At 42.1% G+C, this 54,658-nt stretch overlaps 1 protein-coding gene across 1 annotated transcript; it reads right to left on the bottom strand.

The window, feature by feature from the left end:
* Positions 1-13,332: 13,332 nt before the first annotated feature.
* On the bottom strand, positions 13,333-37,721 carry SPTY2D1 (SPT2 chromatin protein domain containing 1). Its single transcript, XM_073347303.2, has 6 exons — positions 37,565-37,721; positions 25,124-25,238; positions 22,741-24,492; positions 21,519-21,678; positions 18,567-18,644; positions 13,333-17,225 (listed from the first exon to the last, which is right to left on the bottom strand). The coding sequence occupies exons 1-6, from the start codon at positions 37,622-37,624 to the stop codon at positions 17,129-17,131; spliced, it is 2,262 nt and encodes a 753-aa protein (XP_073203404.1). The 5' UTR covers positions 37,625-37,721; the 3' UTR covers positions 13,333-17,128.
* Positions 37,722-54,658: the final 16,937 nt, after the last annotated feature.

The raw sequence follows: 54,658 nt of genomic DNA, 5'->3' as shown, positions 1-54,658 counted from the left end.
GCTAGATGCCTTTAGGCTCCCTCATCATCTTGGGAGCCAGCTTAATAGATTCAGGTGTGGTGTGGTTCCCTGCACCAAAACTGACCATGCCTGGGACATCCAGGACAGGGCAGGCCACTGTGCATCTGTGGAGGATTCTGCACACAAGCTGGATGGTTGTTCCCTTTGTGTTGGGCTCCTCAGAGATCTTTCCCAAGCTGAATGCTGACTCAGAGACTATTGACTGGCTCAAGACCATTTAGCTGTGTTTAAAAAAACAAAAAAACAACCTTGCCTTGGTTGTCTTGCCCACATGCGATTAAGTTTTTTGTTACTTTGGCTGGTAAGAAACAGATAACCAAGCAAGTACTATTTATCTATCAAAGAAGATACAAGTATTGTGGGTTTGAGCATTCCAGTTTGATTTTTAAATGTATGCTTAGGCCCCATGCTCTTGAGAAGTATCCAGTGAAGCCCTCAGTGTTACCAAGTTTGTGCACTCCTCAGATAACCACTGGAGAAGGGGTCCTTCTGGAAGTCGTAGGGCTCACCATGTGAAATTTATTAAAGGGGAACAACGAAGGGCAGCTCTCAGGAGTTGTTAACTTTCTGCTCCAGGGAATAATCCAGAATATACACTCTGCACTCACACCTATCTTTCATCAGCACTGCAGCCAGGAGTCTGATTATGGGGACAAAGTACATTCCCTCTCTCCATGATTCTGTAGGGTATAAAATAGGAATATTGCAAACCTTACAGAAGTTACTAAATTAAACTGGTGTGGGGTATGTGGAATTCACTAGGTAGAAGTCCTGACTGCAGCAGTAGATGCACCCCAGCCCTGGAATCTCTCTGCTGCTTATGAAACTTGTATCCAGAGACCTTGCAGATTTTATAAACGTCACTAAAGAATCTGTGGAATAATCAGAGGTTCAAATATTCATAGTGAAATTCTCCAGATTAACAATCCAACTTTCCCACTCCATCCTCCCGCCAAAGTATTCAAGGCTGTAGTAGTCATTGAGGCCAAATGAATAAAACCGTATTTGGAGTTTTTAGACCAAGCTGTATTTCATGTTAAAAAGAGAAGACTTTTCATAGACTTCAGACTTGCATATCTCAAAAATGTCTTGACCAAATTAACATCAAACTGTCCAGGAAGTATTATCCTCTATCTAGAGCCCACATGATCAACATTTCAGATTAAAAGGGGTTTGGGTTATTTGGTTTTTGTAGAATTTACAGGGTGATCTCAGAGTTGTAACTACAATGGAACACAAACATCCCCCAAACAAACAAAAACAAACACTACCAGAAAATACACTGCTGCATACACATCTCCCCCTGGGGACAGGGAAAGAGAACAAACAATTAACGATAGATGCTAGTCATGTCCCTTAATGCAATATTGGAAGATACTCAGATATGTTGCTACCAAGAATGTGGAATAAGAACCTATCCAGAATAGAATAATGATTGTGGTATTAAAGCACTCAGAAGAGCAACAGTCTCAAATCTTTTCCCACTGTGTGTTTTCCCCTATAATAATATTAACTGTAGAGATGCTAACATGGATCCATAATATCATCCTAATCCATCTATTCCTCCCTGTCACCACTGTTAAATGAATCCAAAGGCCGGTCAAGTCTTGCATTGACTATTGCTACTTTGTCCGTTCCGGTGCCAGAGCGTATCCTAAATTCTATTCCGAACCTCATCATCTGCTTCAACCCTGTTACTTTTTCCTTGTATCTCTTCACTATTATTCTCCTCTTACTGCTTTAAATTCAAGTCCCTTACATTCAAGATCCTGCAAAAATGCAGGCCATTTTACCTGACATAGCTACCAATTTCTTCCTCCTCTCCTTCATGCTTATCGTTCCATTCATCTCTTTCTCAAGCCACACCTCCCATGTTGCTATGCTTTGAACAGGCTCCCACTTCCTTATTTGCTAAGCAACCTCTCATTTCTTGTTCATATCTTTACATAAAACCTACTTTCTTCTTCCAGGAACCCTTTCTAGTGGTAAAGTGTTTTGTTCTGCCTGTGTTAGAGTAAGCTTTTGGAGGAAAGGACAGTGATATTGTCTTTAGAGCACTGTATAACAGCCCTACGTAAAAAGAAAAGGAGTACTTGTGGCACCTTAGAGACTAACCAATTTATTTGAGCATGAGCTTTCGTGAGCTACAGCTTACTTCATCGGATGCATACCGTGGAAACTGCAGTAGACATTATATACACACAGAGACCATGAAACAATACCCCCTCCCACCCCACTGCCCTGCTGGTAATAGCTTATCTAAAGTGATCATCAAGTTGGGCCATTTCCAGCACAAATCCAGGTTTTCTCACCCTCCGCCCCCCCCCCTCCCCAACTCACTCTCCTGCTGGTAATAGCTTATCTAAAGTGATCATTAAGTTGGGCCATTTCCAGCACAAATCCAGGTTTTCTCACCCCGCCCCCCCCGCTCCCCCTACAAACTCACTCTGCTGCTGGTAATAGCCCATCCAAAGTGACCACTCTCTTCACAATGTGTATGATAATCAAGGTGGGCCATTTCCTGCACAAATCCAGGTTCTCTCACCCCCTCACCCCCCTCCAAAAACCACACACACAAACTCAATTTCCTGCTGGTAATAGCTTATCCAAAGTGACCACTCTCCCTACAATGTGCATGATAATCAAGGTGGGCCATTTCCAGCATAAATCCAGGTTTTCTCACCCCCCCACCCCCATACACACACAAACTCACTCTCCTGCTGGTAATAGCTCATCCAAAGTGACCACTCTCCCTACAATGTGCATGGTAATCAAGGTGGGTCATTTCCAGCACAGATCCAGGCTTTCTCACCCCCCCCCCCGGGAACACACACACACACACACACACACAAACTCACTCTCCTGCTGGCAATAGCCCTACGTAAGTTACAATAATGCCCTTTTGGCATCCCTACTACCATCAGTAGAAAACGTATCATTCCTAGCAGGTGCAGAATCTGCATCTCTCACAATGAGTAAGCACAGGCATTTGTTAGCCGGGTCAAATGCTTTAGGGACTAGTCAGAGATTAGTAGAAGAGGAATATATCTTAAAATAACTTGAGGGAGTTCTTGATATGAATAGCCTAGGGCAGAATCAAATAATTTAGATGTCTCAGGACGCAATCAGGATGAAGATCTCTCTCTCTTTTTGGATTTTTTTTTTTTTTTTTTTTTGCAAAGTGTTTCTTCTGATGCCTTCCTGTTTAGTGATAAAACTAATTTCTGGATCAGAGTTGCTGTACCCCTGCACCTGAAACTGAACTCTATTTCCTTCTTATTGCTGTCTGAGCTGTTACCAAGAGTGCTACTTATCAGACTGTTTTATCTCTAAGTAATGCTCTTTTTAATGCTGACAGAAGCCATTTCATAGAATCATAAAAACATAGATGGATTGAATGTATTGGATCTTTTAGTTCATCTCCTGCCAATGCATTTTGCCAACTGGATAGAAGTTCAAGGTCCACCGTGTTTGCAACCAAAATAAATCCAGTTATCAGGAATTTGAAGGAATGTAAATATAAAGATCTCTGAATAGGCATTTCCCACCTCCCCATTTATTTTCTACAGTTGTCACTTTTCTGTGTTGTAGACTATCTTGGAGGCAGGACTATAGGCCTGATTCAATGGAAAGACTCTCACTGACTTTAAGCTCCTAGTGAAACTCTCCCTAATAGCCTGCATAATAGACTCCTTGCAATTTCCAGCAAAGAATATGTTGCATAGGAAGCACTTTGTATACATAACCCAGATACCATAGATAGGTGTTAGGGGGCCCACAGATCATGTAAGCTACAGAGAACCCATGTTTGGACACCTGCTGGCTGATAACAGATGCATCCAAGAATAGCAAATGCTTATTTCTAAGCATACACTGCTGTTTCCTATGCTGAAAATCAAAGAGCAAACTTGAGGAAGATCATCAGTCCTCAGGATGAAAGAATGTTCTACCCCAAAAGACAGGCCCTGACAAAATTAATACTTCTTTTGCTGCTCTTCTGCTTTCCAGTCCTTAGACATGCTGTTAGACCAGGGATCTCAAACACGCAGCCCGCCATAGACACCGACTCCATGGGTGCTCTGGTGCTGGAGCACCCACGGGGAAAAATTAGTGGGTGCTCTGCACCCACCAGCAGCCAAGCTCCCCTCCTCCCCCCTTGCCCCCCCCAGCATGCTGCGTCCTGCTCCTCCGTGTACCTCCCAGCACTTGGCAGCACTTAGGACTTTCCAGGAGGGAGGGGGGAGGAGCAGGGATGCGGCGCGCTCAGGGTAGGAGGCGGAGAAGAGGCGGGGCCGGGGTGGGGAGTTGGGGAAGGGATTGGAATAGGGGCAGGGAGGGGGCGGAGTTGGGGCAGGGAGTTTGGGAAAGGGGTTGGAAGGGGTGGGAAGAGGCAGGGCAGGGGTGGCGCCTCATGAAGGGGTGGAGTGGGGGTTTAGCTGTCTGTTACCAACCAATTTTGAAGTTCTCAGCTTCTTTGACTTGACAATTGGTGTACAACTACAGAAAGGTGTGTATCTGTGCTGTGCCAAGAGTACTAGACCATTGTGATATCAGAGAACTCAACCAATCACCACCCTGACTCAGTAGCTAATTTGCATGCTACAGTTTCATTGGTTGTATGAGGGAGACTTCACAGATGGTGGATTACTTGGCCCAACTGCCACACCCTTGTGCCTAGCTGCCACCTCACATATCAGTGCAACCACCTACACAACACAACCAGCAAGTCCAAATACAGATAGCCCCTCACCCCAGCACACACCCCTTCTTTGCCACCAACACAAACCGACCAAAATCTCCCAGCACAACACAACCCAGGCACTAATCAACACAGCTTTCCATCACAACGCACATTTGCTCACCTTCACTCATACTTACCATAAACTTGAGTGGCTAAGTGGCAAGTCCTTTGCTAGTAAGCACATATTGGGCTACTGTGACAACGCAATAGAAGTAAGTAGAAAACTCACTGTAAGATGCGATACCATTTAAAGGTGTAGAAAAAAGGTATAGATTATATGAGAAACAGTACATGACCCTGTCATTAAAAGATTACATAACACAGTCTCAAAGGGGCAGAGAAAAAGTGGTGTGTGCAACCCTAATTTTGGCACGTGTGCTTAACTGTGCAGTCTTAACATTCGCTTTGTGTAGTTTTTTTGTTCGGGATGTGGTACAATTTGCAAGCAACACTGAGATTGGTTTCGTATCAGGATATCAAACCTAATATCGATGCTCTGGTTGATGCAAAACGCTGCCAGCTAAGTGGCCAAAAATGAAATGACTGTCAAAATTAGCACCGACTTTTCACATTACAGTTTTTAAGAAGTTAATACGTTGACTTTTAATAGCATACTATATTCCTTTTTCATTTTTGACTATACTTTTGTATCGTTGTGTGAAAAGATGTCAGTGATGCGGCCCTCAGGCCACTGTACTAATCCTCATGTGGCCCTCGTGGTGATTTGAGTTTGAGATCCCTGTGCTATACTAAGCCTTTCAGTTACATCCGACTGTGTAATGAAAACAAAGCACAGAATAACAGATACTAGGCCACATTTAAAAAAGACTTGCAGTTTAGGAAGTTCTTTCCTTTTGCGTTCATGGTACCATAGCATATAATGGGTTTTTAAACAAATATACAATATTATTGGGGTTACAAATATGTAAATAAAAATGAATGGACTCCTTTCCAAGTATTGATCTGCCTCTTTTGTTCTAAGCCTTTGATTGATAGTACACCACCATGGATCTTTTAGCTATTAGAGGAGCATGCCTTTTAGAAAGCCAGTCCCTTGAATCTGAGCACAAAGTACAGACTAAAAGCCAGTTTGGGGAATTTGCCTGGAATCCTGCAATATAAATGCCAACAAATTCCATTCCCTGTTTGATGGCATATACAGCCCCCATTATCTACTAGTAAACAGCAAGATGGATCAGAGTGCAACAATGAATCAAACTAAGGGTATGTCTATACTACCCACCAGATTGGAGAGCAGTGATCTATCCAGCAATGATCGATTTATCGTGTCTAGTCTAGACATGATAAATCGACCCCTGAGCGCTCTCCTGTCGACTCCTGTGCTCCACCGCCACGAGAGGCACAGGCGGAGTCAACGGGGGAGCGGCAGTAGTCAACTCACCATGGTGAAGACCCCACAGTTAGTTGATCAAAGTACATCAACTTCAGCTACGTTATTCACATAGCAGAAGTTGCTTAACTTAGATCGATCCCCTCCCGTAGTGTAGACCAGGGCTAAGTAATTTCATAGTAACACATTTCTACAGGGAACAGAATCTCCTTGCAAATCAGACATTTTGGCATGGCAGTTGGGAAGGGCAGTAGCCAAGATCAAAGGAAATGAGGAAAAAAGACCAATTTAGTTTGACAGCATATACAAAATGAGCTATCACAGCTGTTATTTTGCTGATGTCATTCTGTTTTCATGATCTTTGGGCAATTGTTATGTAATGAATGATGTCACAATTTACTTCAGTGCAAAGTCCACAACTGTACAGCCCCCAAGTAAAACTCAACATGCTGGACTGCATAAAGTCAGTTCTCTGAGAACTGGCATTTCAGCTTCAACCACTTGGCACATAACGCTTGTCTGGCAAAAGCAGTGCATTTTTAGTAGGGAACCCCTGTGAGAAATTGTACAATGATTGTAGTTTTCTGGATGGTTTTTGTTTTGGGAACATCACTGAAGGAGAAGTTGCACCTGGCATCAGGTTGGGTGAGTATAAAACCAAGTGTGAACCCATAGTGAAATGTTCGCCATCCATACTAAAACAGATCACAGTGGTGCTAACAGCATTCCATATTTTCAGATAGTAAGCATTTCTGGCCCATTTCACTAGATGACAATTCAAACCCTGGTTTTGGCAGACCAGGAAGCAGATCTCTTCAGCTAGTATAAATTTTCATAGTTCCATGGAGCAATGATAACTTACACCTGCTGAAGATCTGCTTCCTGGTTCCTCCAATTTTCTCTGTGAATCAATGGCCAAGATCAGATGGAAAGGAGAAGTAATAATCCATTCTTGAATGTGGAGCTTATTCTTGAATAGGACCCAGCAGCTTTGAACATCTGCCCCTCGTACATAATGCAGCAATGAATTAAAGGAGTTACTTGTCCATAGTAGTTGGTATTTCTGGCATGTCAGGGGAATTAATGTAACAGTTTGATTAGTTTCTCTCTAACATGGGTTTGAAGAATGGTGGCATTTGGCTAGCCCCCAAGTCTTTGTTGGGGAGTTGCTTCAGAAGCATAGTGTGGTTCAGAGAGCCTCAGATAGCTTTTACTCAGTGACTAATATCAGCAGATATGTAGCAGTTGGTGAGTAGGGCAGATCAGAGCAGCCTGCAGCCATCTCTCTCTCTCAGGTACTGTTCTGATGACCATGAGGCCTTTGTGACATTGATGTTAGATTGCATCAAAGCATTCCATTGTGGGGGCAACAAAAAAAAACTAGTGCAGAATAGCAGCTTGATTGTGATCGTCAGTGGCTGATGGCATTCTGTCTGTGTTAGTTTCACTGTTTGTCTACGTGGACACTTACTGAGTTTAGGATTCTGGTTTTAATGTTTAAGGCATTTAGCAGCTCGACTCCCAGCTATTTTAGTTTCCAGCTCTCTCAATTCCACACCACTCTCTAAGGTCCAAGAGCTGAAGCACAGCTGCATTTAAAAAACAGGTACTATCTGTACCTTTGTCCCAATAGCTAGTGTTATGGAATGCCTCATTTTTGACTTGAGGACTACGAAATTAGTTTCTTTAAAGGAAGGTTTCAAAACCTTTTGTTTCAGAAGGACCCTTAGCTCAGAGCAATAGCATATTGACTTTATTGTTTCCTACTGATTGTTTTAATCTTGTACAATTTAAATAATGTAATCTTTGCTTCACAATAAAAGTGGCCAGGAAGCTTTGGTAGATATAAATACCCTTATTACTGTGTTAGCAGGCTTTGAAATACCCATTTTTGAGTTTATATGCATAGGCTTCCAGGACATTCTGAACTTAAGTGATCACAGAGAAGCGTAGTAATACTATAGATTACTATTTGCACAGTTTATTTCCTGAAAAGGCAGCATATGAATGAAAGGAAAGATCCTGTTCTGGATAAGGCTGCTAGACTATCATTGAATAAATCTGTATTGAAACTTCAATTTGTATTGACTTTGAAGTCCAGCCAAACCTCCCTTGAACTTTGGGGGATGTTCAAAACCGACCTGAGCTTCTTAGCTCAAGACTTTATCTAGATATCATTGATAAGCAGTATCCTAATACTTACTCAACAGGTCATAATCCCATCTAAACTCTTTTATCCACTCCTCAATATAGATTATCTTGCAAGCAGACTAACATTGTTCTTCAAATATGACATGAGGATCCTCATCTTTTCTACTACAGTCAAAATACTTGGTTGATGATTCATTTATTTGTATTTCTCACATCATCTCATCAGCTAGCTATCATTGCTAATAGCCCCTTTCTGGCAATTAGAGCAGATGCAGATTTAGAGAGAGGAGCTCCTTTGGAGCAAATGCCAGAAACATTTTGCTTTCTGAAATAACCATTTTAGGGAGAGGGCAAATTAAAATTATAGGCTTGACCCTCAACCCATATAAATATGTGCAGCACTGTTGAAATCAACAGAGCAATGCCAATTTGCCCCATCTGAGGATGTGGCTGTTCCTTTGTGGCAAAAATTTTCATTTGCATTCTATAGTCTCTGAAGCTGGTTCCAGATTAGTTTTATGGATCCAGCGTTCCCCCTGTATTAAGCAAAATAACTCCTTGTACAGTGGTTTTCAACCTGGGATCTGCAGACTCTTGGGGGTCCATGAAAGCTTGTCATTACCATAGAACAGTGGTTTTCAACCTGTGGTCCACCGACCCCTGGGGAATCTGCAGACTATGTATGTCTAAGATTTTCAAAGGGATCCGCACCGCCATCTGAGATTTTTTAGTGGTCCATCAATGTAAAAAGGTTGAAAACCACTGTCCTAATAGAATATATGACTTAATTTCTGAGGGCATTCACTGTTTTGTATGTGTTTGTTTATAGATTGGCTGCAAAAAGAAAAATGATTCACACAAGAAGTAATGGATGCAGTCCTGCAACTGACACAACTACATGCAAAGTTATTGTTGGTATCAAGAGTGACAAGGGTGTTCCATTACAAATGCAGCACTGCAGCTAAACACACACCAATGTACAACACCTGTTGGTGGTTTAAAGAAAAACTATCCATGCCATGTCCAGTGACTAGCACCTAACAGTCCTCAACATTGTCAAATATATTGTTCATGTTGTTGGTTTCACATAAAGCAATTGAATGCCACAGTGTCATCATTTATGTAAAAGTTGCTCAGGTCCTTAGATTTATACCCCAGCACTCCTTGACCCACAGAGCCTGGGAGATTTGGGCCTCCATACTAACTGGGCATATTCAGAGGGTATAGCCAACTGTAACCTGCTATAAAAAGGAGAGTGGAAAAGATTTCTCTCTCATATCCAATTTCTGGGGGAATATTTAGCTTTGTATTTGTACGAGCTATGATAGCAAGTGAAAGTTCATATATGGTTTGTAAATGTAGCAAATAGAATGGGGTCGGGAAAACTTACTCTGCAGGATAGAATCCTAAGCTACCAAACACACTGGTCCCAGTCCAGCAAAGCATTTAAGCAGGAGTAGTCCTGATGAAGTTAACAGAACTATTTGTGCTTAAATGCTATGCTGAATAGAGGCCAGAGTTTTCAGCACTTTGAGGGTACAAGTTCCTGATGAACAAACTGCAGGAGACTCCAAAACTTAGAAAATGTTTCAGACACTTGGGGATTCTTTTAAATATGCATGACTGATATTTACTGGGAAGGCATCCCAGGCCTTCAACTCCTTTTGGCCTTTTTTTTTTTTAATTGCAACTACCTTTTCAACAAATGCGAGTCCCAGCCTGTGCAGAACACCATTGCATGCACAAAAGTGAGACTGGAAGGTACATAAGAATATTGTAAGACGAAATTTAGTAGATTAGTAATTTTGTGAGGGTGATTTTTTTTGGAAGCATTACAGCCCAGTTCCTAGTGAACATTTGTTAAAGCTGGGTGTTATAAGTCTTGATGCAATAACCTCGGTCTGCTTTTGATGATACTCTGCAGTCTGCACAGATTCAGGACAACTGAAGATCAGGTTTGAATTTTAACCAGTTCTTTGTAGTTCAGAAGTGTATTCTGTGAAAGAAATATGTCCTGGATCAGGTACTGGTAGAGGTACTTTCTTTGCGGCCTCATACAAAAGTGTAAGGCATCCTATTACATGGAACATGAGCTACAATTTCTCAGACACCTAGGAAGCAGCAAATCAGGCTGAAGAAACTGCCTACAACTCTAGAACACATTATCTTCAGCAACTAGCAGTCTTGAAACTCATTCAGTTTAACTACATACTGTGAAAAAAGAAGAAAAGGTGAAATCTTCACCATATATTAATTTTGTTCTCACAATATTAATCTCAATCCTCTACTGAAATCTGCATATCCAAAACCTCTAGCCATGTTAATCCATGTTAATGCATGAAATTTGTGCTTGTGAAAGGTGTCTGATTGACAGCCTCAGAAAATGAAGTCCTGGGGATAAATGAAGACCAGGTTCATACAGGCAGAAGCAGCACCGACTTCTCCAAAGAAGGGATAGGTCAGTCTCTGTGCCCATCCTGTCCTTGACCTCTCTGTCCTGGGCATTCAGCAAGGTGGCAACTGATGTTGTTTAGTTATAGTGCAGGTCACAAAAAACACATTTTACCGCCTCAGAGCCATCATTCAAAAACTACTTTTGCTCCTACCAACCAAGGCTGGATTTAAAGCAACAATCTCAAGATGATGCTGTGTGTCCCAGTGCCAGTCCCATGACACACCGAGTCCCTTCCATAAAATGTAAAAATAAAACCTACCCCGTCAAGACTCAATGTGCTGAATGCACCAACTAAATAGGTTAAGTTATCCCCCATGGACACTACACTGCTGACATCACATCATGGAATCCCAGCTGGTGCATAAAGATAGGAAATAGGAATTAGGTAAGTAAACATTTTCTGCAAAGATGCTTTATTCTATACAGTTTCCTATTCTTTTTTTTTTTTAAATTACAAACCACACATTCCTGCACTTACCAAACCCCTCAATTAGCTAATTTCATGCCCTAACAGGTTGTGATGACAGCAGCATAGTGCATGCTGAGATATCAGTTGAAATGCAAACCAGCTCTTATTCTGCTTACTCTGAACATTCAGCACATGCTTCTGACCTTGGCAGGCTTCCAATACCACATTTAAAAAGTCTGGTAACATAGGAGTGCTGGAAAAGACTGCTTTTTATTACCTGGCCTCAGCCATATAGACTCATAGACTTTAAGGTCAGAAAGGACCATCATGATCATTTAATCCAAACCTCACCACTCCTGTAATAGACCCCTAATCTCTGTCTGAGTTACTGAAGTCCTCAAATCATGGTTTAAAGACTTCAAGGTGCAGAAAATTCACCATTTATACTAGTTTAAACCTGCAAGTGACTCGTGCCCCATGCTGCAGAGGAAGGTGAAAAACCCACAGGGTCTCTGCCAATCTGACCTGAGGGAAAATTCCTTCCCGACCTCGAATATGGCTACCAGTTAGCCCCTGAGCATGTAAGACCCCCCAGGCATAACTCAAGCAATTCAAGAGACCCAGTGTACACAGGATTCTAAATCACTGGAACCCAAGATCCTTTGTCTGATGTATATAAAATGGACAGAAGTACGGTGGCACCAAATGTCAGAAACTAGAACATTGCCACCAAATTTGAGGAATTAGGAGGCTTGAAACCCTAGTTTGAGGAATGCAAATAAATTCAGAAGTGGGCCCTTGTGCTTAACATAAAAAAAATAATCAAAGCTCTTATTCTCTCTACAATATCAATCTGCCGTGAACATGCAAGTATGCAGAACATTTTGAAATGAACTTGGCTACCAGTCTCACTGCACATGGAGCCAAGTCTGCTGAACCATTCACCAGCACCATAGCAAGCAACAGGGCAGCCTTCAACAAACTTAATCCAAAGGACAAGTCCATCAGAAGGGGGAAATAAGTGCTAGTGGCCTGCTTTTCACCAAAAGAGGAAAATGGAGGAGTTGAGCACAAACAGCACCTGAAATGCATGGGCTAATCTGAAAAATTTACCAATCTGGAGGAAATGCCGGGGGGGGGGGGAGGAGTTGGGAGAGGATGGAAACAGTTCAGCTGACACCAGCGCAGAGAGCTGTGAATGAAGTTTCCAAAGGCAACCTAAGAACCAGATCTGTTCTGGGGAAAGCCACTGACTGTAGCCATAAAAAGCCAAAAGAAAAGGAGTACTTGTGGCACCTTAGAGACTAACCAATTTATTTGAGCATGAGCTTTCGTGAGCTACAGCGTAGGGAAGGCTTGACATTAATAGTCCCATTTACCCTAGGAAACTAATTACATCCTGCACAAAGACAAAATTACAATGTAATATGCTCAGTGTATCCAAGAATCTAGTGATCAAGAAATCTGACAAATTATTTTAAATAAATTAAGTTGTAGTTAAGCGGCAGAAAAGGAAACAAAACCTGGAAAAACCACAGCTTCAAAGCAAAACAAGGTATTAATATTAAAATATGATCGCCCCTGGAATAAGTTTCTGCTTCTAAGTGTACCCCAAAAGCACTAACCCATTCTGTTCTCCCAAAAAAGGGAAGCAGATGACCTGATTTCCACTACCTTGCATCCTGTGTATTCATTTACCCTCATGCAAGGAATACAAATTGCTACCAAATTAGAATGGTACTGATTTACACCCAATTTTCATAGAAGAGAACAACCATGAGGGATGAGGCAATGGAGAAACAGGCTCCAAATCTTTTCTATTTCAGAAGCTGGTCAGTAACAGGGCAAAAAGTTTGTCATAATCAGACCTGAAACTGTGCATGGCACACTGTTCCTAAAATTCCCCCTGTGGGCCCCATTCTTGTCAGCAAAACGAGGCAAAAAGTCTCATTATAAATACGTTGGGCATACGGATGGAGTCAGCACTGAGTGGAGGGATGGCCTGTCACGGTGCAGTCTCAAAATTTGCTTTTCTGAATGGCTGAGTTACCCTGCTAGATTTTCATACATTGAGGTTGGCTATATGAGCACTTGTGATCACTTTTTTCTTCCCCTTCAGGACAACTGGGGCTCACCTAGTATCCTGTAAGGAGTCTGGGAGGAAAAAAAATTGTATAAATCTTATATAAATTAACGCAAACCAATGACAAATATAAATAAAATGTTTAATACCTGTAATTTATTATATACATATGCAAAACTTATCTGCACTCTGCATGTGCAAAAGTATACACTTTCTTGCCAGCACCCAGAAAACAGTTAAGCTATGTAAGTTTTTACCTGATTTGTCACATTGTGTAAAAAGACACTGTGCACAAATGAAACCCCCAAAGAAAATCAGAGGCTAAAACAGAAAGCATTCAATTACACACTGACAATTCAATATTGCATCACACTCACCAGAATAAATAAAAGTCAAGTATATTCATCACAATTTAAACACCAGTCTCTCTCCATATATTTTCTCTCTCTGTTTTGGTCTCCTGCTGTATTGGGAAATATGCTTCAGATACTAATTAAGTTTCAAAATGAAAAAAAAAAGTTTTCTTGCACAATTTTGGGGTTTACACAAAAATAATTCCAGACTCCAGTGAGGAGATTTCATATACTTTGAAAGATTTCTACTTTAAAGCACAGGACAGAATTGCACACTAAGGCTTCCTGTGATATGCACTACCCTGACCTCCGGACAGTGCTGTGATGTGTAAGCACAGCTGAATTGTGAATACAAAACATTTTCAAAAAGTTGAATACAAAGTGCCTTTAATTTCTTTTAGTAATACAGGTAAAGAAATAGCTACTGTGACTGTGCAGTTGAAGCCTGACCTGGAAGGGTTTTATGAAAACTAATCATTTCAGACTATCAAGTTGAAAGGATCTGTCATCCGTGATAGCAGAAACAGACTAACCTTTACTTTTTTATACTCCTACATTCATGAATAGATTTTTTACACCCAATTTAGTAAAAAAAAAAAAAAAAAAAGGCACATCTTCAAACACTGAATTAAAAATCTAAAAACCAAAAAAAACCCCCAAACGTTTAATTACGATGAACGTCACTGGCTTAACATGTAATCCTTATAAACAGGAATAGGCAGTGTTTTGTTGTTGTTTGTTTTTTACTTGAAAGTCTTTTGAAGAGTCATCAGATATTGACGACATTAACAAAATAAAATTAACTATCTGGTAGAGAGTAAACAGACTTTTGGATATAAAATATTTTTTTAGTACTTTCCTAGCTGATTTACAAGCAGTAAGAATGCAGTAGATGTACAAAGACATGTTAATTAAAATATAGTAACCTGTACAAAGTTTGAAAAATCATTAGTAATCCATACTAGCTATGAGAAAGTATTTCCTGACTGCAAAGATGAATTAAATTTCTATATGAAATATCAAAAAAAAAATTAATTATTATTTTATGAGGAAACAAATACAGCACAAGGTGTACTGTGTTTGAGGAAGGTTGGCAATGGAGATGATATTCCAGTTATATTGTATAAGACAAATGACAACACAGTGCTTTCAAGATTAAAGAGTTGAACTAATCTTGTAATAGTGGTTAATTACAGCATATCTCTGCCAAGTACATAAGTAAAAAAAGGATAATCAGGGCTTTATTTCATCTATTTTTATCTGAAATGCAGATTTAGCTCTAAACTGAATATTTTAGAAGTGTCATTTTCTAATATACACTTTTGAAAATGTCAGTGGATCAAACAGTGAATACGTTTTTCATTTCCGAAGTTTTTTTCAACATTTCAGATTATTGTTTGGGGCTAATATATAATTTGGGCTGACAAAGACCTAGAGGTTCAATTCAGTTTAAAAAAAATGAACAGCAACTTGGTCATAGTCCCAACATTCAGTCATTGTCTTGAGTGGATAATTCTAGAAACTACAGCAAACAATTCAGTTGGTCCCATTAAGCAGAGCAAACATACAATGACATGTAAATAATCAACCAATCAGGTTACAGTATCTTGCATCATCTCAAATATATATATATGTATATTGAGCAGGTACAATAGAGATGGACCAATTTTTATGTTATTCAATATACACAGTTTTTAAAAAAATACAGAGGCGCACTGGTAATTACCTTCATTTGGGTATCTGTCAATTACTACTACACAAACCTGTAACAACTATTCAAAGGGTTCATTCATTTTAGCAATGTATTGAAAAGATGGAATGCTACACCACTGCCAAAACAGTTTATAATAGGGACAATGCCCCCTTTTTCCTTACAAGTCAGGTCACCTGCTGCCAATATTGGTCCTTCCACTTTGATGCCAGAATTGGTGTTTCTGGAGGCAGCAATGACATGAAATGCTCTCTGAGAGGCTAAGTTCCCTCCTTCCTTGTGTATCTACTCATTTTGCATGCAATTTCTCTTCCCCCACCTCTTCCTTATTCCTTGGCCAGTCTCTTCCATTTACCCCCAATAACCTTGTAACACTTTGCCAAATGCTTCTAGCATTAGAGGTTAGCAACAGTTTCAGTATTGAATGGTAGAAGTCCTACTAACGGAGAGCTAATGCTTGAAGCAGAGTAGAGCAGTGATCCAGGCTTTTTGATGAGACCACTCACTGTGGTAGCGTGGGGGGATAAAAAGTAATGCATCATTAGATTAGGGCTGTGAACCCAGAGTGCAATCGCTGCAGATTTAGATGAACCCTGTGCGTATTGTTTACATGCTTATTTTCTGAGAGGAAACTTATCTTTGTAGTGCATAGTTTGACATAAAGGTGCAATATGGGCATCAAAATAGAGGGCAGAACTCTCTTGATACTCATTACATTTGAATTTTTGGTTCGCTAAAATTAAATCAGAAGTATTCACTAGTTAAATTCAGGATGACAACTGCAAAGTTATTTGATATCACAGAGGAATTGCAAATGCATCTTGGCTTGATCATAAAAAAAAAATCTGAAAATTCTGTATTTCACACAACTTAATTCTCATGTACTCTTCCAGACTTTGGAACTGCTTGCATAAATAACTGTTTCATATTTTAAAAACCTGATTTTTAATGCAAGAAAAAACATAAAAGTGTACTGTACACTCAATATGTAAAAACAGATGAAACTGTAAAACCAATTTTAAGATTTACAGGGCAGAAAAAAATTCCTTAGCATTTGCTTGAGCCAAAAAGCACTAGTTATATACAAACGCTGCAAATTCCTATTTTCCAGGAAAAAGGTTTATTATTTGTGTTTTACTGAAATCGGTTGGCACGGGCATTCCAGACATAAAAAACGCCAGTGTAATCTTGGTCACACTGGTAAATGCAAGGTATAATGAAAGACAAGCATTTTTTTAGAAATCGAAGGTTCTTCTGTTTAATTACTATTTTTGTTAAGACACAAGGTTCTCAAATCAGAAAAACATCATTTTATTGCTTTAAACAATGGCTGAAATTTACAACCAAGCTATTTTGAACAGAAGATATTTCAATATTTTGAGGGATCCTAACTCAGGAGATTTAAGACACAAAGCAGTACTTTTATCTCTCAAAAATAACTAAGGAACATAAATGGCATTCATCTTTTTTTTTTCCACATGTCAAATGAAGAATGCAAGTCTGATTTACTGGTGTATGGGCCCACATAAATCTTGCAAGCCAGTGCATAGTTAGTCAATATTTCTGCTGGCATTTTGAACTAATTTAGTTAATGGAAACTAATTAATAGCTTTTATTCCAAAAATCTGCATTAGTTTATTTTTGTAAAAAATTAACCCTGGCAAGTATTAAAAATAAATATTTTAGGGTCAAACTAAAGCCTTGTTTTTCTATGCCCTTTCCTCCCTTTACATATTTTCTTGCTCACCAATAAGCAAATAAAAACTAAAGTTGTACTATACGAGGAGCTGAAATATGGAGGCAAAGGGGTGACCAGGATAGTAGAAAAACAGAACAAAACCACTATAAATCAGTTAACGTGTCCTCAGCTTCTTTGCCTGCCTCTTACGTTTCAATTCCTCCTCTTCACGTCTCAGCTCTTCTAGGTCCTCTTGGACACCAAGTCTCAAACTGCCAAATAAGAGAAGATATCAAATCGTTTACACTACTACTACCCAGGAGACATTAACGTGTACAACTCCTGCTCTCCTTTTCATGTAGAAAAAGTAACTAACCCAAATTTAGAGTTTAAATTAAAGTAATAAATACACCAAGTATTCAAATATTTGAAGTTTGGCTTAAGACATTTTTCTTTTTAAATGAAAGCTGCAAGGTACCCAGAAGTTTAGGTTTGTTGGGTTACAAAGATCTCTCTCCACTTCAAGGATGCACAACAAGCCTAGGATATTTGGTTAAAAGCATTTTGGGGTAGAGAGAAAGATATTTTGCGCAGGTGCTTTACAATTAATACCACTCTTTCCTTAGACTTTTAAGGGGAGCATCTAAAACCTTCAAAAACAGGTTTTTCAATTAAACAGGGAGCCAGGTGATCAACATTGAAAAACCCTTGTTTCAGGGTCCCAATCACACAACCTGGTGAACAGCAACTGCTGTGTAGCATTCAAGTAATTGATTGGACAGTTGGTCCCCATAACTCCATATTGCAGGCTGACTAACTTTGTGAGAAGATTTCAGAGTAACAGCTGTGTTAGTCTGTATTCGCAAAAAGAAAAGGAGTACTTGTGGCACCTTAGAGACTAACCAATTTATTTGAGCATAAGCTTTCGTGAGCTACAGCTCAAGTAGCTGTACCTGGGGAAGCAATCAAGACCTACTGGCCAACCTTGGGGTGAGAAGCTGCAAGTATGCAATACATAACACACCTTTTAAAAGATAATGTAAAGGCCCAATAATGGAAACAGGAAACTTCTGTAAATGTCTCTATATTTGAGTCCTGGTACTCAGTAGCTGGGGTAAAACACTGAGTAGATTTTATAACTGCACCACATTCCTCTTCAAACCATGCAGAAAATAAAAATCTACTACAGACTGTTGGTCTGTGTCATATTGCCATTGAAGAGAGGCCCCAGATATGCATGACTGAAATTCAAAAATCTGCTTTATTTTTCACTATTTTATTATTACTATACTTGCATTTCTGTGTCTGGACACTGTTTATATATGCATTTACTAGTCAATTCCTTTTTCCAGCTCTCAAGAATTAGCAAAATTCTACAATATTTAAGTGATAAACCACAAGGTTTGTTAACGTTTTTTGACTGGAACTATAAGACACTTAGGGAAGATATTTGGCCTTAAGTTGTATGTAAGCCTGTTTTCACAAAGCTTATATTTAGGACCAGATTTCACCCGACAAATGTCCATTTTAACTCAGCTGCATGACTTAAAGATTCTAGTACAGTAGTAAGGAGAAGAAAATTCTTGCTACCAAAACTTAAACCTAATTCATACCTCCTGGCTTCCTCTTTCTGTTGCTCTTTCCAGCTGCTCTCCATGTAACGTAAGGCATAATCACTTTCATCTTTATATCTGAAAGCAAATACTTATATTTAATCCAATATAATGAGAAACAAAAATTAGAGCTAGTCAATACTAATATATATGGCTGAATTATGAATAGGCATGTTTTTTTAAAAAGCTTATCCTGATATATACCCAATTACATTTCTCCAAAAAATTAAAATCAAGTTTTAACCCACTGAATAATAAACATACTTTAACTTACTTAATCGAGTATTTGTTAACCCATGTTCAATAGTGAATTACAGAAAGCGTGTCCTGTCCTATGCAGCACATCTGACACTTGACATGGCCCATTCCATTTAGTTTCTGTTGCAGTGCTAACTATATCAGACCTGCTGTTGAAGGTCCAGGTGTCCGTAACAGCATAATATGGAAAAGACTGAAATCCTTCCTAGTATTCTTCATTAAAAACTAACAAATGTATCCATATGATTTAGTCTTTGAGCCACAAGACCAACATAGTAAAAGAAAAGCACTTGACAGTATGCCAGGTTTTTTTAGTCTCTTATTTGAATAGTTTTGCTCTTTTTCTTATCTAGGACTTTGTACTGTTTAGTTGCCCACCTTCCTTCTCATCCACCAAAAAAAGACAAATGGAAGTCAAGTAGAAACCAAGTAGGCAACTGCTTCCTCCTTCACACAATTCAACAGTTTGAGGGGGTTCACCTCTTGTGGTTGAATAGTCATGATATTTTAATGACAGCCATACTGATTGGTAAGACAGCTGTGGAAGAACAACTGCAAGCAGAAGAGGATAATATTTCTGCTTCACAAATCTTCAGGTCAAAAGTGTTCGCCTGATACTATTCAAACTAATTAATTCATATGGTGGGTTATGCTTACATGGCAACTCTATTAGGGTTGCCACACTGTGCCAAAGAAAATATTGTTTTATCAAGAAAAACTGAGGTTTTTGAAATATCATTACGTTTAAAAATATACCTTAAGAAAGGAGGCAGAGTACGAAACGAGGAAAATAAAAGGTTTCATTTCTTGGTCAGTGTGTACATATGTTTATTGCTCTATGCAACAAATATATCAGAGGTTTGACCACCTGACAGAACAGTTAACACAAATTGAAGAGCTAGTTACAGAGCTTGACCCTTAGGCAACAAGATACTATAATGTTGAATATAGCATAACTATTTAGAAGAGAGTCTTACAGGCTTCCATAGAAGGCATTAAATACCACAGGGCTGGAAATACATATTGTCAGGTATCACATACGGCAACGTGAAGAATTGATAATTTCGTCATTTATGTTCTATTACCACAAAATTTTATATCATTCTAGTTTTTAATCAAAACATCATGCAGTACTTCGTCAAACACCTTACAGAAGTCTGAATATATTATGCAAAACTATTACTTTTATCAACCAAACTTGTAATCTCATGAAAAAAAGAGATATCAAGCCAGTTTGATAGACTCTATTTGCCATAAAGCCGTGTTGATTTGCATTAATTACATTACCCTCCTTTAAGTGTTTATTAATCAAGACCCATATCAGCCACTCCGCTATCTTGCCTGGGACCCACATCAGGCTGCCAGGCCTATAATTACCCAGGACATCCCACTTATCCTTTTTAAAACTTGACACATCATCAACTTTCTCCTCATCTTCCGGACCTTCACCAATGCCCCAAGACTTATTGAAAATCAACATTAATAATCCAGTGAGCTCCTCAGTCAGCTTTTTTAAAGTCTTGGATGGCAGTTATCTGGACCTGCTGATTTAATAACGTTTAACTTTAGTAGCTTCTGTTTAACACTCTCCAAAAATACTTGTGGAATGGAAAGCACGTAATCACTATGTGATTAGACTATAACATCTGTTTTACCCCCAAATACAGAACAGGAATATTTTTTGAACTCTTCTGTCTTTTCTGATTATTGATAATTCTACCATTTCCATCTAGTATTAAACCAATAACATTGTCAGGGGATTCTTTTTGTTTCCAACATATTTTTAAAAGTCCTTCTTATTGTCCTTAATTCTGCTGGCTATAGATTTTTCCTTGTGTCCTTTTACTTCCATTATCAATTTTCTCAAAAAGAAAAGGAGTACTTGTGGCACCTTAGAGACTAACCAATTTATTTGAGCATAAGCTTTCATGAGCTACAGCTCACTTCATCAGATGCACGAAAGCTTATGCTCAAATAAATTGGTTAGTCTCTAAGGTGCCACAAGTACTCCTTTTCTTTTTGCGAATACAGACTAACATGGCTGCTACTCTGAAACCTATCAATTTTCTACAATTCCTAACTTTCAATTTATATTCATCACTGTCAACATCTCCCTTCTTCCATTTGTTATATATTTTTTTTATTGTTGCCTTCACTTCCCCTCTAAATCAGATTGGTTTTTTTTAACCAGCATGACCTTCCACCTCAGTTGTTGAATTGTGGACATTGGAGCATTTACTAAGATGTTTTTAAATGATCCTCAATTATCATTCACATTTTTTCTGATTAAATTCTTCCTTCCAGCTGATTTGGCTCATAATTGTTTTCAGCTTTGTAAAGTTGGCTCTGTTAAAGCATCAAGTATATATATGGATATAAGTGTGTATATATATATATTATATATATATATATATATACATACATACACACACACACTCACTCACTCTACTGGTTGGACTTTCTTCTGCTTGCACATTATAAATGTGATCAAGTCATGATCACTTGTAACTAAGCTACCATTAATTTTTAGTTCTGTGATCAGTTCTTGCCTGTTAGAACAAGGTCTAATAAAGAATTCCCCTATGTTGGGTGCAACACTAAGTGTTTAACAATTTACAGTTTCAGAAGAAAAGAGCTGGTCAAACAAAATTAATGTAGGACATGAAAATATTGTTACATCTTAATTTCTCTTACTTATTCCGATCATAGCCAAATATTTCTCGAATATGTTTTGATATTTCTTCCTGGGGTTGCCCTTCATCATCAATGAAATCATCCATTTCAGAATCATATTCCTCATCATCTTCTATTTGTCTTTTATAACTTATAGGTGGAAGAGAAGGCCTTGGAAGACCTAAAGAGAAAGAGTAAAAATATTTACGACTTTTGTAACTCATGTGTTACAAAATAATCTTCACTACTGAAATGATTTTTATTATTTTTCTATTTATGCTTTTCCCCATTACTTCTCTCCCCTCTTCTTCTTCTTGATAAATAAATGATTTCACTGGACTCTGTGCAGATATATCTATTATTTGAGGTACAATTTGCAGCTCTGGGCTGCAAGACTGAGTTTTTAAAAAAAAACCCACTGATTTGGACATTCCAAGAGTCTCAGCAAGAGGAAATATTTCCTCTAAGCTACATGTACAAGACAAGTTTCCCATCATTACAGTCAACTGCATCCCAGAGGAACTGCCAGAATGAAAGGTAAATTTATGCCTGCATACTTGCTCAACCATGGAATTTCAAACACACTGGTTTGCAAAAGTGCTATCCCATTTACAACTGCAAAGATTTTTTTTAAAACTTCACTTCCCCATGCCAACAAGGTGGAGTAAATCCAGACAACACTTACTAAGCATACTTCACAGGTTTGTTGTGGGGCCTAATGTTTATGAAGTACTTTGAGATCTTTGAACAGAAGGCACTATTAAAATTTAATTAATTCTTCACTATTTTAAATGACACCTGGCCTCAGGAATCCTTCATTTCTTTCCCCTTTGGCCACTCACCCACCTACCCTTAAAAAGTAGCTTGTGGTTATAAAAGTTACCTGAAAAGACCTAATTACATTTTTTTGGCTAGTTGGACTCCTCTCTCCTTCCTTTCTATTTATTAATTTTGTTCTTTTTCACTGGAAAAGACCTCACCTATCTGAGGATCTTATTTTCTTGGGTGTAAGTGTCAGGTGAAGAGGAAAGAAATATTGCAATGAGCAGCAAGGGGAGAGAAAAAGTCATATTGCTATTTAGTGGCACTCTTCAGAATGCCATTCTGGCTATCAGATACACTTAGAAAAATCTATCTACAACCTCACTTGCAATTCTGATCAACTTCAACCTCAGAAGTGTGGAACAAGTAATGCATGAAACTTATTTATAACACAAAACATTATTTGCTGAAAACAGCATACCTTGTGGATGAAACACTGGTCTATGCCCTGGAGGAGGTCTCGTTCCATTCATTTGTGCATTACTTGGTCTGGAGACTAGATTTTTAGATGAAATTGTTTCTGATACAACAGTGCACTTAGGTTTTGGAGGTACAACTGAGCCACTACCTGGTCGCCCAGGTCCCATGCTTGAATTGACTGATTTTCCAGGTCCTGTACCCACACTGCTCCCCAGCCGCCCAGGCCCGCCCGTCCCGGCATTGCTCCCCGGCTGCCCGGGCCCGCCTGTCCCCGCGCTGCTCCCCGGCCTGCCCGTCCCCACACTGCTCCCTGGCCGCCCTGGCCCGCCTTTTCCTGCATTGCTGGGCAGCCGCCCAGGCCCGCCTGTTCCCGCATTGCTGGACAGCCGCCCAGGCCCGCCTGTTCCCGCACTGCTCCCCGGCCTGCCTAATCCCGCACTGCTCCCCGGCCGCCCGTGCCCGCCTGTGCCTGCACTGCTCCCCGGCCGCCCGGGCCCGCCCGTCCCCGCCCTGCTCCCCGGCCTGCCCATCCCCACACTGCTCCCCAGCCGCCCGGGCCCGCCCGTTCCCGCACTGCTCCCCGGCCGCCCAGGCCCGCCCGTTCCTGCACTGCTGGGCAGCTGCCCGGGCCTGCCCGTTCCTGCACTGCTCCCTGGCCTATCCATCCCCGCACTGCTCCCCAGCCACCCAGGACCACCCGTCCCTGCACTGCTGGGCAGCCTGCCCATCCCTGCACTGCTCCCCGGCCGCCCGGTCCCGCCCATCCCCGCACTGCTCCCCGGCCTCCCAGAGCTGGAATTTTTAACAATTTCATGCTGAGGGGGTGCTGCACTACCCAGTTTTGTATGGATAGAAGTAGATTTTTTCAGATTAAGTTCTTTAGCAGACTGTAGTTTCTGAGCCCCATTAGCAGGTGCTTTTGAGCTTGGTGTATGAGAGCTTGACCCAAATTTTCCTACTCCATTGACTGAAGATTTACTATGGATGCCACTCGATGACCTTTTTAAAGATCCATTTTGTGTAACTTTTGCTTTTTCCACTTGACTGGATTTGGAAGAAGATGATGACCTTGCATGTTTGTTGCTAAACACAGGCCCACTGGATTTCTTATCAGCACCACACTGAGAGGGGAAGCTGCCTTTTGAAGAGGAATGTTTATCCACTGAGTTTTTACTGAGTTTTGCATTTATAAACTCTTTATGAGAAAACACTTTATTTGAAGAACTTGATGCAGTTACATTCTTAATCTCTTTTTCAGGTTTTTTTTTCTCTTTTTGGGTTTCCCCTTTTTTGTTTTTCCGGTCCAAAAATTCTTTCTCTCTCAATTCTTCTGCTGTTCTTGGCCTTTCTTCTGTCTTTTTCACTACTTTTATTTCTACTGGTTCATACTGTTTTTTTTCAGCGAGCCTCAGAAGATCTACAAAGTTCATAGGGGTAGGAGCACTTTTGGGAAGTGCCTTTGGTTTCACTGCAGCTTTGGATGGTTTCTCTTCATATTCTTCTGGTTCATGCTCAGATTCAGTCTGACTGTATTCAAATCGCTCTGCCTCATCTTCTGTCATATATTCTGCATCTGTGCATCGATCAACACTTTCACAAGTCTGCCTCTTTTTAGGCTTCTCTTCAACAGGAATGCCATTATAGCCATAAAAGTTGTCCTTAGTCCGTGAAGCCATAGCTCTTGCTTTTCGGTCATGTTTCAGTTCAATACGCTTAGCTAGAAGTTCCTCCTTCTTCCTTTTTGCCTCTAGTTCTGTAAAAGAATATCAGGAAAAGATTTTTCAGTCACGTCTAATCTAAATTTCTGGAGATAAAGAATTCCAGAGGGGTTAAGTAAATATTATGAAGAACATGGCTACAGTTCAGTCTGCATAACAACAACTATAGGGAACATACACACAACTTAAAAACACCAACAGTCTGAATAAAGTCTATAGCCAAAAGATTTAAAATTAATCCAGACGAGGGTTAGCGTATCTAATTTTTAAAGGCACAATGTTCTGACGTAAAGACAGGAATCCTGGCTTTTTGTCACTTTCAGACACTGTTAAATACAGTTTTTTCAATATTAAAAACTGTACAAAAGTTCAGAACAATTCCTTGTGCCCTCTCCTGGTTCATGCTATTAGTCCATTCTTGCTGCTTTGACAACGAGTGCAGAAGTGCTGTTGAGCAAACATTTGGATTCACAAAGGAGAACATGCGCAGCCCTGCTCTACAGTGGTTCTGACTCTGCAGGAATTATGAAAGGACATTCCAAAGCGTGGGGATCTATAACAATAATATTCAAAGGCACGTAAGGAGTAGGGTAAAAATGTCCCAAACAGAGTCACTGAAGAAGTTGTTCTCCAGTAGGGAATACTCTGAACAACTTTAACAGGTACCTTTTCCCCTATTTTCTTCTTCTTTCCGTCTCAGAAAAGCTTGCACTGCTGCAGAATGGACACCTTTGACTTTTGGATCTTTTTTGGGAGGGCCTACTGCCAAACTGTATCTTTTCTGCAAAGAGAAAGCAAATTGATCAGAAGAAAACAAAGGTCTTAATATTTATCGCTGTTTTTACTAAGTGGGAAAATCACAGTCAATGAGAAGTTTAGGCTAGCTACACTATGGACTTTATAGCAGCACAGCTGTACACTGCACCTGCGCAGCTGTGAAGTCTCCTGTGCAGCCTCTCTGTGCCAGCAGGAGAGAGCTCTTCTGCCGGCATAATTAAACCACCCCAATGAACGGTGGTAGCTATGTCGGCAGCAGACGCTCTCCTGCCAACATCGCGCAGGTCACACTGGTGCTTTTGTCGATGAAATTTATGTCAGTCAGGGGTGTGTTTTTTCAGACCCCTGACCAACAAAAGTTTTGCTGACAAAAGTGCTAGTGTAGACAAAGCCTCAGTAACAGGGATTTATCTGGCTTTAAATAGGTTAACAATGAAAGGCAATATTCATTAAGCAACAGACTTTAACAAGAAATGAGGCGGCTCTGCATTGCACAGGAACAGGCCCTATGTACAAAAGTCATAGCAAAGGAGCCATTCTGGGCATAAAAAGGACAAGGAACCAGAAAGGAGGAAATGGACGCAAAGAGAGGACAGAAGAGAATCAGAAGGGATGAAGAGGAAAAGGAGGGGAGATTGAAAACGTGTGCAATAGCCACACCAGTGGTCTAGTAGAAACAGCCATTAGAATGGACCCAAATGCAGCTCTACACTCCCCGGCCCAGTAGGGGAAAGGAGTACCACAAACATCACACAAGCCTTTGTCTGGAGAGTGAGGTAATACACCTCACTCTTGCATGACTCCCCCCTTTGCAGATGGGAAGAGTTTACAGGCTTCATCCAGCCTTCCTTGTCTGCCTGCATACAAACTAGAATCAATATAACTACATTGGCTCTATTTTATATGATTAGTTATTTTTGATGCAAATCTGTGTGTGAACCCTAATGTCAGATTAAGCATAATTTCTTTGGATGTCATTTAATTTGGTAAAAAAAATCAATTTACATTACATCCAAATAGGATACTCTTAATCCAAAATATGTGTCCACACAAAGATTTCCTCTGACATAATTAAAGGTGTGAAACTGATGTAGTTATTTCAGTTCCAGTGTGACAGCAGTCAAGCCCTTTGACTTAAGTGGTTACTATCACACAGAACTTTCAAGGAGTGGAAGAAGTAAAAAGGAGAGAATTGGCGATTACTGGAACTTCTTCCCTCATACAAAAGAGGCTTCAAACTAAAAAGGGTTAGAAAAGGAAGCAAAGGTGACAATGGATAAGATAATGGAAATAGAGGAAATTAGTTAAATCCAAAAGCAGCTGGGAGAACCAAAGAAAGGTAATTTTAGAACATGTATATCTTCCTTTCTGCTAATAAGCAAAAGCCTTTAGCTAATTGGACAGCTAGGTGAAACAAAATTGCTCTAAAATTTTGAGATTCCTCCCCATTTGAAAGAATTGCCTGGGGAAATGAGCTGAAAATCTGCCATATATGAAACCATAAGTATTCCTACAGCTGGTAGTGTGCTGAAACACACCATCACTGGTTAGTCTCATTCAACAAACATCATGACCAAGACACTTAATTTAAGAAATAATTTTACTGGATAACATCTGGAAAAAGAAATCTATGCCCAAATACCCTGGAGGTAGAAAAATTGGTTAGCAGTGTAATTTTACACATACTTAAGTATATGTCCAACTGGAGTTTTTCAGCTCTAATTTCTGATGAAGACTGCCACATACCAACACAAATGCTTTGCGTGTTTTACATAAAAATACAAGCTTGTGTTAAAACAAATATGTATATACTAAGCTTCAAGGTTCAGAAGATCATTTCTACTAAGCACTAAGCCAAAACTGGTTCTTAGAACACCAGCTGCAAGGCTCCTGTAGCAGCTGTTTAAGAGTTGCCTTTTAGTAATTCCTGAAATTGCTAAAGCAAAACTAAAAAAACCACAATCTCATTTCAGTAGCAAAACTTGACATTCAGCATCAAGTTAAAGAGCTTTCCAGAACCTGAATGTATCTACTGATAGATATGTCTACACATAAAACGTATCTTCACAATCTGAGGACTTCTTGCGAACCCCTTACTCCTTTGAGTAGTTAACTCACACAAACAACAATCCTTTGCACTTGCAATTGAAATCCATGGGACTAACATTATTAGTAAGGACAACTAGAGAGAGTAAAGATTTCCAGGGTTCATTCGAAAGGCACCAATAGCAGTTTTGTTAGTTGTTCAACTTTGCTATTAGGTACAAAATAAACTGTCCGGGGAACTAAACAGTTCAGGGGATCTGCATTGGGATACGAAGTTTTTCACATCTGGGTTTTTGGTTGAAATCCAGCCCGTGTTTGTAGTGGGTGAAAATATTGCCATATAACAATTCTTCAGAGGTCTATGGGAAATGAGTTGGCACCTTCAGTCCACTGCTTATTGGACAGATATTTATACATCATCAAGACTGATCTTTCTGTTGACAGTTTCAGACGTTAGACCTAAAACTGAAAAGACAAAGACTGAACTACTCTCTCGTTCTTAGAGGCAATCCTTCCAGAACAAGGTTGACGCACCCTGGTGAGCAGTTTAGAGAACCCTGCACTGCTACTACCGGGTTATAGTCTTGCTCTGTGGATGATTTCATTCCTAAAGCTGATAACACATTTCACCAACAGAAAATTTAAATTTGAAAATTTATCATTCAATTTCTACAACTGATTTTAAAAAATGAATGTACAAAAAGGAAATTTTGTTTAAGAGTTTTGTACAGAAGGACCTCTTGGAAAAAAATGCTTCACATATAGCAGGGCGAAATGCAGAATGATCCATCACATTAGAAAGGCTTATAAAGAAATTAAGCGTTAGAGAAGCATTTTTGAGCACTGTATTACAATACAACAAAATACACTGCTTTCTGGTGAATAAGCAGCTCTACAAGCAACCCCTCTCAACACCATTTGTGTGTGAACTTGTAACAAGAGTAAACAGTAATATTTTTTATAATTAGTCTTTCCCAGTCAAGGAAGCTTTCTAAATGTCATTTCTATCTGATCTTGAAGATGCAGCTACAAAACACTGCTCAAATTATTTACAGTATTTCTCATGTTACGAATCACTAGTTCTGTTCCAAAAAGTATTTTCTTCAAACTGTTTGTAAGCATCATTAAATGAATAACCAGAACAGGTTTATAAGTTTAGCTCTGTTTAAAAAATGAATGGTTGGTCAGAAGCACAAAGCTGTTCCAGAACCATCATTCAATGATTAGTCTAAACTGTGAGCTACTCCAACATCAGTTTCCTGGAATGACAGACAAGATAAGCATGAACATTTTACTTTTTAATCTAGTAAGCAGCATCTACACCAATCAAGTTTCACACAGTTATCAGAAAGTTTGTCAAAGGAATGGAGAAACAGCCTTTAGAAAAGAGCAGGTCAAGCTATTCTGGAACCGTGTGCTTCTCAAACTGTAAACACCGATTATCTCTCAGGGTAGCAACTGATAGCAGCTCCATGGCTAAATATTGCTAAAATGTACCACATTGGCTTTGCTTTCTCACAAAATATAAGATACGTTATCAAGGCTCATCCTCTGGGCGTTCAAAGCGCCTGTTCTCAATTGTACACTGTTAAAATATTGAAAAATTATTCATCCCATCAATGAGCTCTATTGGTAGAAGATATTCGCTCCCCCACCATCCTCCTCCATGCTCAGAGGATGCTCATTTTTACCTCATCCTTCCTGAATTCTGCTCACAGCCAACCAACCCCTACCAGCCACAAGCAAGCTGGATGTGGATCCCTCTGAAATTAGCTTACTGTGCCCCAGAACGAAGTGGAGGAGCTGTTTGAGGACTAAGTGTTTTCAGACCTTGTTTGTCCATGAATGAGACTGCACTGGAGTCCCACAGTTAAGCACTCTACATAGCATTCTGAGCTACAACTAGACCATCAAACCAGCAGAATTTTCTCTATGCTGGAAAAAACCCAGTGATTAATTTAAAAAGATAAAGATCTGGGATCTACTGGGCTTAACCTGGTGGATGACAAGTAATAAATGTTAGACTACCATATGGGTGATTTCTGTGCAAATATTAAAATGCCTTGGCTAGCAGGAGCTAGAAGCGTCAAAGTTGCAGCTCATAAATATGGCTGCTTAATGTATGGCCAAAACTTTTTTTGGTTTTAAATTTCCTTCATAACATAGCACCTTTTCTCTACAAAAGAAACTATAAGGTCTTGATTCAGGGACAGGTCTTCTGGTGCTCATACTAAAGAGTCAGGTAGTTCAGGCTGAAAATTTAGCTTTAGTATAGTTATTACAAAATCCAATATTAATAGAAATGTTTCATAACTTGAAAAAATTAGAATGAATGGTTTGTTTCTTTTTAACCATTCCCTTGCACTGTCTCCAACTCAACAATGGCATTCTGAAACCAGAAAAAGTCTATTTTGGCTGAACAAGATGAATGAAATGCAAAAGATAAACAAGGTAGAAGAAGAGAGAAAAAATTCAAAAATTACTCCTAGTTATTAATTTAAGGTGTTAGTAGCACAAGTTTATTAATTTTTAAAAATAGTTGTAATCTCTCAACTATAATCTCAGAAAACATGAAGGATAAAATACAATTCGAATAGCTAAAAAACAATTTTTAAAACTGAAAAAAACAAAAGCAATTTGAGCACCACTCAAACCAATAAGGTAAACCAGTGGCTCTCAACCTTTCCAGACTACTGTATCTCTTCCAGGAGTCTGATTTGTTTTGCGAATTCCCAAGTTTCACCTCACTTAAAATCTACTTGTTTACAAAATCAGAAATAAAAATACAAAAGTGACAGCACACTATTACTGAAAAACTGCTCTCTTTCTAATTTTTACCATATAATTATAAAATAAATCAACTGGAATATAAATATTGTACTTACATTTCAGTGTATAGTATACAGAGCAGTATAAACAAGTCATTGTCTGCATGAAATTTTAGTTTGTACTGACTTTGCTAGTGTTTTTTTTATGTAGCCTGTTGTAAAACTAGACAAATATCTAGATCAGTGGTTTTCAAACCGTGGGTTGAGACCCAGAACTGGATCGCAGAACGGAAGGGACTGGGTCGCAGTGGCTCTGGTCAGCATTGCTGACCAGGCTATTAAAAGTCTGGTTGGCGGAGCTGCCCAGCTAAGGCAGGCTAGTCCCTACCTGCTCTGACACTGCGCTGTGCCCGGAAGCAGCCAGCAGCAGATCCTAAGCGTGGGGGAGGAGACGGGGTGCCCAAGGGACTCCATGCACTACCTCCGCCCCAAGCACCGGCTCCGCACTCCCACTGGCCGGGAACTGGCCAATCGGAGTGGAGCTGGGGGGGAGCAGTGCCTGCGGGCAAGAGGTAAGGAGAGCCCTGCAGCCCCCCTGCCCAGGAGAAGGACCTGCTGCTGGCCGTTTCCAGAGCACAGTGCAGTCACTGGACAGACAGGAAGCCTGCCTTAGCACCCCCGCTGCGCCACTGACCAGGAGCCGCTGGAGGTAAGCCCATGCCCCCATCCTCTGCCCTGAGCTCCCTGCAAACCCGGTGCACCTTCCTGCATCCCAAACCCCTCTTCCTGGCTCCATCCCAGAGCCTGCATCCCCAGGGCAGAACGGTGACCCCCTATTGCACCCCAATCCCCTGCCACAGTCCTGAGCCCCCCCTCAAACCTAGAACCCCCTCCTGCGCCCCAAACTCCTCATCCCCCTCCCACACCCCAACCTCCTGCCCCAGCCCAGGGCCCCCTTCCCACACCTCAAACCCCTCATTCCCAGCTCTGCTAGGTCACGGGCATCAGCAATTTTCTTCAACTGGGTGGCCAGAAAAAAAGTTTAAAAAACACTGATCTAAATGAGTTGATGTACTCCCTGGAAAACCTGTGTGTACCCCCAGGGCTGAGAACCACTGAGGTAAACTATTCAAAAACCTCAAAGTTGATGTTCATTTGGAAAATTTCCTTGACCAGAGTCTTGAATGTCTTTGCTTACAGGGACAACTAAAAAAAAAAAAATCCGTCTGAACTTTTTATACATGTTATTTTCATAAAACTTATTATGGTAGCTAAAAATGATCACAGAAAAAATATTTTCCTGCTTACTCTATCCGTTTGACAACATTTATCAATAGCAAGTTTCACTGTTCCCTCCATATAGTTATTTCTCCTTGATTGTGTTGGTCTTTTACATAGCAAGAGATTAATACAAAAAAATTAAAAGTCAGATCCCTACATACACATTTTTGTCACAGACTCTGCTGGATCCTAGAGCTCAGTTATGAAAGAAAATCAAGCTTAGAGTTTAAAAACAAACAAACAAAAAAACCCCCTTCAGTCCAGACCAGCATTTTGTACCACATCCTATGGCTTGCCCATTATCATATGGAAGTTGGTCTAATAGAATGGTATATCTAGGCTCTGGTTTATGAGGTAGGACGCAGTTACATGAAACCATGTATGTGTGGAATAACTGTGGATAGGTGTGTCATGTTTTTACTCATCACGTCCAATCTTCATATTTCATATGCAGAAATGACATGCCCAAAGTTTCCACTGCCCATTAGAGGAGGTAATACACATTCCAATGACCACCAGTAGATCTTTTGAGTCTTCAACTGCTCATAGCCTTTTTCAAGGATACACTTTGGGTTATAAGCTCTGTTGGCTAGATCTGTTCATAGCTGTTCGTGCATTGGTGCTACTTCTCAGCCAAAGAAAGAAATTTTATAGGGATGGGGCTTTTATAATGGTGCAATATAAACCATGTTACTGACAGCCGTGTGTCTGCAAATTCCGCCGGAGGCTACTTCTTCAACATTCAATTTGCACTATACCCATTTAGATCCATCAGCATTAGTCCACACGGTTCAATTTACTCACTTACCACATACCTAAGTCTGGTTTACCATAAAATAACATCTCTTCAATTAGTGCAGGTCTGGAGGAAAGTTGTTTCAGTTTTGAGTGACCTCCACGAGATTTAAGTGCTATTCTCTTTCAGGTTTCAAATTGCTGTGTTTTATAAATTCTCTATAATAAGGATTGGCCCTTCATCAGAAGTAGAAGAGATCTCCTTTGTCAGTGGATTTCAACCTGGGGTCTGCAGACTATCTCTAAGGAGTCTGTGAAAAGTTTTCATTACCAGAGAACAATGGTTTTCAACCATAATCTTAGACAGATTATGTCTAAGATTTCCAAAGCGGTCCACACCTCCATTTGAAATTTTTTAGAGGTCCACAAACGAAAAAAGGTTGAAAAGCACTGTCTTATGTGAAAGCATTACAGTTACTGATGAGAGGTTCCTGGCAGCAGCCAGAGCACAGAACTAAATAAAGGGGTGATTTTAGTTGTAACTATTCTCAAAGTGTGTGTTAAAATGTTTGTAATTTTATTTTGCATATTCAATATTTTGCACTTTTGTAGTACCTTCCATCCAAATATCTCAAAGTACTTGATCTCCATTAAGCCAAAGAACACCCCTGTGAAGTAGAGAAGTCTCCACTTATCACAAATGGGGAAATGGAGACAAGAGTTTAATCCTGCACCCACTGAAGTCAATGGTAAAACTCCCATCAATTAATATGGTGCACAATCAAGGTACTAATGCCCAAATCCTGAAATGTATTTAGGTTCCTAAATTCCATTGGCACAGATGGAAGTTAAGCGCCTAAATACTTTCGAGGATCTGGGCCTAAGTGACCTGCCTAAGGTCACACTAGAAACCTGTGCTGGAGCAGAATACTGAATATATAGTACTGAAACCACTGTACAGCATCATATCTACAAGACAGGTAAAAATGTGCTTGCAGCTGCACCACAAGGGGCATATCACTTTTCTGCAGCTCTTATGGAAACTTTTGGCAACATCTGCCTAATAAGCTCATTAGCCAGGTGTATATACTCATGGTTGTATTTACTGATAACTTTACAAGGCGTTTTCTTTAAAAAAAAAAAATCCAACATATCCCTTACCTTGTAATGGGAATACTCTCCGAATTAAACCACTACTTACAACATTTTTTATTATTTCTGAACTTGGTTTTCTATGGGGAAATGAACAGATCTACAATTTTACTGGGACATGATGCAATACTATCACTCCCCATCATCAATGCAAATTCCAAAGGGACACAGCCTCCGTGCAGCTCAAGTACCACTCCAATTATCTTTAGCTAAGTCCTTAAGACAGTCTGGCTGGATGTTCAGTCTATGACTCTCTTTGGCAATCTTATTGTGGCACTGAAGCTTTTGATGACTGCCTAATCACCAGCTATGTAGCACCATTAGTGGGCAAACAGGATTTGTAATTTGTTATACCATCACTGTTTTTAACTAAACATATTTTTCTTTTGATAACGACAAATTCAGTGAACTTTCACACAGATAACCTTTTATATAAAAAAGTGATAGAGAACATCACTTTGGCTTCTAGCAAAGGGCAACTCCCTAGAAACTTAATAGGATGAAGCAATTATAAACCTTTTCTACTAAAATCACATTTAAATTCAAACATATATGTAGAACCAATACCAGTTATGCACCCAGAAAAGGATGTTGAATGACTGATCAAATGTTCTGGCTGATGAACCAGAAAGTAGTGTTTTTGTTCCAGTTTCAAGGCAGGCTGCCCACCCAACCTCAGCATTCCAACTCCACCTTAATTGCTCCTCTTAAAACAACAATTTATGGCCAAGATTGGAGCCAAGCTATCTCTATGCTAGACCCAATTACAGCCCCTCCTCTCTGAATTGTTGCATAGAGTTCAAAAGTCTGGGACTCAGAGGCTCTAGATCAGAAGTGGGCAAACTACGGCCCGTGGGCCACATCCGGCCCATCAGACCATTTAATCCGGCCCTCAACTCCTGCCAGGGAGCAGTGTCGGAGGTTTGCCCTGCTCCTGTGCTCCAGCCAGGGAGCTGGGTCGGAGGCTTGCCCCGCTCTGCGCGGCTCCCAGGAAGCAGCCAGCATGACCCCCCGCCGGCTCCTATGTAGTATGCAGAGGTGTGGCCAGGCAGCTCTGCACACCGTCCCATCCACAGCTCCCATTGGCCGCAGTTCCCTGCAGGGGTGGCACCTGCAGACAGGGCAGCACACAGAGCTGCCTGCCAGCGCCTCGGAGCTGGAGGGGGGACATGCTTCCGGGAGCTGCTTGCGGTAGGCACCACCTGGAGCCTGCCCGAGTTTCCCCCCCCGCCCCCGGAACCCCAATCCCCTGCCAGAGCCCTGATCCTCCTCCTGCCCTCTGAACCCCTCAATCCCAGCCCAGAGCCCCCTCTTGTACCCCAAGCCCCTCATCCCCAGCCCCACCTTAGAGACCTCACCCCCCCGTGCCTCAACACCCTGCCCCATCCCTGATCCCCCTCACTCTTCTGCACCCAAAACCCCTCATCCCTGGCCCGGCCCCACCCCAGAGCCCTCACCCCACACCCCCCAACCTGGAGCCCCCTCCTAAACCCTGAACTCCTCATTTTTGGCCCCACCGCAGAGCCCGCACCCCCAGCTGGAGCCCTCACCCCCTCCTGCAATTTCATGAGCACTCATGGCCCGCCATACAATTTCCATACCCCGATGTCGCCCCCGGGCCAAAAAGTTTGCCCATCCCTGCTCTAGATTCCATTGGGAAAGCATACAATAATTTTAAGGGAAAACTGCAGCAAGACACTCAAATCGATATTCCAAATACAAGAAGGAGATTGGTAGGGAAACACAGACAGATTCTGAAGTCTGGAAGCCAATGAATGATACATAGATGGGAAAGACTGCAGAGCAAGCTTTCCAGTGCCCTTAAATTGACAGTCTCAAATACCCAGCCCTTCTGCATTCCCTCAGGGACATTAAGCAACCTGTTTTGGTTTTCCAGTTTTAAAAATCTTGTTGCCAATGACTTTATTCCACTCAAAATACTATGTTGCAAGAACATTAAGGTTAAAGCAGCAGAAGTCAGGAAAAGGCTACAGTGAATCTATGACCCTAATGAGCATGCACTAAAATACGGTCTAAGTTAAAGACCACATAGCAGTTCTAAAAAATTCAAATACACTTTTCTACAAATCAGATGAGTATGCACAGCATCCTGTTGTTTTTTTTCCCATTGTCATAAACTGGAACATTTTGTCCTTTACTGACCAAGACCTATAAGTCTTCATTAACACTCACATACTAAAAACTTATTTATAGTAAATAAGCCTTCCTTGAGTAAAATTCAGGGAATAAGTTACTAAGAAAAAAGCTAATGTAGCTGTGAATTTGTGGCCTTTATATGCCAGGAAGTTTTGCTAATGACTCTGTATGGTACATTTAGCATGAAGTTATGATGCGTAAATATGGTTTATTGTATACCTTTCATACAAATGGCTTTCATAAACTCAGGCATACACAAACATCTTGTATTACTGTGATCTAAGGTTATAGAAAAATGTATTAAATTGCTTACACCATATGTGATCATTAAAGATATTGCAGAGAATACACAGAAGGGGGAGAGTTACCTAGCATATGAAACCATAACTTAATTGACTTTCCATAGTGTGAGTCCTTAGTTGTACAACTTCAACATTCTTGTCACATAATTTCTTAAGGTTTTCTAAAAGAAAAAAATAAAACAAATTGTTCTTAACTGTCCTGCAGGTTTGCAAAGAACTCACAATAGCATGTGTAAATTCTATAATCTGGAATTATTCTGCTAGACCCCACTAAACCACATTGTCCCTTACATTTGAAGTCAACAGGGGTGCCTTAGATGTCTATCTTCAGAAGCCCACAAGAAATAGCCTCTCCTATGAACCTTAGCAGCTGCACCTAAAAGGCCACACAGTTCCCCCTGCACATCTCACCGAGAAAAGCAACCCTACCTAAGCCCCTCCGCACTACACAGATGGCCTTGCTTACAAGCAGAAGTTGCACTAATTTCACCTGTATCAGTGCAGGGAGACAGGGAAGCCTCAACTCCTGTAAACCTGAAATGCATTTTTTCACTCTACAATTAAGTTAATCATGCAAGTAAATCCTGCTGATCCGGCTTCCTTTGAAGACAATGGCTATGGCTAAACACCTATTAAAAGCAACAGAAGCAGGACTGGGCCCTTGAATAGTATAGACCCTCTGACATGGAACATGAGAGCTGTTTCAACAATGCATCGTAACAACATACAACTATTTAGGATAGGCAGCAAATACAAGTATTCCATTAAAACGGCAGGAGAAAACTGAGTAGACAATGTAATTTTAAAGGTGTAAGACATCTAACTACTACAAGACACAAACAGATCAAGTGTTAGGGATAGAATACAACATACAGGCAAATGAATTACCTGTCAAGACAAAAGTTAAAGGTTCTGTTTTTCCTGCAACTGCTGATTCCTCACTAATACCAAAACCAAATGCCTCCACCCCAAAATTTACACCAAGGTAAGTGAAGGTATCAAATGTTACCAGGGAAACAGAACCCCAAAGCTCTGACTGAAGAATGGACAAGACCACTACAGTATTTAGCACCAGTAAATTTCCTTAGCTGGCTGGAGTGATCACTGCTGAAAAAGGAGAAAGAAGTTCCTTGCCCTCTCCAAACAGGTACACTATGTTAGAAGTAATTTCAGCCCCTGCCAGTCCAGGGTAGCAGAGACAGGAGCAAGGGAATGCAAACCATCTAACACAGTACTACCACCAGGCCACTTGCCCCCTACCTGCTTTCAGATTTCACCTGTACCCATTAATTGGCTCATTTTATCCATAAATCTACATTAATTCCACATAAAACTGATTTTATTCCGTTTGTTGTAAAAGCGAACAAAGGCGGACATTCATTTTGTCTTAAGAGAAAGAAATTAACCCCAGCACACTGCAGCCCTCCACCGGCCACGGCTGCCGGCTTCATTTCACAGCAATCCAAGCTAGAGAAGCTCTCCGGGGCTGCCTCGGAAGGGCGCTGCTCCCGCACGGGCTTTCTTTCTGCATCGGTGTCCCACGTTGCAAATAAACGTCAACTGTATTTTAAACGCCAGCGAAAAGGAGGATCCAACCCGCACCCCAGTAACTGCGGCTCCCTGCGCAAATTTCACCTGAAGGAGCGTCTCCTTTCGGGCAGCTGGGCAGAGCAGGCGGGGGACAAGCCCCCTCCGCCCCCACAGCGCCGAGAGCCGTGGCTGGAAAGGCCCCCGCCGCGCGGCTCCCGGGAACGGACAACGGACTCTGGGGCTGGCAGGGACATCCAAGGCCCGACCCAGCCCAGCCCAGGCCCCCTCCCGACTCGCCCCAGCGACCAGCTCAGGTCCCCCCAGCTCTCCCGAAAGCCCCCCCTCCCCCCGGCCCTCACCGACACGGCGCTCAGCCCCTGCTGCTCAGACGCCACCATCAGGATCTCCCGGAAATCCATGTCTGCCCGGGGCAGGCTCCGCTCCGGCGGCGAGACGGTCCCCAGACCTCCCAGCTGAGGAGGCCTCACTCCAGCTGCAGCCCCGCCCCGCCCCGCCCCCCCCCCCCCCCGACCACTTCCGGCCCCTTCACACTGACGGCTGCGCCGAGCCAACTTCTTATATGACCTCGTATACGTCAGCACCTTCATACGTCACTTCCTGGCCAACGTCACATTCCCCCCCGTGCCTGGGACACGTGTAATCAACAATACGTGACTTGGGTTCTATCGGCTCCACCCCTTCCCCGCTGCAGGGAGACAGAATCAGGGCTTTAGGCTGCGCCCTCAAGGTGCGGGGAGGGGACGGGATCAGAGCTCTGGCTCCCTCCCACAAGGAGCGGGGAGGGTGGGGGAATAAGAGTTACCCACCAGGGTACGGGTAGGTGGAAATCAGCTAAACAGTCTTCCCACCTCCCCAACCCCTGCCCTTAGGATGCAAGGGAGGGGTATCAGAGCTACACTCCCTTGTCCAGGATGCAGGGAATTGGGGAATCAGTGGTACCGGCTCCCCGCCCTTCTCAAAAAAAGGCAGGGAGGAGAGAATCAGGCCTCTACACCCTCTCTGATGCAGTCTGGGATGGTGGCGGGATTCAGAGCTGCACAAGAAGCCCAAATATTCCTAAACTAATTAAAAATTTAAATTCCAGGTACAAGTTCTAGAACATGCTGCAAACTACTCCCTTCTCAGCCTGGCATCACCAGTCTTGCTAACTTGCAGTTTCATGGTGACTTCTGTGATACTTGGTGTTTTTCTTAAAGCATCGGTTCCTGGAATCGTGATTGTAACGGGTTCTCAGTTTTCATTTTTTAAAAAAGTAATTTTTAGCTCCTCTGGTTGCAGAGAAAATGCGACCTCTAAAGACTCAAAAGCCAGACGGTTAATGAAAAGAACCCAATTTTTGTTATCTTTTTAAACTCTCATAATTTTAAGGTGCTCTCACGATTTTAGGGAAGGGGGCTGATTCATGCCTTTTGAATGCTTGCAGTGGGAAATACTGCATCACAAAACTTCAAAAGGGCAAACATATACTTCAGGAAAGAGTGTGTGCCATATACTTCCAAACCTCTCCCTTCTCCCCTGTACACACATAAATTGGACTCCTAAAATACTTGATAGCCTAACAGTACTCAGAATTCTATACAGGAGCAAAATCTGTAGCCCAACTCTAATTGCAAACTTCATGACTGGGACAAAATCCCAATAAAAATCCCGTATCTGCAGTTCTGCAAAAATTAGGAACTCTCATGAAGACTGTAAGGCAATTTCACTTTGGCTATCAAGATACGAAAAAGGGCACTCAGCTTCTGGTGCTGTGCCAACTAAAGCAGCAGGCACTCTGTGTACCAAAAATGGAAAACCTGATAACACATTCCATTCCCCATAGTAGCAGGTCTGAGCAATGCTCAGCTACAGAACAACAGAGTAAACATCTCAACACAAACTCAAATGATCCTCAAATCAGTGACAAAACCCAAAAAGACAACACAAACTACTGAAAAGAACAAATGAGAGGTAATATTGAGTCCCATCAATACCCTTAACTCTACCATCTCCTTCTCTTTCAACTCATCTGTTCCTACCAGATCCCAGCCCTGGCTTATACCTCAGATCCACTTCCTCTGGCCTGATTTGCCTCTCAAAGAAAAAAGGAGACCTAGAAGATTTTTTTGTGTATAAGATTGCCCTCTTCTTCTCCAATTCTGTCATCTTTTTCACCAAACAGTCCTATTTCTCCTACCTCAAAATCCCAACACTTGTTTGCCAGTTTTTACTCCCTCCTTAAACTCTCCACCACCACTCACCCTCTCTATCCAGGTTCTTGTTGACTGCAGGAAGATTGGAAAGATCAGACTTTCCCCATTCCTCCTCTCCTCATCCTTTCCTTTCCCACATCCCTTCTTTCCATTCACCAAGTGAGGGGGTGTTTTTTAGGATGGGGGAATAAATTCCTGTTTGTACATACAGGGAAAGCAGTAAGAGGACAGAGAGAGTTTCAAGGCGAGAGAATTCTGAGGGCAGGGCCAAGGAAGGTGAACAACAGAAGAGTGAGTCAAAGGGGAAAGTGGAGGAATTGAAAGTGGAGAATAGATGACCTGAGGTTACTCATTTATTCTCCACTTCCAGTTCCTCCATTTTCCCCTCACAGTTCCCTCACCTTGAAACTCTCTCTGTCCTCTTTCTGCTTTCCCTGTATGTATAAACAGGCATTTATTCCTGCATTCTAAAAAAATCCCCTCACCTCATCCATCTCTCTCCTCCCCTTTACTTCTAATCTCAGTGGAAGTCTGGCTACAAGTGCTGCATCAACATCCTTTCCTTTGACTTACTCCTAGATCCCCTCCACACTGTGTTCTAGCCCCTTCATTCTACTAAAGTCCGCAACAACCTCCTCAGCCAAATTTCAGGGCCTGTGCTCCTTCCTTGACTTTATCACTGGCTTTGATACAGTGGATCACTTATCTTCAACATTCTGTCTTGCCTCAGAATTTATTATACTGTTTTCTCCTGGTCCTCTTCCTACAAAATTCATCTAGGGTTTCTTTCACTTCCTGGCTTATTTCCTCATTTGTCATGCCCCTGCCCTCCCTTTCTAGGTAGGCCTCCTGGCTTTGGTTATGACTCAGATTCCTGTGCAGTGGTCACCAACCGGTTGATTGTGATTGACTGGTCGGTCATGGAGCATCTGACAGTTGATCTCAGTCTCAGTCAAGGGTTGCCAATCCTCCTGCAGCCAAACCGGGAGTTTGGCCACTAACAGTCCGGTGGCACAGTGGGGCTAAGGCAGGCTCCCTGCCTGCCCTGGCCCCGTGCCACTCCTGGAAGAGCACCCCAACCCCCTGCCTCAGTCCTGAGCCCCCCACCACCAAACTCCTTCCCAGAGCCTGCACCCCGAACTCTGGCCCCAGCCCTGAGCCCCCTCCCACACCCCAACCGCTCCTAGAGCCTGCACCCCACACCTCCTCCTGCACCCCAACCTGCTGCCCGAGCCCCCACCCAGAGCCAGCACCCTGCAACCCATCCTGCACCCCAACCTCCTACCCCAGCCCTAAGCCCCCTCCTTCACCCAAACTCCCTCCCAGAGCCTGAACCCCCTCCTGCACCCCAACCCCCTGCCCCAAGCTGAGGCCGGAGCCCCTCCCACACTCCGAACCCCTCAGCCCCAGCCCAGAGCCTGCACCTCAACCCCCTGTCCCAGCCCGGTGAGGGAGAGTGAGTGATGGAGGGAGGGGGAATGGATTGAGTTGGGTGGGGCCTTGGAGAAGGGGCGGGGCAGGGGCACGGCCTCAGAGAAGGGGCAGGGCAGGGGGTGGGGCAAGGGGTTTGGGTTTGTGTGATTACTGTTATTTCTACATTTTCTTTGAGGTAGATCATGGGTTGCACTTAAATTCAAAAAGTGATCTTGTGCTTAAAAAGGTTGGAGACCACTGCTGTATAGCAACAACAGTCCTTGGGGACAGATTTCAGAGTAGCAGCCATGTTAGTCTGTATCCGCAAAAAGAAAAGGAGTACTTGTGGCACCTTAGAGACTAACAAATTTATTTGAGCATAAGCTTTTGTGAGCTACAGCTCACTTCATCGGATGCGTCCTAGGGGAGTAAGGCTATTAGTCTGGGGCTTCTGTGTTTGCTTAGTTTAATCTTTTTTGCATTTGATAATTACATTTGGTCCCATACACTCTCTTTATTCCGCTGACTAATCCTGGGAATGAGTGCAGGAACTAGGGTAACCAGATAGCAAGTGTGAAAAATTGGGACAGGGGGTGGGGGGCTATAGGTGCCTATATAAGACAAAGCTCTGAATATTGGGACTGTCCTAATCAAGTTGAGACATCTGGTCACCCTAGTAGGAAACTGATCTTTTCTTAGATCTGACAAGATAACAAAAGCCAGTCTTGGATACAAGCACTATGATTCCTTAGAGTCCTGCATTTCTGTGACGCTCAGTACCCAGTTGCCACTTTTTCTTATGCATCATAATAGAGTGACAACCCCGCCAACATTGTCTCTACACTAGTGGTGGTTAAAATGATGCTGTGTCTGTGTGTCATCAGGTTGTGTGGTGTATACATTTCATGGGCCACTGATGAGTGACTTTGGGACATGTAAACATTCCCAGGCAGTGCCTGAGGGATGGATATCATTTCCATAAAATACGAGTGATTTCAGAAATTTGAGCACATTTACACATCATCTTGTAGCCTGGCATCACCCAGTCTCCTCTCTGGCAGTAATGTGACACAAGGGACTGGAAACTTGCTGCTGTTGCAGCTACAACCCTGTATCTTCAGCCAGCTCCAATACATCATTTAAGGAAGTCACTTCCTACATTTTGTCTAGTCCCATGAACTTCTCATATGTTTGACCACAATGTAAAGAATAATTCCAAAATAAACTCATCAGACTTTCCCAAAATAGTGATTCAACTCATGGAGGACAACACAGTATACCAACTCCAGAGTTTCGAAGCCTGATTTCCTGTTATGACCTGGCATAAAAAAGGTAGGAGATTTTTCTTCTGATTTTGTTTTTTTCCAAACATTCTGATCTGACTGATCCATTGCCTAATTACCCTCAAACTTTCCACAACATAATTAAAAAAAAACTTACTGAAGATGAGAAATTTCAGTTAGATTGGTTCATTTTGGGTACAGCCACTTGACATTTTTCAAAGAAAATGTCACATTTTTTCTATTAGTTTATAGAGCTAGCTAATTGTTTTAAAAAATTATGCATCTCAATACAAGTTTGGAGCAAAAAAAATGTCCCCATGTTACCACGATTTGCCAACCAGTTCTAGTTTTAGCAAAGTTAAAGGAAATTTTTTAAAAAAGCTTTATAGTGAGAAGCTACTTACAACTAGAACTGGTTGAAAAAATGGACTTATTTTTCACCAAATGTTTTTCCCCAGGAATGTTTTCAATGAAAGTTTGAACCAGCTATATTTATTACAGTGATAGGCCCCAATCATACTTTTTATGTGCTGCGAGTAGTCTCATTAACGTCAAGTTAAACATGTGTGTAAATGTTTACAGGACTGATGACTTAATTTACAGGTCAGCTACAGTTATCAGATTTCAAAGAGATATGTCTATGTGGAACTTCAGTATTTTGCTTTTTTTCAGATAATATTTTGTATTAGTTATTCTGTCCCCATTTCATACAGCACACTTTGTGTATAAATTGAATGTTTATTCCAGAAAAATCATCCTAATGTCCAATGGTAAGTTCTCAAGATCATAAATCACCTTAGATATTAGCACAGCTGGTGATCTATGCTCAAGAGAAGCCCGAGACTTGAATAACATGGGTGTTGCAAATCAGGATTCAAGTAAGTGGGCAGAGAGTTTGCACAATGCCTGCCTGTTATGCTTGGCTCTAGCCCTTGATTTCTTGGGCACTAAAACTCAACTAAAATCTGTATTTAAAATGACATATTAAAATATAAACAGAAAAAGAGTAATTAGGGTGGCAATTGGCAGGAGATGGAGTGACGCGGCAGGTTGGCTCAAAGGTGTCCCAAGAAATGAGAATTACGGTATCAAAAATCACAAACTAGTGAAACAGTGAGAGGACAAAAGGTTTACAAATTAAAATGGAAGCTGAAATGTAACTAAATAATTACAAAAGTATCTATGCTTGAAATAGATACCTATTCTTAATAGTATCTATTGCTTAAATGCCACAAAATAAAGGTGAGGGGAACCCCCAAGATTAAGATATTGAATAAAGGGGAAAGTGCCCAAAAATGGGGATAGGGTCAGTGGAAGAAGGACTGAAAACAGCATATACTGGAGAGGCTACAGAGCCATAAATATTTTCCTCCATGGCTAGGATGCTGCCTTCTTTGCACCCAAACCTCCCATTGACTTAGTTGCTCAAGTAATGCAAGCTTTTCAGTAATAGTGTCCAAAAGTAAGTAATTTCTTGTCTGAGGCACTGGTCTCTCAATTCAGTAAATGATTCCCTTGGACCAATGAATTGATACTGGTACAAGATCTCTACTAGAGACTGGCTGGAACCAAACCCACAAATCTATACATCGGATCTGGGCTCAGAACCCAGTGATGAGCAATTTGAATAGCATGTGCATCCTGTTAGTTGAATTTGAACAAAATGGCACTACTGATGCAGCTGTAAACCCAGATGAATATAAGTCCTTTAAGTTGACAATGACATCACAATCACATCTCCCATCTGTGTCAGATAATAGGAACCCAGCATCATAAGGTTAAAAGCTGTGTCACTGTTCGATTCTGGTTGCTTGTTTGTATGTCATGCAAAGTGTTACAGCTCTGCCGTGCTTCTTCCTTGGTTGTAGTAAATAAATAAAAAGGTAAAATAAGTGAGAGTAAATATTAAAACCTAGGCAAAGTAAGAAGAGAGAAACTAAGGACTGGATCCTAAGTCCAATCCTTTCAGCTAACTCAGGGGTTCTCAAACTTCATTGCATTTCAACCCCCTTCTGACAAGAAATATTAACACGACCCCAGGAAGGGAGACTGAAGCCTGAGCCTGCCCGAGTCCCACCACCCAGCGTGGGGGGACCAAAGCCAAAGCGTGAGCCCCACCGCCTATGGCAGGGGGCCCATGATGGGGGGCCTGTAACCTGAGTCCCACTACCCAGGGCTGAAGGCCTCGGGCTTCAGCTTTGGCCCCGGGTGGTGGGGATTGGGCTTCAGCCCTAGACCCCAGCAAGTCTAATATCAGCCCTGGCGACCCCATTAAAATGGGGTCATGACCCACTTTGGGGTCCCGACCCACAGTTTGAGAACCGCTGAACTAACTCCAGTGGGCTTTGGATCAGGCACTTAAATTGCCAAGCTTTCCAATCTTGGTTTCACCTCTTTATAGTTTAATCCTGCCAGAGTACTAGTGCAAGAGCAGATGGCGCCAGTGTCCTTATTACGGCAGCAGCAGTAGAAAATATTGCACAATCGCATGCCAAAAGAAGCATCTGTGAACCTTCTTTGGTGCCAGCCTGTTGTTCTTATTGGCTGCTTGTCAGACAAGTTTGTACATGATGTTTTTTCTCCCCTAAAAGTCTCAGCATTGCGTTACTGAGCTTTAAACCCCAGAGGGCCTCAGCGTACAAGACTTTTTCACATGCCGGCATTGAGATGAAGGTGAATAGCAAAAAGAGCATACGAAGGATTGTATTATTTAATGTGGAATTAAAATCTTTTCATGATCATACGTTTCTTATCCAACTGAGAAGTGTGAGTTTCCTGCATGCAATTGCAGATGGCTGTGGTGGCATCCAAAGCAAATCAGATGAATTGTACATTTTTACATATCACTCCTGAGCCAAAGTATATTCTTTCCAAACACATTTATCTAAGTGTTTGGATTTTGTTCCCCAACGGTGCTAGCAGCCTGGTTTTCAGAGCTACTCCCATTGCTTTGTGCTCAGCTCTTCTGGAGATCGGGCTCCCACTACTTTTACAAATCTTTAAAATAAATGAAAACAAAATACAGTAAGATGCCTATTCTTATTATTTATATTACTGTCATGCAGTGCCCCAGTCCTAATCAAAGAAGTGCCAGAATGCGCTTCTGGTACATCCGGTAAGTGATAGTGGTGTAAGTAGTGGACCACCATTATTGCTTCCCCGAAAAGTGCCAGAACAGTAAAGCAACCCAATTAAACAAACTCCTCCCACCATCATATGACTTTATTCTCAACCCGCCCCACTCAGACAATAGGTACACCCTGCAGCATGCTCTTCTAAAGATCAGCAGACCTGGGTTCTGCTGGAGCAGGGCATGGAGTCAGTTCCAGAGTCAGTTCCAGAGTTGAGGACCCCTGACAAAAATTGCCTTGCCACCATCCTCTTTCATTTACATAGAAAGCAGTTAGTTCAAGAGCCTCCTTTGGTTGCAGCTGTGTCCATATCACACTGAAATAGAGAGGCTCTCTCAGGTAACCAAGTCCTAAACCATGTAGGGAATTATAAGACTAAACCAATGCTTTAAACTCCGCCAGGAAACTAATTGAAAGCCAGAGCAGATCGTGGTGCACCTGTGTAATATGCTCTCTGTGTGAAGCGCTGCCTAATAAATGGGCTGCTACATTCTACAGTAGCTTCATCTTCCGAACATAGCCCCATGTTGAGTGTATTACAGGAGTGTAATCTCAAATGGAGTTTTCACCGCATGAGCCTTCACAGTGATAAATTGTTTTCAGTGCAGTCAACATAATAAAAACTAGAGAGTGTCATATTTAAAGACAGTAGAATGAAATCTTGATTATCCGCAAGAAGGTCCTGATCTTGCAAAATGCTGAGCCTTTAAGTCAATGGAAGTTGAGGGTGATCAACACCTTGTGAGGTTGCGTCTGAAATGCAGAAGAGGCATTCATTTAGATAAATATGGTTTCAGTTAAGTGAGGGACTTGTAGTAGGTAGGGGGCATATTCATTTAGATACATTTATTAGGTAGTTCAGCTTTGTATGGTCAAGATTTCACTATCGTCAGATATTAGCTAAACTTTCTTCAACAGGAGATTCACCTCTGTTTGGATTTATCCTAAATTTCTTCGGAAACTTGTAATCTGTATCTCTTCATATTGCACGTTTGGTGTTGCTTTGAAAAATAGAAGACCTTCAGCATATTAGTAAATAATATGGTCTTTTCTGATTTTCCTTCTGCAAAACTGTTTTGTTATCAGTGATGGCCTTATGCTGTAATATTCTACCATTTTATCCCCAATATAAGATGTTTATAGGAGAAACTGTCCATTCTGTCTCAGTTTTGCTTTGATAAAGCTAATTCCATTTACATAAAATTAATACAGTAACTCCTCACTTAAAGTCCTCCTGGTTAATGTTGTTTTGTTGTTATGCTGCTGATCAATTAGGGAACATGCTCATTTAAAGCCGTGCAATGCTCCTTTATAAGGTTGTTTGGCAGCTGCCTGCTTTGTCCACTGCTTGCAGGAAGAGCAGCCCGTTGGAGCTAGCTGGTGGGGGCTTGGAACCAGCGTGGACTGACAGCTCCCCCATCAGCTCCCCACTCCCCTAAGTTCCCCAGCAGACTATCAATTGCCAGCAGTTCAGCTGTCCCTCCCCCCACTGCCATGTGTTGCTCCTGCCCTCTGACTTGGAGCTGCTCCCGGGAGCCTCCTGCTTGCTGTGCAGGGGAGGGGGGAAGAGGGGTGCTAATGTCAGGGTGTCCCCTTCCCCCTACTCCTGCCCCCCGCTTACCCCTTCTCCATACAGAGCAGGGTGGGGACAGGACAGGACTCAGGACAGAGCGCGCTTGCTGGCCGCAGCTGCTATCTCAGCTGCTGTCTCAACTTCCTAATCTTTTTAAAGGCAATGTACTTAGAATGGTGTCAGCATACTTAAAGGGGCAATGCGCATCTCTCTCCCCTCCCTCCATTTGTGCTGCCTTGTAGAGTATGAGGCTACATTAACAACAATGTGTTAACCCTTGAGAGCTCAGCCGAATGCTAGTTCGTCATTTAGCAGTAAGGCATTCCCTGGGAAATATCCCACCCTCTTCCACCCTCCGACTTCACCATCTCAACCAAGCTTCACAATCATCATTGCTGTGTACAGTATTCAGTTGTTTGTTTTAAACTTATACTGTGTGTGTATATATACCTATAAAAATCTATATTTTTATATAGGTTTTTTTTTGTCTGGTGAAAAAAATTTCCCTGGAACCTAACCCCCGCCTATTTACATTAATTCTTATGGGGAAATTGGATTCGCTTAACATCATTTCGCTTAATGTTACATTTTTCAGGAACAGAACTACAACGTTAAATGAGAAGTTACTGTAGCACAACGGAGGTCATAGATTACAGTGAAATACTAAGATGTCTTCAGCCAGATCCTCAGCTGCCATAAATCAGCATAGCTCCATTGACTTCAATGGATCTATGCCAGTTTACAACAGATGATCTAACTCAGTACTGTGGCTACCATAGTCAATATAGCCATTATAGTGATGTCAGACTGGAATTTGAGCTTTAATTCAGATTTCCTTGCTTTTGTGAATTTAAATATTATTTTGAAGAGCTTTTTATGAAGTGGGAAGTTGATCTGAAAGTTGGAGGTATTCCCATCCTTGCGAGTGAGCTTTCTGAAGTAGGGTCTCTGCACTGTTAATATACAGCTGGAGCGAACTGGGCTCTTGTCAGCTTTTGCAATCCATACATTTCAACTTTTGAATTGCAGCCTTCAGGGCAACTCAAATGACAGGATCAATCTCTTCAGCGTCTAAGGCTGTAATGATGCGGTGGTGCTCAGTGAAAGATGATTGGGCTTTGTACATTAATTTTCCTGTGAAACACTCATCCTCTGACAGTACTAAACTTGTAAAACGTGAATATTTAAACAGAATACAGCATACACTATTTAATCAAAGTCCACTGCAGGGAGGAGCCAGCCAGAGACTGAAGCACAAGTGGTGCTGGATGTAGGCCTGGGATGCTGGAACCATTTGAGTAGTAGGGGTGCTGAGAGCCATTGAACCAAACTGTGAACCCTGTACGTGATGGAAACCACTTCAAGCCAGGGGCTGTGGCAGCATCCCCAGCTAGGGTTGCCAACTTTCCAGGTGCAGAAAAACAAACACCCTTGCCCTGCCCCCTACCCCGCCCCTTCCCGAGGCTCTGCCCCCACCTCTTCTCCAAGTCCCTGCCCCCCACTCACTCCATCCCCCCCATCGCTCGCTGTCCCCCACCCTCGCTCACTCACTCATTTTTACTGGGTTGGGGCAGGGGAGTAGGGTGTTGGAGGGGATACAGGCTTTGTGTTGGGGCCAGAAATGAGGGGTTCAAGTTGCGGGGGGGGGCGCTCTGGCCTGGGAGGGGGGGTAAGGGCTTCTGCTGGGGGTGTGGGCTCTGGTGTGGGGCTGGGGATGTGGGGTTTGGAATGCAGGAGGGGGATCCAGGCTGGGGCCAGGGGATTCAGAGTGCAGGAGGGGGGTGTGGGCTCTGGGAGGGAGTTTGGATGTGGGAGGAGGCTCAGGGCTGGGGCAGGACATTGGGGTGTGGGAGGGGGTTTGGGATGCAGGCTCCGGATGGCTCTTACCTCTGGCAGCTCCCCAGAAGCAGCAGGCATTTCGCACCTGCCCTTCCTATCTTACTCCTTCCTCCCCTCCCCACCCCACTTGGTTTAATGTCCCCTCCCCCTTTCTTTCTGTTGAGCTTATTCCCTCCCAATGAAGCACCCACCTACCCAAGAAAAAAATCCTGACACTAATTTGATGTTTGACACCATCTTTGTTCACTCTGCCGGTTTGTTCTACCCCTTTCCTACCTTGCATCGGTCCTATCTATGTAGACTGTAAGCTCATACAGATAGGAGACAGCCCCCACCACAGTGTTTGTGCAGTGCCTGGTACAACAGGGCCTAGATCTTGGTGGTCCATACTAATAATGTACTCTGCTTGTAACTTTCTCTGTTTTCTCTGCTATTACTTATGCTGTCCAAGCTTGAGTAAGCTCCCCCCTCTCTCAGCTTAGCTTGTCCTGCCGAATCCTGCATTCTAACTTTACTGCATGGGGCTCAGCAGAGAGTGAAGAAAGACAATGAAGAAGAAAGCCATTGCCTGAGTGCAAATGTCCTTTGGAGTGAAGAAAAGCGGCAAGGACTATTTTTACTAAAGTACATGAAAAGCAGGCTATTTGGGGCTGTAATGGCCTATATACAATTTATAGTCATAACAGCCGGTGCTGTGATTCTATTAGATCTCACAAGGTTCAAGGCAGGTCAGTACAGGTTGAACCTCTCAGGTCCAGCACTCTCTGGACCGGCAACATCTGTGGTCTGGCATGATTTTATTTTATGTTTTTTATGCTTTATCTACTTATTTCCTTGTGCCAATACAGTAAAATTGTATAACAACACTAACACTTTGTTATGAAGAGAGCCGGTAAGCCCTGACTAGGTGGCGTTGCAAGCATTGTTCCTTTTATTTGCCTCAGCGAGATAAAAATAAAAAGAGACCCGCTCACTACCCTCCCGTGGTTCGGAAATTCTCTGGTCCTGAGGGTGCCAGACTAGAGAGGTTCAACCTGTAGTTGGATCGGAGACCCCGACTGAGGAAAAACGAGGAACTGCAAGAAGCAGTGCTGGGGAGTTTTCAGGTGACACTCTTCTGAGTGATCCAGTGCATTGGAATAGCATTGAGTGTACTGTGCAAATGCTTTGTCTTTCAGATGAGACCTTCTTGTGGATATGGCATTTCTCACAATCACCGGAGTTTTAGCCTCAGTGTTTTGGCTAAATTCCACTCTCAGTAATTACATTCTGCCTGCCTGAATTCTCCTGCCGTTTCAGTTCAATTGAAGTTAATTGTCACTTCCTATCCTAAGCATTATGTAGTTGCTGTGCACTCATTAAACAGTGACTACCTTTCACCCCAAATGCTGCTGCATTTGAATGGAGGGTGAGGGATCACTATGTACATGGAAGCCTTCAGAGTGAAGGTGCTGTATGAATACAAGATATTATCATGAGCATAGAATTCCCTCTTTTAAGAAGCCTGATTATTCAGCAAAACCGATCACACAGTTAAATGGTTCTGAAAATGCCCATCAGCAGACCAGGCTCCCACATTTTCCCAATCTAAATTCAAATCAGCACCACACTTATCTTCGGAGCAAAGGCTACAGATTTATTTACTCTTTAAAAGAATGATACAAACAATGGCAGCTTTAGTCAGAACACTGATCATTACTGTTGACTTTACCAAAGAGCGGCTTTCTGTAACGTCCCACTTCTAGCAAGAGCAACAGAGCACTTCAGTGGCAACAGTATCCCATTCTTAAGAATAATTAACACAATGGCACCTGTCTCCTGAACATTTCTTCAGTTGTCATTATGCATGATGATAGCCTTCAACACATCCCAGACAAAGGCTCTCTTATGCAGCAAGCACCCACTCAAGATGTCCAAGAACAAACTGTGGCCAACGCTTCTGCTCAAGGCCAGATGCTGCCACATCCCCACAGTACTGTAGGCCAATGACAGGCTGCATATGGGGACAATGCATCTCCCTGTGCTCTGAAGAATTCCCTGGTGCCTCTTGCTATGGGATGTGCCTCCAGAAGTTTTTGCATCATGCACAACTGAGTACAGCACCAGTGAGGAGGAAGGGCATGGAACTCACTTGTTATTTTACCACGAAGTCACTTGAGGTTGAATCATTTGAGTGAATTCTGTAGGGTGAACATATAGTCTCTGGCAGCACAGAGGAGGGATTTGGAAGTGGGGTACGGAAGGGGCACACAGTGAAAACCCACCCCCAAAGAGTAGCACAGAGTCCTCAGTTGCTAGTATCACCCATCAAACTGTCAGAGCGACAGAGGTGCAGCTGTGCAGCCACGTCTCACCAATTGCTGGATTGGGCAAAGGATTCCTTCCCGCCCACATCTCTTAGATCTCCTGTGCAAAGCCATGTACTCTGGCTTTGTGTCAGGGTGAGGAGTGGCATTTGCCTGTTGGGGGAAGTTTCCAGCCCCAGGTTACATAAGAATGGCTCTTACGGCTCGTCTCCAGGTAGGATAGCAAGTGTGAAAAATTGGGACGGGAGCGTGGGGTAAAAGGCGCTTCTATAAGACAAAGCCCTGAATATCAAGGCGTTTGGTCACCCTACCTCCAGATTAATTTCTTCTGAATTGCTTTCGTGACAAGCACACTGCAGACAAATTATGATAACTCATTTATAGAGTAACATATTCTAAATTAAGGGTCGAATCGCAAGGTCCTTAGTCAGGCAAACCCACAACAAAGGAAGTGTGTTGAATCAGGGCCATACTGTACCATCAGTTTTTAGGCAGAAATACTCAATGATTTCAATCATACTTACGATACGCCCCCCTCCTAAGCACCTGCAGTATCCATTGGCTTCAATGCCTCACTTTGTCAGGGTGAATATTTTAAGGCTGATTAGCTAAATGATGCTAATCTAAGAGTCACTATATGAAATTAGAAGGAGTGAAACAACTGGATACACCTGATTCTTAAGACAAGAACATGAGACTGTGTTAGGAGAGCTGGATTCTTGTCCTTTCTCTGCCACAGACCTGCTATGTGACCTTGGGCAAGTCACTTCACCCCTCAGTGCCTCTCCCACCCTTTGTCTATTTAGGTTATAAACTCTTCAGAGCTTGGACTGTCTCTTAGTCTCTGTATGCACAATGCCTAGCACAATGGAGTCCCAATCTCAGTTGTGACCTCTAAGTGCTACTGTAATACAAATAATAATAGAACAAGATAATAGTAGCAGTGTCACTGTGCTGGTTTCTTGACAATTCAGCTGTATGCTGGAAAAATCTCCTTTGATGGCTGGCTCCAGATGCTCTCCTGCATTAGATTGCATTTGGCACAGAAAAGGAGAGGTGCTGTCAGGGAGAAAGTTATACCTCCCTGCTTCTCATGCACCAGCCCCATATGATTGGCATAATATAGAGCAGCTAATGGGTGGCTCTAATTTACACCAACTAGCTAAGGTCCCTCGGGCTTTACACTGCTTGTGAATTAGTGTAGCTCAGGTGCACTTTTCCCACCCACAACTCACCTCTTCCTGCCCCCTACATAGGATGCAGATGGACATTTGTCATAGGAACTAGCTATGCCACTTTATATTAGCTTAGAGCTCCCCCTTGCCAGGGGAATTGTTAGCTGGTCATTAGGGCCAGATTCTGCTACTTTGCACTTGTTTGAGTGGCCTGAAGAGGCCAGAACAGAAGGAGGGATTCTGAGCCCATTAGTTTCTCTATCTTCCACTTTTGCTAGATAATCTCATGATTTGTGTGGGAAGGAGGAATCTTCAAATGGGACAGCCATAGCTATAGAAACACTCTGACTGGGAACAATTCCAATTTCCAGTTATTTTATTGGCAATTGTGAGCCAGCATGATTTGTTGATTCTGTACAGAAATAGAAACAAACATGAAATCTGCCTCAGGAAAGATAAACTGATTTAAATTCTCATTTGTCTATAGTTTCTGGGACCTCTTAACAAATGTACAAGAGGGAAACTTCCTAAGGTCCATAGAATCTTACTCCTTTCCTGTGCACTTCCGAATGTTCTATCCATCCACACCTTGAAGAGTACAGCAGAAAGGTCCTCAGGAGGGGAGCATCCAATACTCTCCTGTCCTGTGCAGTTCCTGAACTCTGCAGGATTGGAGCATTTCTGAGATTCCTTTCTGCTCAGGAACTCTTTGGGCAAAGGGAGCTTTTGCTATCTCTCACTCCTGCAGAGTTCCTTAGCTCCACAGGAGATGTGGAAGCTCCTCTCCCACCCCGATTTGCCCTAGCTACCTAAAGTTTTGGCATGAAAAAAAATGTTTTGTGTCAGATCCTGACTGTTAATGGGTCAGCTGCCTCCTAAGTGCCCCCTCATGGCCTGAGGTTGCGCTGCAGCAGCCCTGCCTCAGTTTCCCTACTTTTCAGGGCTCTCTCACTCAGGCTACCATAACTCTTTGGTTCAACAACAGTTCTCCTTAGGGCTGGATTTATTAAAATAGCTATCAGACCCCAAATCAAGTTATCAAATCTCCACAAGTCCATACTTCCCCACCCCCCTTCCCACTAGGAGTCTCCAAGGCCTTCTGTGGCTGGAATCTTTTCTTTAAAGAGTCAGGGGTCCATGCTAAAGTCTGCTCGCTCTCAGCAGTCATTCCATGCTGTGCTAAACCTCTGCTGAAATCTCACACACTGGCTTCATTCCAGTCATCTCACTCTACAGTTTGCTGCCTGCTGCTCTTTATAGGTGAATCAATTTCTCCATACTCAGCTGGTTTTACCAATTAAACTTCAAGTCACACCCCATCTCAGGGGTGGCAGGCTGGGTTAATTGACAAACCCATTCTAGACCTCTGGCCCTGAAAGGAGCTGGGCACCCCGTTACACTTACAACATATTTTCTATCAGCTTCTGAGGGTGTTGAACAAAACCAAAAGGGACAAAAAATGGTTGTAACAGCTTCCCCTTTAAGTTTAGAATACAAAGTACCCTGATTCTTGAATGATCTGTGATATGTGAAAGTCTGAAGGGCCCAAGTGATATCGTTTTTCCCATTTAGGGATGAGAAAATAAAACCCATAAAGGTTCAGGACAAAAAATTTTCAAAGGGGCAAGTTTTAGCTGCTTCTGATTCCTACATAAAGGAATCAAATTCTGGTGTCAGTGAACCTGGCCTAAATCTAGAGTAGTTCTATTGACTCCAGATGAGTACCTGTGTTATTAAGAGCAGAATTTGGCCCACTGCTTTGAAAAATGTCCTAAAATAAATTTACTGTTCAGATGCAGATTCATTTTTATTTGGAAAGTAATTAATGGTCTGCAGGACATAGACATGCTCTGAAGGTAAAATTGAACAGTATGGAGTCACTAGTAACACCTCTGTCTGTACAATCCAGCTAACTGGGGTTCTTTGGGAAGATCCATTTTCAACCACTGTGTCAATTTCCAAGACTTTGCTGACAAAGCCAGAGGCCAGTTCTTGACAGTGACATCTAATGACTGTGGCTGATTGCTCCGAGGAGTTTGATTAGCTATTACAGTGACATGTCTGTGTCCCCCATCAATGCCTGCTATTTTTCAGCTGGATTTTTTTTGGAGCTCTGTTCAATAGTTGTTTGGCCAGTTTATTTGGCAACCCTGCTGAGTTACTGCCCAGAGTCAAATGAACCAGGAGCAATGCAAAGCAACTAGGAGTGGAGAGACTGGGAGCAAGAAGAAAAGTATATTTGTTTTTCTCCGGTAAAACATGATTTACCAGCCAGGATGCTCTTTTTCAGCAGTCTCAACCAGGAAAATCAGGTATTCATTAACCTAGCCCAGAGTATAACCACACCATGCGATTTAATCCTACATGTTACTCATACAAATCTCTCTCAATGCACAGCAGTTATAGCTTAAAGTCATGGAAACATAGAAGGAAGGAATAGACAGCAGTAGTTGGGGACAGTAGACAGACAGTGATGAAAGGCTGCCATGGAGAGCTTCAGTAGGTTACGCCTGTAGGCAG

This window comes from Lepidochelys kempii, chromosome 6 (genome assembly GCF_965140285.1).
Source record: "Lepidochelys kempii isolate rLepKem1 chromosome 6, rLepKem1.hap1, whole genome shotgun sequence".
Lineage (NCBI taxonomy): Eukaryota > Metazoa > Chordata > Testudines > Cheloniidae > Lepidochelys > Lepidochelys kempii.
This window is presented reverse-complemented; position numbering and strand designations above follow the sequence as displayed.

Excerpts from the sequence above, each read along its gene's own strand:
- SPTY2D1 (XM_073347303.2), bottom strand. The coding sequence starts at position 37,624 with ATGGATTTCCGGGAGATCCTGATGGTGGCGTCTGAGCAGCAGGGGCTG. Across the intron at positions 25,239-37,564 it reads AGGGGCTGAGCGCCGTGTCG|AAAAGATACAGTTTGGCAGT; the intron begins GTGAGGGCCGGG and ends TTCTCTTTGCAG. Across the intron at positions 17,226-18,566 it reads CAGAAAGAGGAAGCCAGGAG|TTTGAGACTTGGTGTCCAAG; the intron begins GTATGAATTAGG and ends CTTATTTGGCAG.